The sequence below is a fragment of the Talpa europaea genome, assembly GCF_964194135.1.
Source record: "Talpa europaea genome assembly, chromosome: 3".
In the NCBI taxonomy this organism is placed as follows: domain Eukaryota; kingdom Metazoa; phylum Chordata; class Mammalia; order Eulipotyphla; family Talpidae; genus Talpa; species Talpa europaea.
The window spans coordinates 13049037-13121125 of record NC_140069.1 but is presented as its reverse complement, the minus strand read 5'-3'; positions in this window follow the sequence as shown (position 1 = coordinate 13121125).

Below are 72089 nucleotides of genomic sequence, written 5' to 3'. Positions count from 1 at the left end.
TAATTAAAAATTTCTTTTTCTTGGGCCTCCCTGGTGGTGCAAGGGGTTAAGCACCGCACTGTGAAGCAATCCGCAGCCTTTGCAGTAGGAGTTTGATCCCTGGCTGGCCAGGGAGGAACCCACATGGGGCAGCAGACGTCTCCTATCTCGACCGCTGTTCCCCTCAACAGTGTATTTCAGTCAATCTGCCTGTTCTGTTCCCCACTCTGTCTCTGGTGAATCCTCTCACCCCCCCCCCCCCCCCGGCATCTCTGGCCTGTATCCCAGCTCTTATATGCATAAATAAATAAATCTTTAAAAAAATTTTTCTTTTTCTTTTAATGAGAACTTTTAAGATCTACTCAGAAAATTTCAAATATGCAATATAGTATTGGTAAGTATTGTCCCCATGCTGCATAGTGTATCCCCAGGATTTATTTATTTATTTTTATTGAAGTAACAGTGCATTATAACATTATGTAAGTTTCAGGTGTACCTCATTGAGAATCAGCTGGTGTGCATGTTATGTTAAGTTTACTGCTACATGTCCAGGCCTGTCCTTCACCATTTCATTTTTAAGGACTGTTTTTAATAGCACTTAGCATTACCCTAGCTATTGTGAACAAAAAAAAAGAAAGTTCCTGGAGCACAGAAACTGCAGAATAATTACTAGCTACCGTTATGTTATTTCTATTACTAGCAGTAATTATCTTCATAACAACCCTGCTTCTTGGTTGATGATACAATGAATACTTGGAAAATTATATGCTAATCAAGTTAGTAATTCATTTGTAGAGAGTGAAACAAGAAAACCCCCTGGAAGAGATGAACTTGTTCTAATTATTATTCTAATTACTGATTTGAATCCTGTCTTACTTTTAATAATCACGTTTCTCCTTTTTACAAACCTCTGTGATAATGGGAAGATGCAAATAGCAAATGCCTTAAAATTAGATTCAGAACAAAGTATGTATCAGAAAAGAATTTATTCTAGCAAATCACACTTCCCCTACATGAAGGGTCCCATAATTCTTCTTCCTAAGGGGAAAGGAGAGGAAACATTAACTTGCACTTTCTCTATACCCTTGTAGCAAGCTTTGGTACTTCCCAAAGCACAGGATTTCCACTAGCAACTCAGGAAAAGCAGCTCTGATTGTGGCATGGATTAGTTAGAACCTGCATGTGGAAGAGGGGTTCAGTATTCCATTTTTCAAATGTTTCATATTTCAGAGAGGAGTATTCTCAGTTTCTATCAGTTTTCCTCATTATTCTACCCAAAAATGGTCTAGGCTAAAACTGTTTAGACTCAGAGAAGCAGGTGGTGGGGGGAGGGATATTCAGTTGGAAAGTAAGAGTAGAAAAGTAAGAATTGGGTCCTGGCCTTTCAGATCAGGGCTCTCTTTTTCTGGTTACACTTTCCCATGCAATGGAATCACCTTGTAAGTTTCCAACCAGCCCTTCATGTACAGGCAAATCTGCATCTCATTTCTGCTGAAATATGTTTTCAATTTAGAATTTGAATTTCCAGATTGACTTGTGAACATCTAAAGGACTCCATGTCACCATGACATAATGTTCCCCAAAGGCCAGTTGGCCGTCAGCAGAGAAATGGGCAGTGATTAGCTAGCTGTCAGTGGTCAGAGGTGCTGATGTGACTGCGGAAACCAATGTGGGAAAACTGAGAAGGAAAGAGGAAAAATCCCCGGTGTATGGGGGGAAGGGAAGTGGTACAAGGGCAACTTTATAAGTTAAAGGGATTGTTAGAAGATGAAATATGACGAGGGATTAGATGGAAAAAGATGGAGATTTTATGGATAATTTGGAACGTGTTTAAAAGACCCCTTTAAAAAGAAAAAGATCTCAAGAAATATACTTTGAAACTAAGAGGTAGGAACCAGAACAAAGGGGAAGTAATAGATATTTGAAAAAATTAGATTCACAGAAGGTCCAGGGGCTAATCATGATGGAATAGTTTTTAAAATCATGATAATACTTTTAAAAAAGCAATAAATCTAAATAGTACCATTCCCATCTGTGAAGACCTGCTTGCAGGTTGGTCATTTTTCCAGCATTTTATTTGGAGCATCTCATTTAATCATTGGCGGGAGTATTAACACCCGGTGTAAACCTTCCATAATAGAACAGTAAGGGTGGTGGGCAAGCTGAAATGCTTTTCCTTGAGAATAGTAGAGAATTGCAAATCAGCATGCACAGATTTACCTAGAACCTAAAACATTCCCTGGAGGGACAAAAGTTAGGGTCTTTTTTTTGGGGGGTGGGAATGTGGAAGAGTAAAAGAAGGTCAGGGAAATAGGTAGAGAGGTCACAGGATAAAAGTAGGAGCAAGTTCACATTTATTAGTCATTTCAAACAGGATATTGTCATTCTTGCTGGTGTTTCGAGATGTTGGTAGTATGGCTCAGTCCAAAGTTCTGGTCCAGTTTAAAAGGCAGAGCAGTTTTTCTGCCATTTCTTGCTCTTGCTGTGTTTTAATAGGACTCTGATTAAGACAATGTTTCACAACTGTTTTATGGGAGAACATAAAAAGTAGGAGGTTAAAAAAGTTGTAACTTTCCTCTTCTTCCCTTCTATTCTCTGCTCCCTGAAATAATGGTTCAATGAAAGTGCGTTGAACTGTACTTGTTTGAGAGATGAAAAGGCATCACAAAGTTTAACCAGAAATATGGGGAAGGGAGGACTATCCATCTATATTGATTAAGTCAGTAACATAACACCTATCATAACATACTAACTAGTTGTTAACATGTGTGGTTCTTCAGTGGATTATTAATTTATTAAAAGAAGCAATTGTGTTTTATTATTATTATTATTGTCACTTTTTGTTGATGTGTTGGATTACATTAATTGATTTTCCTTGCATCCCTGGAATAAATCCCACTTGGCCATGGCATATTATCTTTTTGATGCATTGTTGAATTCTGTTGGCTAAGATTTTGTTGAGGATTAATTTTACGGGAATACACAATGATGTAAAAGATAAAAAAAGTTGGAATTGTGTCATTGTGGTCTTTTAAATCCTACAGGAACAACCTAAATTGTTGCATGCTTGATGCTTGTGGGTGTTTAATGAATGTGTTTAGTGCTTCACTCTACTCTCCCTTTGTAGAATCAGGTGTTCTGTATGGCTTTTACATATACCTGTGACTGATGTGAGTTTTTAAGACTTGTAGTCAAGTCTTCCTCTTTATTTAAGAAGTGTTTCACTAATGAGGGCCTCCCTGGGGGCACAAGGGTTAAAGACAGTGCTATGAAGCTATCACCAGCCACTGCAGCACATGTTCGATCCTTGCCTGACCAGGGAGCTGACCCACATGGCACAGCAGACCTCTCCTGCTTGCTCACTGCACCCCTCAGCAGTGTATTTCAGTAGATCTGCCTGTTCTGCTCCCCACTTTCTCTGGTGAATCCTCTCACCCCCCAACCCCTGCACCTCTGGCTTATACCCCAATTTTTTTATGCATAAATAAATCTTAAACAAAAAAGAGAAGTGTTTCACTCATGAGACAAGAACAGTACCTGTCCTAGACTGGCCAGGAGGCCACGCCCCTTGGTGTGAGATGCATCTGGGAACAGTGCTTCTGTCAATCTATTTGCAACCCATTACATTTGGATTATTAACCAAAATCACATTTCCCTCAAAGGGCTTCATTAGGCTAAGAGAAAGAGTGATAGAAAAGTACATGCTTTGCTCACTATTGCTCAAAATTTTAGTTCAAGTTTCAGGTCTTCCTTCACTCTTTGGCAACAAGAAGGGAAGAAAATACAAAGTCAATAGCCAAACAAAATAAAAAATTGAATCCATTCTTGGCTTGTTCCAGTTAGGATAATCACTGCAGGGAGTGATGAATACCACCCAATTTCGTATGTATTGTCTAGGATTTTAATTGCAGTTAATTCTATTTTCTGCATCTTCTTCCTGCTTCCTTAATCTGACTTGGAGAAACAGTCCTTATAGTGGACCAGTGAATTTCTTTTATCTACCTGGCTTTAGCTTTCTAAATATAATATAAATCATATCTCTTTGTTTTCTAACATTTTCTTTAAAAATTCTTTAACTTAGAAGTTATGACCAGGCAATGCAATAGAGGAATCATATGCTTTCTAAACAAAATTTCTAGCCACAAGTTTATTCTGTAATTAGATATGGAGCAATCCAATTTTTTTTTTTTTTTTTAGTGTCTTCTCATCTGGAAACAACTGAATAGTAAATATTACAGATTTTATTTTTGTGCTTTGTCACTTTATACTCAAGTTGTATTACTAAGGGTATAAGTAAATACATTAAAATATATAGTTGTAAAAATATAATTGTAGTCCCTGCTTTTTAAAACCTTGGAGACACATGTCTGGATGTTGGGTCTGGCTGAGTGAGGTGGGTGTGGGGCAATATTTAATCTACCATAGTTTGACTTTCAAAAGGCTTCATCATTTCTTTTCTCCTAAACTGGGAATGTTTTCTGCTCTTTTCAGTGTTAGTAAAACCTCTCTTTTTCTTTTGACTTTGGTACACCTTTGGACTCTCAGACTCTCAAAATCTCTCCGATTTTGTTGATGTCTGATAATTGGTTCCCTTCTGAGGAAGTTCTTCAGAGGTCAGAGGCTAATGGTATCAAACATCAGGCTGTCTGGTTTATTGTAAGGGTGTTTGGTTAAGATCAAGATCACAGATAAGAGTGGCACTGCTCTGGCCTGGAAAGGAAATGGTCTCCATATAGCCTAGGTCCTAGAGGACGCAAGAGAGGGAGAGGCACTGAATACATGAGAAATTGTAGTTTGTTTTTCTCTAGAATTGTTTAGTAGCTTAAATATTGTCATTTAATACTTTAAAAGCCAATTTTTCTCTAGCATTGTTTAGTAGCTTAAATATTGTCATTTAATACTTCACAAACCAATCCTTAGGTTATGGGTAAAAATCAAATTCACTGTCTGATGGGTACTATGAAGATGAGCAGCAAATCAGATGACTAGAAAGGAACTGGAAAGCAACACATATGAGTTTCCAATCCCCTGAGTTTAAACCCAAGATCCCTGGATTGGGAGGTCAGAGTTCCCCATTCAAGGTGACACCTCATATTTTATTTAAGTGCTTTTCTTCTGAAGAGTTGACAGCACCTGGCAGACATTAACTATTATGTGCAGTGAAAGAAAATACAGATATTACTGAGTGAACAGCTACATTTAGAGATCTGAGTCCTTTAGTCTGTCCAGCTTAATAATGTTGATTTTATTTCTTTTTTTTTAAAGATTTATTTATGTATGCATACAAGAGCTGGGGTACAAGCCAGAGGTGTGGAGGGTGAGAGGTTTCACCAGAGGCAGAGCGGGGAACAGAACAGGCAGATTGACCAAAGTACACTGCTGAGGGGAGCAGCGGGCGAGTCAGGAGAGGTCTGCTGTGCCATGTGGGTAGCTCCCTGGCCCGCTGGGGATCGAACTCATGCTGCAGAGGCAGTGGACAACTTCATAGGTTGCGTCTTTTTTTTTTTAATTTTTTTAAAGATTTATTTATTTATACAAGCACTGGGTCCAGTCAGAAGTGTGGGAGGGTGAGAGAATTCACCAGAGCCAGAGTGGGGAGCAGAACAGGCAGAAGGACCGAAGCACACTGCTGAGGGGAGCAGTGGGCGGCAGGAGAGGTCTGCGCGCCATGTGGGACCCTCCTCCGGTGGCCGGGGAGCAGCCGGGGATCAAACCAGCGCTGCAGAGGCTGTGGGCAGCTTCGCAACCCAGCACTCAACCACTGCGCCGCCACCGGGGAGGCCCCATAGGTTGTGTCTTAACCCCTTGTGCCACCAGGGAGACCCCTGATGATTTTATTTCTACATTATTTTCTTTCTTACATGCACATTCAAGGTGATATTTCACCTGATTTATAAGAAGCTGGCTGTATCTACTTGGGATCTGTTTTTACAAGGGATCTTAGCGCTATCTATGTATTGCTTCAAAGTCCCTAAGCATGAGATTATGAGCTCTGTTACTGTTTGTTCTCATTATTTTTCTAAATTTCATTTTCATCAATCAGGGACTGGCTCAGTAATGGAGCAGCTATCAACTAAGGAGATGTGCAGAAGCACAAGGAGGGTAATAAAAGTGTGTTGGGGAAGTGAGGGAGGGTGTTTATAGTGACAGGATACTCCAGCCTCTTCAGTTTACTGATGAGATCATTAAAACACCGAAATTGCCTAGTCTTTATTCCCTGGGACAGGGGAGTGGGAGAAAGATGTCTGCATTTATGGTGCAACTGTCCTTTGAAATTCCTCTTACTGGAAGTCTGACTTCGGGTTTAGGGCAGTAGCTAGCCAAGGAATGCTGGTTTGGATCTTCTTCTCTATAGTTCGCAAGATCCTGAGTAACTCTGCACCCCCAGGCTTGGGTTCTTTCTCAGAAAGAGGAGGCATTACATTAAATCACAACTCTGCCTTGCAATTCTAAATGGCTGCCACCACCCGGTGTACTTCCTTGAGTACTGTCTCTCGGCAGCTGACCCTTAAACAGCACAGGTTCGGACTATAAGAGTTTACTTATAGGTGGATTTTCTTTCTTTTCTTTTCTCTTTTTTTTTTTTTTAAAGATTTATTTTTTATTTATATAGTAGCTGGGGTACAGGCCAGAGGCGAGGGGCGGGGTGAGAGAATTCACTAGAGACAGAGTGGGGAGCAGAACAGGCAGACAGACTGAAAGCACGGCTGAGGGGAGCAGCGGGCGAGACAGGAGAGGTCTGCCGCGCCAGGTGGGACCCTTGCTGGCCGGCTGGGATTGAACTGGTGCTGCAGAGACTGCGGACAGCTTCACAGTGCTGTGCTCAACCACCTGTGACACCAGGGGTGGCCCATTCCAAGCTTCTTCTGACTCATTGCAACTCCAGTTTCATTGCTTGTTTGACATTGACTTTAGGTTGCTTATTTTTTGCTTGTGTCTTTTGCACCTGTCATACCTCCTCTGTCTCACTCAGAAGCCTAGAAAGACAGGAACCATGTCTATGATATAAGACATGTGTCTCGTATCATAATCAATATCAACTGTGATGCTGATATAGAAACAGAAGCTTACAGAATACTCCTAAGTTTTCCTCTGCTTCAGAAGTTGTAGCTACAGGGCCTCCCTGGTGGTACAAAGAGTTAAGAAGCAACTGATGAAGCTATCAGCAGCCACTGCAGCACAAGTTCATCCCCAGCCAGGGAGCTACCCACATGGTGCAGCAGACCTCTCCTGACTCACCCATTGCTCCCCTCAGCAGTGTATTTCAGTCGATGTGCCTGTTCTGTTCCCCACTCTGTCTCTGGTGAATCCTCTCACCACCCCCCCACACCTCTGGCCTGTTACCCAGTTCTTGTATGCATAAATAAATAAATCTTTAAAAAAAAAGTTGTAGCTACAAGAAAAACAGTCCCCAACCCCATTTTTATCATTTCATTCACTTCCCAACACTGAGAAGTTTGCTTGGGTGTGACTAACATCAGAATATTTCTTCACCTACCTTGAATTTTCATTCTCACAAATCTGCTAAAATTAATGTTATTATTTCCAATCTTTAATTGAGAAAATGGGGAGTCAAAGAGGCTAAATAACGTGCCTCGGCTCACATAGGTAACGAGTGGCAGCACACAGGGCTCCATCTCAGGGATGCTTTCTTTCCTCCTTGATGTCTCCTTGCCTTCCTAAGACAACATGACAGTGTTGCATGGTACAACCTTTTCTCTACTTACATGAAAAATGCTGAACTATATAATGTGCCTGTATAGACTGCATGCAATTATAAAGTAGATGTCATTTTTTTTTTAAGATTTATTTATTTATACAAGCACTGGGTACAGTCAGAAGCGCAGGAGGGTGAGAGAATTCACCAGAGCCAGAGGAGAGAGCAGACTAGGCAGACTCGCAGGAGAGGTCTGCGCACCATGTGGGTCCCTCGCCTGGTGGTCGGGGATTGAACCGGCACTGCAGAGGCTGCGAGCAGCTTCGCAACCCAGCGCTCAACCGCTGCGCCACCAGGGAGGCCCTAAAGTAGATCTCATTTTGCTTGGCTGCTATTGCCTTATTTTTAGGTGTTCTGGTGATTCCTCTTGTTTGAAAACACTCAGGACGTCTCATCCTGCCCCCATCCCTCCCTCCTTCCCTGCCACTCCTACCCCTCCAACTCAGAACCCTTCAACTCTTGGACATGGAAACGTAAGTGACTGGCAAAGAGCATGTCTTCCTCCATGGACATTCGCAGTTCTCAGGTGGACAATGTAAAGCAAAAGGGATGATTTTTGTCTGGTCGAGTTCAGACACACATGAAAGAATGTGGGTTGGCAAAATTCTCTCCCTGCTTGTTATTTTCCCCTCACAAAGAGTCACAGGGTAAAAATGAATATGGGGGGTGGGGAGAGAACACTGCTGTCTCCTCAGCAGATTTCCAAAGCCATCTCCTGGTTTTCCAGGTCTCTGGATCATCCCACCGCAGCAGTAGTCAGTGTGAAATATTGTATAGTAATAAAATCTACAGTTTGAGAATAAACTAGGTTAGTGTCCCCAAGCGGGTATAATCCAAAGTCCAGATGTTCCCCTCAGAGCAACTCTATAGTAACAGTGAAACAAACAGGTGCAGGACAGGTGGGGCGAAGACAGCCTCACCCAGGGTGTTGTGTGCAGCTGTCAAAAATTACAAATAAAAATAACTCGTGCCCTGCCAATCTTTTATATTTTTCCCTTAAACCATTTTTTGGGGGACTAAAAGTCAGTTAAAGCCATCAACATTTTGTGATTAAAATTTGTACCCAACTCCAGAAAATCTTTTCTTTCTGTTACAGTTATTTTACTTGATTACTCGACTTCGATTATTTTCCCTTACTTATACACCTTCTCCCATTTTCTTGTCTCCATGGCATCCACTTCACCACTCATACACTGTGTAGGTGTCATGAGGCCAGGCCAGGGCGGTCAGTCTTCAGGTTGTATCCTGGCTGATATGGTCTTAGTCTCTTAGTCATGTCCCTTCCACCTTGATTGATTCATAGATGGACTCACATGTAGCCCAGGCTTATTTCAGTTACTGTCTTGGCCAATCAGAGTGAAACCCTTCTCTTTTGCTTGCTAGTTTGTGGAAGAAAATTGTCATTTTATTTTTTTGGACAATGTGCCGATGTAAGACCTAACATAGTTGCAGCCATACTGCTATAATGAAGCCACCAAGTCAGGAAATGAAAATGATTCCTATAGAATAAAGTAGCAAAGAAGAGGGAATTGTGGAACTGGGAGCTAGCATCTTGGTCTGCTGTTGCGAATCACACTTGCAGCTATAATTGCTCTTTTCATTTAAGATCAACAAATCCTCTTAATTATTTAAATCTGAGTATGATTTTTCTATTTCTTTTTTTAAAAGACTTATTTATTTATACAAGCACTGGGTACAGTCAGAAGTGTGGGAGGGTGAGAGAATTCACCAGAGCCAGAGCGGGGAACAGAACAGGCAGACTGACGAAATACACTGCTGAGGGGAGCAGTGGGCGCGACAGGAGAGGTCTGCATGCCATGTGGGACACTCGCCAGTGGCCGGGGATCGAACCAGCGCTGCAGAGGCTGCAGGCAGCTTCGCAGCCCAGTGCTCAACCGTTGCGCCACCAGGGGAGGCCCAATTTTTCTATTTCTAACTTAAAAAGTCATGCTATATTATAAGCAATGTATCGCAATATATCAGTCCAGTCACTCCAAAAGTACAAACGTGGATTTTTAGGATTTTTACTCTGACATAGCATTTACATGCATTCAAATGCATTGATTTTTGAGTATAATTTGGGCAGTGTGCATCTAACTAGGTAAATAATATTTCAGTTGAGATTGAGATGGATTGAAAGAATGGTTGCAGATCTTGGAATCTTGTCACTTCATGTGAAAGCATGTGAACGAGTCTATGGTGGCCTGCTGGAGGAAGAGTTGTCACCATCCAAGTTTACAACCCAGGTAACCCAGCTCAGCTTGTCATCCACCACACATGGGAGACTGCCCCCTGCCCAACTCACCCGAAGATGTATGATACTTATGTAAGATCAACTGAGCTTATCCAGATGAAAAAAACTACCCAACTGACCAGTAATATGATGAGCTAAATAAAGGAAATGTTGGTTTACACTAGGCTTTGTCATGGTTTGCAACACAGTAAAAACCAATTGGTAGAATAATACAGAAGCTTGCCATCACCTACATAGCCTGGTGTCAAGCGCTTCATTGGCACTGGTATATATTAGGTTTCTTTTTCATTTTGGTAAGTCTAAAGGCATAATTAAGGACCAGTGGACATACTCAGGGGACATGTATTTGTCAGTTCTAAAGATATTTCTGCTATGTTCAAGTTGAAGAAATAATGCCAGTTCTTTTATACAACAGTAATTGACAGACAATTTGGCTAATTCTGCAAAAGTTGGATGAATTGAGCTTATTCACACCAAAACAAAAGGCTTCAATTGTAAACCCCTCAGCGACTTTAGGAAATTCTGACTTCTCATTTTCTTTGTCTATGAGTTATATAGTTAAGGAACACATTTGAGGGCCATTTTGATAAAAGGATTCTACTATACATAGATAGTAAGAAAGCAAGAACATACTGATAATCAGGATTTCTTGGGAACTAATAATTGATCATTATATTGAGTTTCATTACTTCACTACTTTTTGGGAACTAGGATGTTTCTTACCCTGTATATTTATAAGTTCTTCATTACTAGAGAAGGACATTCTATCTTAGTGTTTAACTTTTCCTTAATCTAGAGGATGAGCATTATCACTCCACTAATAAACAAAGAAGAGATTTCCGGATTTACTGGAATGAATTGTAAATGTGGCTGAATACAGAGCAGTCTTGGGTGTTTTCCAGTGGCTATTCCAGATGCCTGGGTCTAGTCATACCATGCCATGTATTTCCCTGATAGACTTGCTTTACATGCCTAGGAATTGTTCTTTGTGCAAAAGCAAATATTTAAAGTGTATTTATGCCACAGAGGAATTATCTAAGAAAATGCCTTTTCTCAAATTAATATGAGCTTGCAAAATGCTTTAACAAACAGAAAACATGTTTTTAACTAATCTCCCCCTAATAGAACTGCCAGATTAAGTGATACTATCCATTTCCTTTATTAATCATACAGTCAAAAGCCCACAGGATTCTGAAAACTCATGAGTAGTAGAGTTTTCTTTAAATGCCCACATCTATACTAGTTCCATCAAATGAGTCAATGATCCCTCCCATCAAATGAGTCGAATGATTACCAAGTGTCACAAATGGTGGTTTCCAAACTAGTTATATTTTCTAGAATTTATGTAATTTAGTTAAATATCAATCAAACCTACTAAATATAAATGTGGAAGAAGAGAGTTGTTTCTAAGAAAAGTAATTGGTGTGTGCATTGGCAAAAATGTGATTGACATTCACAATAAATGTATTAAAATATGGGTGGTCAAAACAATTGTTAAAAAAGTGGTGGAAAAAATTTGTACAATCATAACATTTCTAAGTTCAAATTGCTTTGCAAGTGTCATTTCACAGATTTAGATCAACTTACAGAAAACAAACGAGAGGATTTCTCAACTGCATTTGATCTATTTAATTTCTCATTTTAAATTAAATAAATTAAATACCTGCAAAGACATCTTCTATAGATCAGTGTCATACAACTCCAAAAGGAAGGAAAATATGTAAATCACTGTACTAAATAGAATTTATTTATTTATTTGTTTGTTTTTAAGTATTTATGCATACAAGAACTGGGGTACAGGCCAGAGGTGTGGGGGGTGAGAAGATTCACCAGGTAGACCAGGGAACAGAACAGGCGGATTGACTGAAATACACTGCTGAGGGGAGCAGCGGGCCAGTTTGCTGCTCCATGAGGGTAGCTTCCTGGCCGGGGATCGAACTCATGCTGCAGTGGCTGCGGACAGCCTCATAGGCTGTGTCTTAACCCCTTGTGCCACCAGGGAGGCCCTAAATAGAATTTATTATTAAGCCGAATAAAAAGTGTTCTTCAGTTGTCTTAAAAGGTCTTTGTATATACAGTGTTTTTGCTGTCTTTGTTTTCTACATTGTATGAGTAGGCACTTAACAATGAGCATAAAAATTCAGAGAATTGTTTAATAATGCCCAATAAAAATGCCGGCAATCTCTATTGAGTAAATGAGGGGTTTATAAACAACAAGTTGAAATGTTAATCTATTTTAGCATCAAATATTTTATGTAGCACACAAATGAGTTCTTTGTTGCTGCTGTGAATTCTCTTCTTTCCCATTGAGCAGCCATGCAAATATGGTTGTGTTGATATTTAGCATAAGAAATTTGATAAAAAACTCATAGAGCCATTATAGATATTAAATATTGAATAAAGAATGCATGATAGGCAAACTCAGGGGTGTATCAATCGCAAACCCAATATCCGAGTATGTATAATGGTTAGGGTCCATGTGGATGCCCAATAATCTTGTAAAAATTCGAAGAATTGTGCGCAGAGGTAGCAATAAACTATACTTGAAAGAATTCATGGTAAACTCTCATATTGAATATATTTTCAAAACATGATAGTTTACCAAGATTGGTTTGGAATTTAGATGACGGTGATTTATCCTTTTTAAGTACAAATTTAAAAATATAAACTCAGTGGGAAATATCTAAACTATTTTCCACAGAATAGTGTAGTTAGTATTTAATGTGTTTAACAGGGAAGTTTCTGGAATGTTACTGTATAGGCTTGAATCCCCATTCTCTTGCACTGTTACATGGTGCAAGTTAATAATTGAACTTCACTGGGAAATTGCTTTGTGCCTCATATTTCTGTCACTCTGCACTGGGGATTTTCATGGTACATCTTTATAGAGGTGCTTTGATGTGCCAGCAGTGCCTGGCAACAAGTCAATAGTCAACAATATATAGATGCTAACCTTTTACGTTTTATACTACTTACCTTCCTGTCTGATACTATGTCTACCTTTTGACACTTTGCTTTCTGAAAACTCAAAGTGAGCCATGCTTTTAGGGTATATCTATTTATTCCATGCACTGAGGGACTTGAGGTTGCTCAGTTCTAAATAATAAAAGTTTAACTGGGCTTCTGTGTCCTTTTTTTGCATTTTTTAAAAATACATTTTTCTGTAGTTCTCATTTCTCTTTATTTCACTCATTTTTCTTTATTTTCCTTATTTCCTGCAACAACAATTATTTCTTTCTTCATTTGGGAGCATCCCGAATTGTTGTAAAGGAACCAGCCCTTCTGCAACCTGTATATTTCAGGTTGGTGATCAGACATGTTAAAAAAAAAAACAGGTGAAAGCCTTTCATTTCAGTAAGCCTTAAAAGTCTGGATTTTTGAGAGTATATTTCTTTGTTCTTCATTTTTTTCTGCAAATACTATTCTCTCAGGAGAGCATTTTACTGGATATTTTAGCTTTCTTGAATGATAGTGGCTTAAGGTTCATATCCATTAGACACATCTGTAATTTCAGTTATTACATGTTTCTGTAAGATTCTAATGGTTTAAACGTGTCTTAAACACCTACACTGTTATTGTAAATCTCCATGTTGTAGGATTTCTTCAGTTCAATTCCTCCTTCCCCACACAAAAGGCTTCCTTCTGTCACCTCCCTGTGCCAGCTTTCCTACTCCTGGGCACCCCACAGGGGCCATGGCCTGCCCAGATCTCCTTGTGGGGATGTGTCCCCACTGGCATCTTCCTCTCCTGTTCAGCAACAGGTGGTTACTTTTGTGTTCTCAGCACTTGTACCCCCTGACTGTCAGAAGTCATTCTCACTGGAATTGTAGACATTTGACTTTCTTCCAGACTTTCGTGAGGAAATTTCCATTTTCTGAAAATAATTTCTTTTGATGGAAGAATCTTGTTCCAAATCATTTGATTAAACCAACCAACAAACAAAAAACAAAAAATAGATTCTAACTATCCTAGGAGTCTGAGTCAGTGATATATTTGTTTGCTGCTCATTTTCTGATTTCTTTTACAAGTCCTTCAAACATGTGGATCATATCAAAAGAACAAGAGAATCAGGATTCTGGAAAACCAACCCCCCTTTTGTTAGCTATGTTGTCTCATGGCTAGTTAGAGTATGCTTTTTTCAAACCATTATTTTTGGATTAAAAAAAAAACCCTAATGAATCAGAATACCTAAAGATAGGACACAAGACTATAAATTAAAAAAATATTCACCATTGGGCCTCCCCTGTTGGCGCAGCGGTTGAGCGAGGGGTTGCAAAGCTGCCCGCAGCCACTGCAGCGCCAGTTCAATCTCTGGCCACTGGCGAGGGTCCCACATGGCGCGCAGATCTCTCCCACCACCTGCTGCTCCCCTCAGCAGTGTATTTCGTCAGTCTGCCTGTTCTGCTCCCCGCTCTGGCTCTGGTGAATTCTCTCACCCTCCCGCACTTCTGACTGTACCCAGTGCTTGTATAAATAAATCAATAAATCTTTAAAAAAAAATATTCACCACAGGTAATAGTGAATGTCAGTCATGTTTGTAAGCTGTTGGATAAAACAATATCTTAGCAACAGAAAATGCAAAGGTTTTGTATTTTTTTCCATAGGAAAAGTAAGAAAATGTCTTTTTTTTCTTTTTAAATATTTCTTTATTATTTTTAAACATTTATTTTATTTATTTATGCATTCAAGAGCTGGAGTATAGGCCAGAGGTGCAGGGGGATGAGAGGATTCACCAGAGACAGAGTGGGGAACAGAACAGGCAGATCTACTGAAACATACTGCTGAGGGGAGCAGCGGGCAAGTCAGGAGAGGTCTGCTGCGCCATGTGGGTAGAGTCCCTGGCCAGGGATCGAACTCGTGCTGCAGTGGCTGCCTATAGCTTCATAGTGCTGAAACTTAACCCTTGCACCACTAGGGAGGCCTTTAAATGTTTCTAAAATAAAGCTTGATCAATTTGCCAGTGGTTTACAATACTATATAAATTTCAGGAGTATAGCTTCAGCTATACTCAGCTCTATCAGAGTATATGCCTCACTGTATTCACTACCAAAATTTTAGTGCCATTCACAGTGCCAAACTGACCCTCTTACCGCCTCCTCCATCCCGTCTTTTTTTTTTTTCATAAAGGGAAAATGAAGGCTAAGGGGTAATATAGTCAAAATGGTGAATGGCTTCATCAATAAATACCAGGTTTGTATTTTTCCCAGCAGCCTCAAGAGGCATGAAAAGACACATTATAGTGTTTAAAGATTTGTCACACTAAATTTTATTCTGAGCTCTTACCATTTTGATCTTCCCTGAAGTCCAGTCTGTTATTATTGGGGATTTTCCCCCGTCTCTTTCTCAAGTGTTGTGAAAAATCTCATGTGATATGATACAGAGGAGAATATTCCAGAAGTTCCCTCCATTCTTGGCCATGTGATTCACCACTACTGGCCCCTCCATACTAGTCCTCACCGTGAAATGGAGTCGGGAGGTCCCTGGCTCCCTCTATACTTTTAGACATTAGATTGTTGGCTTTGCCTGGAGGTCATGTTACTGGGTTTGGGGATTCCTTGGTGCCCTACAATGGTCCTGAAATAATTCAAAGCCACATCTAGGCAACACAAAGCAAAGTTTATTAGAGATAGTACACTCAGGAAAAGGTCTGGGCTGGCTGAGTCCAGGGAAGAACAAACACGCTGAATAGCAGGTGACTCCTTGCTTAATAGGGTGCACTCCATCCCTTCTTGGGGTATACTGTGCAGGTGTTCGGGGGTCTTGTTTTATAGGTCCGGGCAGGAGGTTCTAAGTTGCTACCCCTTCTACTGCATTCTGGAGCACAATTTTGTAAGACCTGGCAGCTCAGGTTGGTGTGGAGGACTACCTTCTCCCCTTGGCATTTCTTGGATCTCCTGGGCTTTATGGGCTCTGCCAAGTGTTTTGGTGTCTTGGGAATAGCTGGCCATTTAATTTTCTCTAGGCATCACCCTCCCTGCTCTGGCTGTACCACCGTGGATTGGCTAGGATGCACCAGATCCTCTAAGAACATGTCACCTCACCAAGCTCTAACTCAAGCAAGTGACTGGGCCTGCCAGCACTGCTGCTTCGAGTTTCTGCTGATATCTCTCCTTTCACAGTCTGGGACAATCTCGCTGTCCTGACTGTCTGATCATTTGATCTGTAATCCTTTGCCACTTATTATCCTTAAGATGTGGTGTAAATTCCATGTGAAAATAAGATTAAAGCAGCGTGTTGCCAACCTTTTCATTGTAAGAGCAAAGGAGCTTTCAGGAATGCAGGCGGGCGGTGTCAGCATGCCAGATACTGCTGGGCTTAAAATTGGAAATGGCCACTTAAGGACAGGAGTGTGCCTGAGGGTAATTCTCTCATCCCTAAAGTGAGAATAGCAATACCTTCTTGCTCTAGAGGTAATGTTGCTACAGAGATAATGTGTAGAGACCACTGGCCCAGAACAATCATTTTCTTATTAGATTGCAGATGGTTGACATGCGCCTGGATGGATGTTTATGAATAAGGTACAAATTTATGTGAGTCTTTAGAGAATACACTCAACCAAGAGAATTCTGGCATGAATGTCAGTCCAATAACCCCCTTCATATGACATCTTTGTCCAACCTTCCTTTCTTGTAGCCAGTATCTATTACTTTAGATAAATCATGTACTCTGCTATATTGTATGATTTTAATAATACAAGCATACTCAGCCTGACAAAGAGTTTAGACTGATGTAGGAGAGGTCTGGGGGAGAGGGAGGTGAATTAAAATTCTGTGTGTTGAGTGCTAGCTAAGACAATTGTTGGAAGGAGGCCTGGTGTGCATAGGGGATGAGTCCAAACTGAATGGTGGAGACAAGTGATCCCTACACAGAGATCACCATCTTCTCCTTTACTAATTAACTATTTGTTGCTTAGCTTCTTTTTAAGAGCAACCTATGCCATAGCTGCTAGACACAGCTATTCATACTTTGGAACACGATGAACACTTTGTCAAAATTCTATTCCTTTGATTAATTTACATGTCATATCAGGATATAAAAAGTCTGCTGTTCACACGGATAGTGTCTCATATCCTTTTTGCTTTTTTACTTGCCTGTTAAAAAGGTGAAGGCAGTGATAAGATTGCTTTCTTCAAAAGAAAAATCTTATTAGGATGTTAATATTTAAAGCAGGAGGAATAAACCACCAAATGTGTTCCTGTTAACAAAGAACTTCTAAAAATTTTTCCATTGATTCTCACTACTCTTTCCTAAAGTGCTAGAAGTCCTTCTATAGACCCTTAATTTAGCTATGATCAAGTAAGACAGATCTTGGGAGGAAGCAAACTTTTGGAAGAGAATTATGGTGAACAAGATATTCAGAACTTGCTAAATCTTAAATTCAGGAGGGTGGTCAGGATGACATTTCACATTCTTCTAATGATAATAGTTTGTAGATAAATGATGCTTTGTTGTGATCTGAGCAGCTTTATTCTTAATAGCTTAATATTTCAGTGGCATTTTATAGGCTACAAATAACAGAAACCTGTCCCTACCACTGGAAAACAAAATAAACCATTTCATAACAGAATATGAAGAAACGGTGAGATGATATGGCCTCGCCAATCTTATTCTTGTGAAAGGGCAAATAAATTCTGTATTTCCTCTTTCAGTTCTTTCAGGATTTGAAGTTTCTCTCTTTTCATATATAGGGATTTGAAGAGGTCAGTATTCAGTAAAAGGTGAAAGATTTGGCCATATTTTATGGAACCCTTGGGAGAAAAAGAGCAAAAGCAAGAAAGAAATTTTCTAAGTGGTCGTACGGATGAGATATTATTGTACAGTGTACATGCTTACAGCTGGTAGTAATCACTCCCCAACATGATACAGTGATTTCCCAGTATCAAATGTGAACACATGTGGGCCTTTCCTTCAAGGGCACTTTTTATTCCTTTTCGTGAATATAGGTTATCATAGTGATCCTAACGTACTTTTAAAAGAGTCTGTTTTTAATCAAATGAAAAGTCTTTACGGGAGAGTATTTCTTGTGGGTAAAAAAAATGAACCCATTGAAAAAAATTAATAACAGAAGTTTCTTTGATAATTCATTTAGTTTTCCTTTTTGAAAACATGGCTTTGGTAATGTGTCTCTTTAGAAGTTGTTTGTTCACAAATGCCTCTTACATATCCATTGACTGTAGTACAGAGTCAGCAACTCAAGAAAGGGTTTTGGAAAAGACCATCATCTATCTCCAAGGTAAGCTCCAAAGTAAAGGGGATTTAGGCCTCACTTCCACTTATTTTCAGAAAATTTCAAGACGATGAAGATATACTTCAATATGACGTCCTTATAACTGTGGGGGACTGAAAAAAATGATCCCTCAAAGGCACCTTGACTTCTTAATTCTTGGAATCTGTGCCTGTTACCATATATAGAAAGGAAAGTGAATGTTTCCTTTTTTGGTGAAATGTGATTTAGTTGAGGATCTTGAGAGAAGCCATTTAGCTTGGGTTATCTGATGAACACTGAAAGTCATCACGTGTGTCCTTCTAAGAATGTGGTAGAGGGATGTTAGACAAGAGATATAGAGAGAAGATGATCGAAAGATGCAGTAGAGAGGGGCCTCCTTGGTGGCACAAGGGGTTAAATATCAGCACTAAGAAGCTATCTGCAGCCACTGCTGGCCAGGGAGCTACCCACATGGCTCAGCAGACCTTTCCTGTCTCGCCCGCTGCTCCCCTCAGCAGTGTATTTCAGTAGATCCTCCTGTTCTGCTCCCCACTCTGTCTCTGGTGATTCCTCTCACTGCCCATCCCCTGCACTTCTGGCCTGAACCTCAGCTCTTGTGTGCATCAATCAATCAATCAATCAATCAATCACTCTTTAAAAAAAAAAAAAAGATGCATCAGAGAGAGGGATGGAGACACAAGCCCAGAAGCAGTGAGCGACCAGAAGCTAGAAGCTTCCAGCACCCCTAGAGGGAGTGCATCCCTCCTGATCCCTCAGTTCAGGTCTGGCTTCCAGAACTGTGAGAACAGAGATACATTTCTTCAGTTTTAAGTTGCCAAGTTTGTGCTAATTGTTATACCAACTAAGAAATGAATACCGTTACCTTAAATAACATAATAAATGAAGCTACCTAAAAGAGAGCCTGAAATTTTTACTTTATGTGAGATATAAGAGCATCTGGTAGCATCTATGAATGGCTGATTGGGAGTTTTTATTTTTTTAAAGATTTATTTATTTATACAAGAACTGGGGTACAGGCCAGATGCGCGGGAGGGTGCGAGGATTCACCAGAGACAGAGTGGGGACAGAACAGGCAGACTGACGAAATACACTGCTGAGGGCAGTAGTGGGCGAGACAGGAGAGGTCTGCTTTGCCATGTGGGACCCTTGCCGGCCTGCCGGAATCGAACCCGGCGCTGCGGAGGCTGCATCAGCTTCAGAGCGTGGTGCTTTGTACCTTTTAAGAGGTTTCTAACCCTCTTAAAACCTTTCTTGACTGTACATGAGGTACAACAAGAATTGTTTGGCTAGATCGAGGCCTGATCTTTCATGTCAAATATTTCATCTTCCTGCGCCACTTGAGAAACTTGCCAAAATATAAGGAATAGCTTAGAACATCAAAGCTTCTTCTCATTCTAAGTTTCAAATCCTAATATCCTCTTTTTTCTAGCACTATTCATAATGTAGACTATCTGGAAGGAAATAAAACTATTATTTCATTACTAGTTGTCAACAAACATTTATTATATTAAATGCTGGAAAACAAAGTAAAATCAGGTATAAAACCTGACAAAGGAAAGCTGATAAAGGAAATGGAAGTAAAAGACTCCTTTTTTTGTAGAACATCTTATGAAATCATACGAACCATTTGGAATTGCCAATATTTAATCATTTTTGACCTACAAAATTGTGATTTCCTATTGTTCAGCAATAGTGATTAGTGGCGATTTGGCAGTTCCCCGGTAAATTTAATTTGACTTTAGTCTAGAATCCAAACCTGATAAATGTAATCAACCCAGTTGGCAGTTTGTTTCAATCATATTCACCAGAAATAAATGATTCACTTTTTCCCATAGCTCCATAAGATGCTAAAATGGATTTTTGCAAATACCTTTATGAAATATTCAACTTCCAATAGGCTATAATTTTAGGAAATGGAGACTGCTTATCCAATACATTTTCTTTTTTTTTTTAATTTTTTTATTAGAAGCATGCTTTATTTATTTATTTTATTTGTTTGTTTGTTTTGTTTATACATGCACTGGGTACAGTCAGAAGCGCGGGAGGGTGAGAGAATTCACCAGAGCCAGAGTGGGGAGCAGAGCAGGCAGAAGGACTGAAGTACACTGCTGAGGGGAGCAGCGGGCGGCAGGAGAGGTCTGCGCGCCATGCGGGACCCTCCTCCAGTGGCCGGGGAGCAGCCAGGGATCGAACCGGCGCTGCAGAGGCTGCGCGCAGCTTCGTAACCCAGCACTCAACCGCTGTGCCACCGGGGAGGCCCCAATTCATTTTCTTAATACTCTAGATCAGGTGTCTGTAAATGTGCATTTTTTTTCAAAGATTTATTTATTTATTCAGAACCGGGGTACAGACCAGATGTGCGGGAGGGTGAGAGGATTCATCAGAGACAGAGCGGGGAACAGAACAGGCAGACTGATGAAATACACTGCTGAGGGGAGCAGCAGGTGAGACAGGAGAGGTCTGCCATGCCATGTGGGCATCTCTGTGGCCAGCGAGGATTGAACTGACATTGCAGAGGCTGTGGACAGCTTCACAGTGCTGCGCTCAACCGCCAGCGCCACCAGGGAGGCCCTGTGAATGTGCATTTTTCTATAACAGACCAGAGAGTAAATATTTCAGATTTGCAGGTCATATGATCTCTGTAGCGACTAATCAATCAACTTTGTCTTTGTAGTGCAAAGGAACAGCGATACTATGTAAGTCAATGACTATAGCTTTGATTCAATGAAACTTTATTTATACTGCAGTTTAAATGCAAATGTTCTCAATAATTTTCAATAAGTAAAATAATACAAAACATATTCTTAGTTAATTGGCCATAAAAAAAGCATGTGAAAGATCATGATTGACCCTTAGGCTATAGTTTGTTGGTGCTTGTTCTGGAAGTACACTTGTCAAAATGTTCAGGAAGCTCTTTGTGATAGTTCTTTCGGGTCTATGAAGCTTTAGGCTCAACAAAACAATCAAGCAGATCCTTCAAGGATATATTTCCCAGAATTCTACAATTTTGAAGTTCTGTGCAGGAGGGCTGCCACCAATGCTGTTTTCAGCGGGTTTTGTTTTTAGAATGATGTCCTTTATTCTCTGGGAGATAGTCTGGCAGTATTGTACTTTAACTAACTGGAAAAAATCGTAGCCGAATCAGAAAGGAAACTAAACCAAGGAAAATTTCATTTCCTCTGTAGCACAGAAATACCAGGCAGTGTCAGATTTTTCTCTCCCATTCAGCAACACCTGTTCCCGATGAAGGTAGTGCTTTGAGGGTTGAAGAGAACAGAGCTCTGAGCTTCCCCATTGAGATCCAAGGACTTCCTCATGAGCTAGTTTCCTCATTTTAGAACTCCTCAATGAGATTAACTTGCTTCTTTCTTTTCCTCTGTCGATTTAACTATTAATATCTACTGGACAATCTTTCATTTTGCCAGCTATAATCACAACCAGCTCCAAGGTTGGACAGTTTATGCCCCTACTTAGAAAGCTTTCATTCAGTGATTGATTTTATGTCTGAAATAAAACAATTGCCTACAAGGTGTAAGTAATTGGCTGTGAGTAATTCCTGTTCTTCAGGAAAATGAGCTCTTCATTCTGAGCTGGAGATTAGCCAAGGAAACAGTGATTTGAGAATTTTTTTTCATCATCTTCTTCCTTAACCAACAGCTTGTTCTACACAAAAAAATGGAAATTTTCACTTTCATCTCTGCCTAAAAGTCAAGGTATTTGCAAATCTGTGCTACTTCACAGGATCTGGTTGGAGGGAGACAGGCAATGATATCATCTCACACTGTCTCAAACAGAATAAGGTGATTTCTGAAGCATAGGCAAAAAATGTTAATTTCACTTGAAACTGTTTTCTTTATTGTTTTTATAAAATGTTTATTAACTTACCATTGGTTTATAATACTCTATAAGAAACTTTCCTCTTTAATGTGTAAAAATTCTGACTGTGAATTTTGTTTTGAGAGTTGTAAGTGGTGACTATTATACGTGGAGTCATTTTCTTTTTGCCATGGTGGTTGGTTGTAGATTTCTAGACAATGTTGATGTTGGAGCTACAAACTGTTTTGATTCAAAACTTCATCATCTACTTCGAATGAGGTTTTTTTTTCTTCCCCGTGCCTCAGTCTCCTTATCCTACAGATATTTCTGAACAAATCAGGCTGTTCTAAACAAAGGGGTTGATTCATGTTCTTTTTTTTTATGGTTTGCCTCATTTGACTATTATTGCCTCAATTGTTAATATTTCTGTTACTTGAAATCTGCTCCTTCAATACATTCTTCTATGAAGAATAGGGTACACTCATCTTCCGCTTATTTCTTGTTGCTTTTCTATTCAAATCTATACCCTATTCAAGAGGCGACCTATTTTGATCCCAAAAGTCTGTGTTCTTTTCATTTCTGTGTCTTTATATGTATACATTTCTTTTTTAAAAAGATTTATTTTTTTTGTGTGTACAAGAACTGGGGTACAGGCCAGAGGTGTGGAGGGCGAGAGAATTCACCAGAGACGGAGTGGGGAACAGAACAGGCAGATCTACTGAAACACACTGCTGAGGGAAGCAGCAGGCAAGTCAGGAGAGGTCTGCTGCGCCATGTGGGTCAGCTCCTTGACCAGAGATAAAACGCATGCTGCAGTGGCTGTGGATAGCTTCATAGGTTGCATTTTAACCCCTTGCACCACCAGGGAGGCCCTTTATACATACACATTTCTTCTTCCTATTGCTTTAAAGATGAGCTCCCAGAAGCTTACAATGCTTTTCTTTGAAAAAACATCTCCAGAATTTGGCCTTTGTTCCCCATTCTAAGCCTGGTGTCTCTGTGCTGTTTGTTGGCTTCTACTAGAGAACTTATACTGAATTATTTATCTGTTCTCAAGGTTTATGTACTGTGACCTCTTCATAGGAAATGGCTTTTTTCCCTTAACTGTAATCCCCTAGCTTAACATAAGTCAGAAGTGAATCATATTACCATAATTGACCCCAAAAAATGATTTAACATGAACTATCAGATTAGAATGTAAGAACAAAGCTTGAAGAGGGTTTTCCTTTTTACTTTTAGTTCTTGTATTCTTAATGAAGGGCAAAAAGTAAATGCTACAGTCAGGAGGAGATGAGCAGTAAACATGTCAAACTGATCAGAATTTCTATTCTCTTAGATTTTAGCCTCATCATATTGTTTCTCTCCTTTCTCCTATTACTGCATTTAATGATGTCACAAGTTTGGGTTTATGTCACAAGAAAGTGATTAGAGACAAGGGAAGTCTAGGTAAATGTAGCTCCTAGGTACTTCTTGGAATGTCTTAGTCATTTTTTTTCGAGGAAACAACTAAGAGGCAGCAAGAATAACAAATTACGTAACATGAATATAAGATTAACTCAGCAAACATACTCTCTCTATAGCAAGACAAGTCAAATATTCAATTTACATTACTTACTTACATAGGACATCTATACATATATTTATATATTTCAAAGAAAAGTATGTTAGGCGAAGAGTCAGAAAACTGGATTTTCACCCTGACTTTGCCACTTCCCAGTTGTATTTATTGTGCAATGTCATCCTTTTACTCCCTGTTGTCTCACTTATACAGTAGAGTTGGTTATACCAAGATCTGACTTGATTTTGATTTCTCTGTCAAAATGTCTAGTTAAAAGATCTAAGTCAGCTCTTTGATAGAAACCCTTATTCCTAACTTCATGCTGTCTCAAGCTAAATTCTTTGTTTTTATGCTGCATCCATGGAGGCCTCATTCTGCTTAGGAGGCTATGGAATAGCAAGTTTTGGGGAAAGCACTTTAGTAAATAGATTGCTTCTAGTTTTAAGAAGCCCGTGTGAAACACAAAGAAATTCCTGAAAACTGGGCACACATTTTCTAGGACACTCCAGATTTTCAATTTGCATCTGCTGCATTCCTGTAATCACTCATCAGAAGAAACTCCTCTAGACCTTGTTTCTGACTCTGTTAGAAAACTTAGTCTGTTGCAGATTAGCCCACTGTGCTTCTGTAATTGAAATGGTATGATGTGGCAGTTGTCTAAATCCTGGAAAAGCACAAGATACTCATGGTATTTAGATCTAGAAAATAGGCTCAAATGAATTTAATTGACAAAGAAGTTTCCCATCTTCTGAAACAAGACTTTTTTTTGAACTATTCCACTAGCACAATATGGAAAAACTCCATACTAATTGGCCGTCTAGCTGACCTAGATCTTCATCTCTTCTTCCATATCTCTGGAAATCAGTAATCTACATTCTGTTTCTGGATTTGCCTATTTTGGACATTTTATATAAATGGAATTATATAATATGTAACCTTTTGTATCTGGCTACTTTCATTTAGCATAATGTTTTTAAGGTTCATCTGTTGTAGCCAAATAAATAATCACTCTTTTTAGGGACTGAATAATATTCCATTGCATGGATAATACTACATTTTGCTAATTCTTTCACCAGTTGATGAATATTTGGGTTGTTTCCATTTTTTTTCTTTTATGAATAATTCTGCTGTGAATATTCACATTAAAAAAAAAAGAGTCCATTGTCCTTGCTGAACATAGTGTTCCTTGCTCTCCACCCTTTAATCCTGGTTCCCAAAAGTCTAGGTGTGGTGGGAAAACTATTAATCAATTAGACGAAACAACATCTGTGTTTCCATTCAGTCGAATTTATGTCTTAGAGCCAGTCTAAGATTTATTTATTCATGCATACAAGAACTGGGGTACAGGCTAGAAGTGTAGGGGATGAGAGGATTCAATAGAGACAGAGTGGGGAACAGAACAGGCAGACTGAGTGAAATGCACTGCTGAGGGGAGCAGCAGGCAAGACAGGAGAGGTCTGCAGCACCATGTGGGTAGCTCCCTGGCCGCCCGGGGATCGAACTCATGCTGCAGTGGCTGCGGATAGCTTCATAGGTTGCGTCGTAACCCCTTCCACCACCAGGGAGGCCCAGAGCCATTGTATTTCTTCTGTAATTAAGGGCTGCCCCTTCTCTTTCCCTACATTCATAATCCCTGTCTCCTTCCAGGGTTCACTCTGTTCACATGTCTCTTTCTTCCATAAGTGACCGTTGCATCTCTTCTGTAAACCTCCAGTTCTGCTCTTTACCTTCTCTGTGCTATGTGAATGCTATGTGAATGGATAGCATTCACCTCAACTAATCTAGTTGAGGTAATAAATGGTAGATGAGACTAAAGTACCATCTTTCCTAAATGTCCCTAGCATTGATAGTGTTTTAATAAGAATGAATCATGGATATTCACTGTGGGAAAATATATGTTAACACATCAAATTGGCAGGTCTCCATTCAGTCTTCAGTAAACTTGATCTTGCCCTACATTCTGTCCTACTGACCTGAGGTATTCATTATTTCAGAGCTCTGTGGGTTACCATATACCATTGCAGACACTTCCACGCCAGGGAAGGAATTATTATTTTGATTTTATTTTTTGCTGAAATATAAAATCATTCATACTGATAATAAATTAGATAAAGAAAAGATCTTGACTCCTTCCATCTCATTCTTGGCTTCCTGTCTCTGCCTTCATCCCTCCATTTTTTAAATGATTTGGCATTGTGTTTCAGGAAAACACTTTTTGTATTGAAGTGTTGAAAAGGGTGCAAAGATTCCATTCAACTTGATTCCCAATAAGGTTAAGAAATAAATTGTTGAACATCCTCACTTTTCTGCTCTACTGGTAATCAACAAAATTATTGGCAGACATAAGCTTAGAACATCCTCATTAAATCCAACAGAATCTGAGAGGTACATTAAACAAAATAAAGTTTATTGTATTCAGGGAAACCAAACCCATTTTGAAATCTTTGAAATGAATTTGCGTAGGATTTTTATTTTAAAAATACTTAACAAGCTTTTTTTCCCTCTGCATGATATCAATCTTCTTTTTACTTCTCTGGGGAAAAAAAGAGACACATTTTGACTGTCAGTTCATGCATAAGAGAGTCAAATCACCAAACACAGAGCAAAGAAATGGATTCAAATATATTTGGCAGAAAAATGGTCTGTATCACCCACCTCCCCCATGCTCTTACGGTTGCGAAACCACCTAACCCAGACAAACGGGGAGGGCTGCCTCTCCATGATGAGACACTATCACGGTGACGTCTGGATTGTATTAATTTACTCCAAGTGAATGTTCACTCCCTGACTGAAGCAGAAACAGGGATATGGTAAGATTGTTAACACTTAGCATGGAAAGAAAAGTCTAGAAACCCTCAAAGTCCTCAGTCCTCCTCTGAGAATTCACTGGCAGGTCACAGTAGAATTGCAGGCAGAGTGAAGCAGGGCATATAAGTCTCCTTACTATTGTGTTAGAATTGGGTCCTCTCCCTCTTGCTGATGAATCCTGAAGAAAGAAAAAAAAAAGAAGCGTAACAGCAATGGGACCACACCCTGGTATTTTATTTCACCAGCATTTCATAGCCAGCTTGGGACTGGTGAAAAATAAAATTTCAAGTCAAGTCCAGTAACATTCTGGGTCGTTGTGTGGCAGTTTGTCTTTATATGGCAAATAAATATTAGGGACGTGAAAGCAACATGTCTCTTGTTTTGATTTTTAAGATGACACATGCAAAATAAACCAACATTTTGGTCAGCATGAACTTTATCAGGGTCAATTACTTTGTGTTTCCCCTGGGGAAGTTCAAATAACACATTCATAACTAGACCTTTAGTCTTTGCTATAGATTGTCAGGATTTCCTCAACCTTTGAGCAAATACATGTTTCTCTATCAACCTACCTTATTTTCCTACATACTAACTTAGCACTTAGCAACATGGTTAAGGAGCACATAGATAGTTAAATTTGTCACCCTAAGAAATAATCTAAGATTGAGCTCTCTCTCTTTTTTTTTCTCTTTTTTCTCTCATCTGGCTAGACATAAAATTGTAACTAAATTAGTATTTGTTTCTTAGAAGTTTTATGTACATTTCAGGGCTGTCCATAAAAAAGTTAAGGTTTAGGGAACTAAAACCAGATATCATAGTGCCTATTTTCTAATAGCCAAGATTTATAGAATCAGGTGGCTTGTAATCTAGGCAACAATAAGACCATTTTTCAGTGTCTGAAAAGAACAAATAGAGTGTTATAGGACAGGGAGAGAGCACAGGGAAAACCATCCATACCAAATGGTCAGTCACATAAGAAGGAAGCTATATGATTTGAAATAATAAATCAACTTCAACTATATGGAACAAACAGGCAGCATTTGAAATATGAGGACATATTATAATATCAGCATTATCACTGTTGTTGTCAGCACTGTAATTTATTAATCATAAGGCTCTTGGGTACAATTCAAGGTGCTGGGCATGAGAACATTAAATGATGGTCTGGTCTTTATCCTATAAAGACATTTAATTAGGAAGATGAGATGTACCTATAGACAGGCAGGCATACATTGTCAACAAATGATACAGTCACACAATGCTGTGGGAATTCATAATAACCAAAATAAGGAGATATGACTTGAGTTGGACCTTGAAGAGAATAAAGAAGGGGTGAGAAAATTCTAGGAACACTCAAGAACATTCTCTCTAGGCAGAGAACAAAGTTTTGGAGGCCAAAATGAGAAAAACAAATTAGGGAGACAAGAAAAAACTCATTTTGACTGGTGAGGGAAGTCAGTGGAGACTAGAGGAACCATGTGGGTAGAGTGCCCTCAAGAATAAACTGTGGATTACTGGGGTGATTGTTTAGCAGGAAATGGAGATGCATACTCAAAGGTACTGGAATTATGTGTACCAGAGTTAAAGGAATATGGATACAAAAGAAGTGGGTCAGAATCACAGAAATGATACCACTGGCTAGATCTTGGGTGACTTTTCTTTTAAAAAAAACATTTATTTATTTATTTATACAAGCACTGGGTATGGTCAGAAGTGCAGGAGGGTGAGAGAATTCTCCAGAGCCAGAGCAGGGAACAAAACAGGCAGACTGATGAAATACACTGCTGAGGGGAGCAGCATGCATGGCAGGAGAGGTCTGTCATGCCATGTGGGACCCTCGCTGGCGGCCAGGGATGGAACCGGCACTGCAGAGGCTGCGGGCAGCTTCACAGCCCAGCGCTCAACTACTGCGCCACCAGGGGAGGCCCTTGGGTGACTTTTATTTATCTTTTCTGTCTTGATTTCACCTGGGCTCACTCTTTCATGTCATTTAACACACAAGCTTGCAACCCATGTTTCTTCTTGTAGTCTGAGGGCTCTTTTTAAATAAGATTTATTTTTATTTATTTATGCATGTAAGAACTGGGGTGTAGGCCAGAGGTGTGGGTGGTGAGAATATTCACCAGAGACAGAGTGGGGAACAGAATAGACATATTTACCGAAATATACAGCTGAGAGGAGCAGAGGGCCAGACAGGAGAGGTCTGCTGTGCAATATATGGCTTAGCTCCCTGGCTAGGTTTTGAACTCATGCCTCAGTGGCTGGTAATAGTTTGATAGCACTGAGACTTTAACCCCTGTGCCACCAGAGAGGCCCTAGACTGAGGGCTTTTTTTATGGAAAAGAATCATGTTTTTTATTTTTTATTTTTTGGTATTTCTAGTTTGTATCACATTGATTAATACATATCACACACTCAGTGACCATTTGCTAAATAAATGATGGATTGTGTGAATTAGCAATTGAATAGAGCAATTCTAGCCATTAAATATTCTTGCTCAGTGGAACTAGAATCCCAGTTTTCATGTAGACATGAAATAGAATAACTTTGATTCTCTCTGTGCCATGTTTCCCACATCTTATCTGTCGCCAAATATTTTTTTTAATTTTTAATTTTTATACAAGAGCTGGGGTACAGGCCAAAGGTGCAGGAGGGCGAGAAGATTCACCAGAGACAGAGCGGGGAACAGAATAGGCAGACAACAGAAATGCACTGCTGAGGGGAGCAGCGGGCAAGGCAGGAGAGGTCTGCTGAGCCATGTGGGATTCTCGCCAGTGCCGGGAATTGAACCCACACTGCTGAGGCTGCAGCCAGCTTCACAGCACGGCACTCAACCCGCTGCGCCACCAGGGTAGGCCCTGTTACCAAATCTTGTAACCAAAAGTCACCTCATACATCTGTCCTCTCCTTATCTTAGTAATTGTTAATCTCCTAATTCCGGATTCTTTTTTTTCTTTACATCTCCTGGACTGTTACTTTTATAATCACTGTATTAGAAGTTACCCCAAAACTTATTTCTATAAAAACTACAAACATTTTATTCTAATAATGATCTTGTGGGTAAGATATTTGAGAAAGGCTTTGGTGGGAAGTTTTTCCTCATAGTCTTTCACACAGTTACAATGAGATATCAGTGGGGGCTTTAGTTATCCAAAGATATACCAAATTGGACATTCAAAATAACACACTCACATGGTTGACTGAGTTTCCCTGGCAACTCAGCTTTTGCTGACAACGGGACCATCGATACATTGCCTCTCCAGCTAACTAAATTTCATACATGTTTGCTTGCTTTCCACAGAACAAAGCATCCCCAGGGAACCAGACTGAATCTAAATAACCTCCTTTTATGAGTTAGTCTGGGAAGTCTCATAGCATTCTTCTGCCTTTCTCTATTTTTTTATGCTATCACAAGCATGTCCTTATTAAGAGGAGGCAGCAAAGACACATCTCTGGATGGGAGAACTGTCCAAGAATATTGGAGTCATATTTAAGAATGTGCACATTGTCTGTGACGACATTATCCTATGTTGACTTATTCAGCAGCCTATTCTATTCTTATTTACACTGTATGTTACCATTGCCATTATGTTCACCTCCCTAATGCAATTTTAACAGTGATATGTCCCTCAAAGATACAGTTATGTGATAGAATTGGAAATAACAGCCTCAAAGAACAATGACCAACCAAATTAAACATGATTATCATTGGCAAAGAAGTTTTCCTGAAATGGCAAAATTAGTGGTTATCTAGGACTTTCGGGGTTTGTCATAATATTGGGGCAAATAGTTGATCACAACAATTGAGTGAGCTCTGCAGAAAAGCCAAATAAGTGTCCATGAGTCAAGGATAAATAGCTACATGGAAAGAAAGGAACATTCAGCTCAATGTACAGATGTTTTGTCATTGTAACTGCCAACTAGGCAGATATTGTGAAACAAGCTTCATGTACTAGCTTTCATAGAATTGGAGGCATTGGGTTTCCAGGAAAGGGAACATGTGAAATTAATAGCCTTATGTGAAGACTGGAGTAAGCTGTGGCAGTTTCAGATATAAAGTGATGTCCCTTGTGTTTCACTTTGGTAATGTCAGGTTTTTAAATTGTCTCCTGTCTGGTAATTTTTGGACATATATTTGTATTGTCACTACTATCATCCATTTCCCTAGCAACTAATAGAAATCTGTGAAAGTGCACGGTAAATTAGACATACTCAGTAGGTGTTAATTTCCCTTCTTGTTCATCATTTAATTTGTTAATTTGAAAGGACACTGAAGATAATATAGGTAGATAGGGCTGAACCTACTCAACCACTACTAATTTTTTTTTTCAACCACAGTGCCAATTCATTTTTATTCGTTGATTTTTTTTTAAATTATAAATTTTATTTTTATATTCCCCATACAATTGCAACCCCCCCATTCTGACCCCAATCCCTCCCCTCCCGCCACCCCACACCCCAAAAAGTGTCTCTGGTTCATAGTTTTTTGTTGATTTTGATTTTCACTTTCTTATAGTTATTCATTTTCCTGGTCCCTTATTTAAGTTTTCTAGATTCCTGCTATGAGTGAGTTACCACTACTAATTTTTGCATATAAATAGATATATACACATATAATATTCCTCTAGATATCCACATAGCTGACTAGCTCACTTCCATTAAGTTTTTTCTCACAGGCCTCCCCGGTGGCTCAGCGGTTGAGCGCTGGGCTGCAAAGCTGCCCGCAGCCTCTGCAGCGCAGGTTCGATCCTCGGCCACCAGGCAAGGGTCCCACATGGCGCGCAGACCTCTCCTGCCGCCCGCTATTCCCCTCAGCAGTGTACTTCATCGGTCTGCCTTGTTCTGTGTTCCCCGCTCTGGCTCTGGTGAATTCTCTCACCCTCCCGCACTTCTGACTATACCCAGTGCTTGTATAAATAAATAAATAAATCTTTTAAAAAAAAAAAAGTTTTTTTCTCAAATGTCATCTTCTCAATGACACCTACCTCAACCACCATGTTATCAAATTGCAGATTGCTTTTTTAGCTTCATTCCTAGTACTGTTCTCCAGTCTCCTAGCCCAATTCTATTTTTTCATAACCTTTAGCATGTCCTTATAGTATTTATTACCTCTTTCTTATGGTTATTATTTATTGCTTGTTTCTCTCTAAAGAAAGTAAACTTTATAAGAGGATGGATCACTGTCTTTTGCTGACTTCTATTTTCTAAGTCTCTAGAACGTGCCTGGTATATAGCATGTACTCAATAAATATCAGTAAATTTTTCCCTCCTCCAACAGCATAAAGCCTGAGCTTAAGGAATGTATATCAACTGTTACTAAAGGTTATGACTAGAGGGCCTCCCTGGTGGCACAGCGGTTGAGCACTGGGTTGCAAAGCTGCCCGCAGCCTCTGCAGCGCTGGTTCGATTCGCTCTCAAGCCACCGAAGGAGGGTCCCACATGATGCGCAGACCTCTCCTGCCACGCCTGCTGCTCCCCTCAGCAGTGTACTTCGGTCCTTCTGCCTGCTCTGCTCCCCGCTCTGGCTCTGGTGAATTCTCACTCTCCCGTGCTTCTGACCGTACCCAGTGCTTGTATAAATAAATAAATCTTTTTTTAAAAAAAGATTATGACTAGAAAATAGAAAAGAGTAGAAATTTTACCCTTTACTTTCTATATGTCACTAATGTTAGAAATGTAAAAACTCTATTTACAATAGCTAAGCTTTGGAAACAACCCAAATGCCCCAAAATAGATGACTGGATCAAGAAGATGTGGTACATATACACCTTGGAATATTGCTCAGCATTCAAAAAAGATAAACACATGCAATTTGCAGCAACATGGATGGAGCTGGAAGGGATCATGCTCAGCGAAATAAGCCAGAAAGAAAAAGAAAAATACTGGATGGTCTCACTCATAGCAGGAATTTAGAAAACCTAAATAAGGGACCAGGAAAAAGAGTAACTATAAGAAAGAAAATATCAAAATCAACAAACAACTATGAACCAGAGACACTCTATGGGGCGTGGGGGGCAGGGAAAGGAGGGATTGGGGTCAAAATAAAGGGGTTGTAATTGTATGGGGAATATAAAAATAAAATTTAAATAAAAAAAGAAATGTGAAAACAGTATTGCTATTTCAAAATTAAATTTTATTGATTTAGCATGTTTTTCTAGAACTGTATAATTTCGGGAGACCTCTTTACACCTGAATATGAGTGTATGTTTCACCCAACTACCATTCTGCCATCAAGCTATCAAATTGACCTCCTTTATCCACTGATACCCATCATTCCCTCTGGTAATCACCATATTTTTCAGAGTCTAAGATTTCTTTTTTTTTTTTTTTTTGCTGTGTAAAACAGTGTCACTTTTATAATAGCAATGTATGCTGGAAACTAAGGAAATCATTCTTAATTCTACTATTCTAACAAATTCAGTACTCAATTTTCCTGTGAAATTATGGATTTGTAAACATACTTAGATTAAAATACTTTTGCAGCTACTTCTCTTGGAAACTTAATTCTGGAATGCCATTCCAAATTTCTTTTCATCGTGCAAAAAAGTTTCTTGATAGGTGTTTCACTATAAATTAAGGAAAAAAATTAAAATACAGGCTGGGACTTTTGGTGCCATCACTTTTGACATTGTATAATTTCATAGTTTTGGAGGAAACTATACCTTGGGAATATACAAAGGACTTGGAGGTCTCTGTAGGCATATGTATGTGACATATATACACGTGCACTTTTATTCGTCAGATTATAGGTGTTGTTGTTCATAATTGTTCTTTTTTTTATTAAGCAGAGGCAATCTTAAATATAGGAAAAAGAGATAAGTAGTAGATTATTATTATTATTTTTAAAGATTTATTTATTTATGCTTAGGCCAGAGGGTGAGGGGTAAGAGGATTCACCAGAGGCAGTGCAGGGAACAGAACAGGCAGACTGACTGAAATACATTGCTGAGGGCAGCAGCGGGCGAGTCAGGAGAGGTCTGCAGCACCATGTGTGTCAGCTCCCTGGCCGGGATTGAACTCATGCTGCAGTGGCTGTGGATAGCTTCATAGGTTGTGTCTTAACCCCTGTGCCACCAGGGAGGCCCCAGTAGTAGATTATTTAAGAAGTGACATTTGCAATATATGTTTCTATTGGCTGACCATAGTACCCAGAATAAACAGAAATAAGAAATTATCTGTAAGACTGTTAAGATTGATGCATGTTTTCTGGGAGAGTTAGCACTGAAACATAACAATTACATTTCATCTAATCATTTAAATAGCTGTTTCCTAACATGGTCTTGAAACAATAGATCAAAAAGAAGTACTTTTTATGGGGTGAGGTGAAGACAATGGGGGGAAATGTTAAGAGAGTGAACTGGGGGCAGAGAGGGTGAGGCAGGAGGGACAACCGTGGGGGAGCCCGGAGGCTAAAAGCCATTGGCAGTAAGGGGTTTGGTTTGGTACGGGACCTCAAAATAAATCTCCAGCTTGATTATTGCCCCGACCAATAGCAAAGAGAATGGCATCTCTTTCATCTAATCATTCATTCACTCCACAGTATTTCGTTGAACATATATTGTGTAAGAAACACAGAGGTAGGCAAAGCGTGCATTTGTAGATTAAGATGTAGCATGGGCCTTTGAAAGAGACTGCACTGGAAATTCAATGAGGTCAAGTGTCTGTTGCTTCCTGCCCCAGAACAGCCCTTGTCAAGCTCACTTGGAGCTTTCCCTTCATTTCCTGAAGGGACCCAGCCAGTCCCAGAGCTGCCAGAAGCACACAGCAGTTTACACAATCCAGCTCCAGGCTGCTGGAGCTGCTCACGTGCCCAGCTGCTTGGACAGCGACACAGAAGCAGCTGTGCAAAGCCCACAGGCCACCCAGGAGCTCTCCTGGGATGGGAGAAGCCAGAGCTACAGCCCACCTGGCTACTGCAGGACATGGAGAGGTCAAGCTGGGAAGAGCCTGGAGTTGATAAACCATCACCTCCAATACCGAGCAATGCAGATCAGAGCTTTGGGCATGGGTTCTGGAGCCCGTCAACAGTGCTGTGAGCTAAGGCTGGCATCCGACTTCTTGATTTCAGCTGGTTGGCCTGGGGATGCTGGCAAATACAAAACTTAGTTCAAGTGGAAACTATATATCTTAACATCTATGTGATAGTATATGAGTTACTTAACCTCTCTGGGGGCCAGTGCCAGAGATTTACTATGGAAAGTAGGTATAGGAATGAAACCAGTCTCATAGGAGTAAAGAAGAAAATGTATGGCAAGTAAGTACTACATTTTCTAGACTATGTGAGGATCAATACAATTGACTGCATTGACCCTTATTTTTGTTGCTTTGTAAAAAATGTCAGTTTCCATACCTGGTTTCTTATTCTCCTGATTTATTCTAATATTATTAATCACCTACTTCTTGTTGGACATGTTGCAGGATATCAGAGTATACAAAGGGGAAAGGGATCGAACACCTTAACGCTAAGAGCTCTCAGACCCTCAAGGGGAAGAACAAAGGTATCCATGATTATTGTGCATTTACTATGGGTCGAGCTCTCAAATGGCATCATATGTAGGCTTATCAGGTACTCATAGCAACCTTAGAAGTAGGTAAATACTGTTGCTAGTTCATAGATGAGGATTTGAGCCTTGCCGTTCGCTAGTGAGTGGTGTGGCACAGTCCACTGCAGGTGTACAAACCAGAAGGACCTAACAGAAAACCACTTTGTTACCTGGCCTGACCTCACAAGCTACTCTAGCCTTACATTATTTTAGTATAAAATGCAAATAATAGCTAGCTCATTCATTTTTTCTGAAGATTAAATGGAATGAAATACCCAGTAGTTTGCCCAACCTCCAACACATAGATGGCGCAAAATAATGTCATTACATCCTGAGAATTGATATTAGAATGTCAAGGTTGAGTCTAAAATTGTAAGACATCCTCTCCTGTTAAAATAAATTTAAGGAAATGGGCTAAAGGAAAATTTATGTAGATAAGCATTGGATCAATTTTAGAATTGAGTGTTTTCTGTAACTTAAGTATATATTCTTGCCTTTTGAGCTCAGTTTTAATTTCTGACAAGTGGGAAAAGTGATGTCTGTGCTAATCAGGACATGTTCTATTCCTCTGCCAAACAAATCCAAGACACAGCGACTTACAAAAGACAGAAACTTACTTCTCTCTCTCTCTTATGGACTAGAGTATAAATGAATGGCCCAGGCTGAACCCCTGGGCTCCACACCACTGGAAAACCAGGCCAAAGCTGGACCCATATCAGGTTTCTGCCCATGAGAAGCCCAAGAAGAGGACAAGTGGAAGGCAAACAAGATGCTTGAAACAAATAACATGGAAGTTGGAAGAACAACTTAAAGGACTCCATTAAGCTGCAAAGGGGCCTGAGGAATGGAGTGTCTTGCTGGACAGTCACCTGCCAGTAAAGCTCTATGATCTATGCAAGGCAAATTGAGAAAAGAGAAAAAGTACTTATGTATAAGGAAATACAATGCTGATGTTAAGTTCTAGTAAATACATCTTGCGTCTCCAATAATTTAGTTGGTTTTCCTTGTATGTGTGCTAGAATGAGTTGACTGGTAAGGTTATGGACAAGGCAATTCTTTAATTATATGGCAGGTACCATGTTAAGACACAGCTTGAACAGAAATCCAGGAGTACACCTTCTTCCTTGTTCCTGCAGATGCAATTACTTTTCCCTCCTCTGTTTTTAGCAATCATTGTTTTATTAAAAAAAAATCTCTCTAGGGCCTCCCTGGTGGCGCAGTGGTTGAGTGCTGGGTTGCGAAGCTGCCCGCAAGCCTCTGCAGCGTCAGTTGGATCCCTGGCCACCGGGTGAGGGTCCCACATGGTGCGCAGACCTCTCCTGCCACCCGCTGCTCCCCTCAGCAGTGTATCGTCAGTCTGCCTGTCCTGTTTCCCGCTCTGGCTCTGGTGAATTCTCTCACCCTTCCGCGCTTCTGACTGTTCCCAGTGCTTGTATAAATAAATAAATAAATCTTTAAAAAAAATAAAAATAAAATAAATCTTTGGATATGCCTATGTCCTTCCCTAAAAGCTATTCTTCATATGGGTAAGGATACTATTATATACCTTAATGCCCCAAGGGCCTTAGCAGTGAGTGTACACATATCAGATTGGTATTGAATAAATGAATAGGTACAAATATAGCAATATCAATATATTTATAATATACCTATATATTATACATTATATAGAGAGGTAGATATAAACATATATGCTAAGAAATTTGCAATTTCTACTTCTTTTTTTTTTTTTTTAAAGAGGCATGCTTTATTTATTTGTTTGCTGGTTTGTTTGTTTGTTTTGTTTATACATGCACTGGGTACAGTCAGAAGTGCGGGAGGGTGAGAGAATTCACCAGAGCCAGAGCGGGGAGCAGAGCAGGCAGAAGGACCGAAGCACACTGCTGAGGGGAGCAGCGGGCGGCAGGAGAGGTCTGCGCGCCATGTGGGACCCTCCTCCGGTGGCCGGGGAGCAGCCGGGGATCGAACCGGCGCCGCAGAGGCTGCGGGCAGCTTCGCAACCCAGCGCTCAACCGCTGCGCCACTGGGGAGGCCCACAATTTCTACTTCTTAAATGGTATTGGTCTAATTTGTTGAGTTCATTTTGGGAGGAGTTATTAGATGACTGGATGGTGAAGGGATAGACAACCTCTTCTCAATGTATGCTTTAAATACATTCAAATGTGTTTATTCCCATATTGGGCTTATTCTTAATATCCTAAGTTATCTAAAACCATTTAGCTATTTACACAGCAAATAGTGATACTTGGGCTACTTCTGGTCCAAGATATATTGCTCGTTATGTTAAGAAAGTTTTTAATAACAGATACTTTTTCCTTCTTTTAAATATCCGCACCATTTGTCTTCATTGCCAGCTGTCTTTCAAAGGTTTGTAATTCAAGTAAAGTTTGCAGGAAGCTTCTTCTCTTCCTGAAGCAGTTTTTGAGAAGTTTAAAGGGGTTTCTCTCCACTTCCAACAAAATAAGGTTGTTGGTTGATTTATTGCAGCTTCCTCTCTTTTCCTGAAATCTCGATCTCTATTAAAAAAAAAAAACAACTATGCCTGTTTTTGATTTTCACTTCCCTGGCAAGTTGTCTTACTTTTTCTTTCCTTTCATTTTTCAGAAATGTTATCTTTACCTTACTCCTGCTTTCTCCCTCCTGAGGCACCACTGCTTTGGATCTCTTTGTCCAAAAGTTCTGCTTTTGTTTTCTCAGCTATAATGCAATGAAATGTCTTCCTTTAAATGTTCTGACCTGAACCAAATAAGCTCAACCTGATGGGTGTTATCATTTTATAGATCCAGGAAAGTTGATGTATTAACAATTTATTTATAGTGATCTGTATATTTTACTAACACAGCTAAGAGTACTTAGAATGTCTTTTAACAGTTTCGAAGGAGACATTTTAAATTGGCAAAAATTGTTGGATTTGGTGAATGCTTAATGTTTTAAGTTATCGTGAACTTAAAACAACTTGGTTTTATTTATTCTGAACTAAACTATTTCCCAATCAAATATATGCCACTTAACAAAGCCCCCCCATACTGTTTCTATGTGTATGTACAGCTCTTAATCCATTGCTAGAACCTAAAATTACTCTGCACAACCTGTATACTCAAAAACAGCCTGCTGAAAGGAAAATATTTCTTTACTCGCTAACTTAGCAATCCACCATGTGACCAACATTATATTAAACCCTGAAATACTGGCCAGAAAAGTCAATAAAACAGAGTGTTTTTCCCAAATGCCCAAAAATAGATTACTGGATCAAGAAGATGTGGTACATATACACAATGGAATATTACTCAGCAATCAAAAATGATAAACGCATGCAGTTTGCAGCACCATGGATGGAGCTAGAATGGATGGATCATGCTCAGCGAAATAAGTCAGAAAGAAAAAGAAAAATACCGGATGGTCTCACTCATAGCAGGAATTTAGAAAACCTAAATAAGGGGCCAGGAAAAAGACTAATTAATACAAAGTAAAAATCAAAATCAACAAGCAAATATAAACCCTCTAGAGACACACTATGGAGGTGGGTGGGGGAAGGGGCAGGGAGAGGAAGGACTAGGGTCAAAATAAGGGGGTGTGCAATTGTATGGGGAATATAACCAAAATAAAAATGCAAACATTGTGCAAAAATGAAAAATGATGTAAGAATTATATAAAATAAAATATTAAAAATGAAAAAGGGGAAGAAATGAAAAAGGAAAAAAAAATAAAACAGAGTGTTTGCTTTCAAGTACTTCATGATCAAATTGGGAGAAGGGAGATAATTATAACCATTGTGATAAATTGCTGATAAAAGTGTTAAAGTGAACAGATCCTAGATTTAGCTGGTATAAAAATGCATCTTGAACTGTGTGTTGAATGTTTTAAAAGACAAATAATATTTTTCCAGGAAAAGAGAGAAAGGATGGAATTGCAGATATCTGAGAATCTAAACACTATAAAAAATAAAAACAGTATATTTTAATGTAATTAAAATCATTATAAATATTAAATAATCACACCATTATGATAAATGAAGTTTGTCTTGTTGACTTGCATAATATGGTGCAGGTACTGTGATACATGAAGCAACAAATAAATGCCCAGAGTTGACATCAGAGCTTTTGTTGCTGAATCCAGGTCTTCCATACCTTAGAAAATGTATGCCTTTCCTTGATAGGTTGTGTGTGAATGCAGAGAATTCACATAGCTTGTTGCTGTGGAATTAAAGATGCTTGTAATGACCTCTGCCTATTTATCTGTCTTTATACAAAAGGCATGGACACTGAAGTCAGACAATTCCCAGCAAAGTCAAGAAAAGTCCCGGAATATCTAGCTCAGGGAATTAAATGAGATAATTATCTGTATTACTCAGAGTTCTCCAGAAAAACAGAACCAAGGGGATATGTATATGTGTATATATACACACGCAGACACACACATAGATAAAGAGTTATAAGGCATTGACTTATGCAACTGCTGTGATTAATATGTCCCAAAATTTGCAGGGCGAGTTGGCCAGTAGGAGCCCCAGGAATGTCAGTGATGTATATTCCATCCTATGCCAGTCTGAGGACCAGTTCCAAGGCTGGCAGGCTCTAGAGCAAGGAAGAACTGATGCTTTACTTCAAATCTTATGCAGCTGGAATACTCATGGTCCTCTGAGGCTCTGTCCTCAGGGATGCCACCTCCATATGCTCACACTCTGCCCCCGAGATCTGGGCTAGCCCTCACCAAGATACTGGTCATGGTTTGCAGGAATTCTGAAACCTCAAACTAATGTAGAACTTTTCTTTTCTTCTTTTGGTAGGTGTAGTCCTGTAAATTCAAGTTATCAAAAAATGCTTTTAAGTTTAGGATGAAGGAAAGAAGGCTGGTATCAAAATATTTTGATAAAAATATTTGACTATATAAAAGCCTAGTGTGGCATAGGTTTTTGAAAGAAACTTGTAAAGCATTTACCATAGCTTAAACTTTTCCTCAATTAAATCCTTATACTTGTGCACATATATTCCATTTTCAGACTAGTTCTGCAAATTCTATTCAAGCAAACACAAAAGGGTGGATGCTTCTGAATAAGTAAATTGCATTTATAAATGATCTACAATCTAATAAACTTCCAGTTATAGTCAATTACTATGTATGTTGTATAACAAATACCTTCTATTTTAGTTACTAATAAAGGCTACACAACTGAAAAAAAAAACACCCAAATTTTCTATTTTGTTCTATGCAGTCTTTCAACTGATTAGATGATCCCCACACCCAGTAGGACAGCAGTCTGCTCTATTCAGTCTGCAGATTCAATTGTTTATCTCATATTCACAAAAAGAAAGATCCAGACTAATATTTGACCCATTATCTAAGCAAGCTGTGATTCGGTAAAGTTGACAGGTGAAACCACAAATTTAAAGTTCTTGCACAATGATGATAGGATTTTATAAAAGAGAAAATAATTAAAAGCTAAGTGAAGCCATGATAAAAACAAATACAAATACCCGTTTTAACCATTCCTTCATAGGAAACTGAGAAAAATATACTACCTACACAAAAATAATTATTCTTGTAGAATCTTAGGGTCACTTTGGGAGAATAAGATAGAAAAGTGAGACTGAGGAACTGATTTCAGAAATTTACTATAAAGTAAAAAGTTTTGACATTGTTTTCCCAGGAGTGGGATGGCACACAATCAACCACAGCAAACCACAGAATGAGAAAATCAGCTTGTGGCCAACCCAAAGGACAACTTTCAAACCACATGCTGGGAACCCATTAAGGCATAATTCTAGATGCAACCCAACGTGGAAATGAACGGAGAGAACCGTGTGCAATGTTGTGTCTCTCAGAAGACTCATATACTCAACAACACCTGTAAGACAACAGGTAAGGGTATCAAAAGCATGTAGGACTATTACAACTTACTTTTCCTCAGGAGAAATAAAGGGAACTGCTAATAGAAAAGAAGCTCTAGAGAGGAATGTGTCATACATAAGATATGTTTTTCAACAGATCCAATCAGCTGGACTTGAATACATCTGAATGCTCTAAGCAGTGCCTACTGGTGCCCGGCACTATGCTAGTATCACTTCTGATGTATTCCTGTGAAAACATTGTAAAGTATGGGCATCTCTCTTACAAATGAAGATACTGGACCTCAAAGATACTGGACCCTCAAAGGGTCTGAAATTCAAATGCAAATCCTCCCATTCCACAGTTGGAATAGTTCTAAGATTTCTTTAGAGTAGACCTTGTGCTGTTCCATGAAACATGACAAATTGAAATGTAGATTTAAAAAGCTCTTTGGAGACTATAAGCTACAAGGTATCTGACGTCCTGCATGCTTGGGTAAAATAAAAATTCATGTCCATATTTTATAATCTGAATGTGTGTCAAAGTTAAAAAAAAATCTTTCCCCAAGAAAGTAAAACTGTGCCCCTTGTGCTGTCTTGGTGAAAGGGGAAATTTAGTATTTGTGCAGGCAAGGCTTAAAGAGAAGGGGAGGAACTGGCTCCTTGTAATGTATTAAAAACAACAATGAAATAGAGTAAAGTACTTCCTATTCAAAAGAAGAATATGGACATTGGACAGACTTGATTTAAGGGCCAACTGTGTCATTCACTAGGTAAGGGGCTTTGAGGAGCTATCTAATTTTTCCAACACTCGATATTCTCATAAGGAAAATAATAAAAGAAATAATCATGAAATGTGCTGTAAGAATTAAGTAAAATAGTTTTTATAACATGCTTAGCAGTACTCAGCATATCATACTAAAAATATAATGTGCAATGATGATTATAATAACCATTCCTTTTGATTAACTTAATTGGCTGTATTATCAGAACAATTGTGTTAATCTTCTTTCTCAGGGAGATTCATCTCAGAACTACTGTGAAAAGATTTTGCTCCATTTAATCTTCTTAAAAAGATGCAACTTTGTCAAAGTATATTAGATATCACACTTTAGATAATCGTATATCTCTTTGGGAAAAAACACTGGGTTATTTTTATAAGGCTAATAAAAAAAAAAAAACTTCTAGAAAGGGTAAACAGCTCAGTTTTATAGATTCCAGTCTTCTCCTTAGCAGTGTTTTGTTGAAATAAGCCCTTTTCCCACAGGAAAATCTGTCTGAAAATCCAACTTCTCCCCAGTTACTATTTAATACCATTTCCCTTTTTGTGGGTTTACCAAATAAATCATTACTCTACTGCTTACAGAAAATAATGATTGTCTAGAAAAATAACATAATTATAGTGTTAGTAATTATGGTTGACACTTCTTTTTACATTCAGTCCATTTGAAGTAACATATTACTACCTTTATATAACATGCTTCAAGTGACACAATTCTAGAGGTGGAGAATAGTTCAGTTGTTGCCAGGGTTAGTGCTGGATGGTGGTGGGGTTGGGATGTATGGATAGTTCCAAAAGGTCAATATGATGTAGTCCTCATGGTGATGCTGATGGTGTTATTCTCTTTCTTGACCATGGTGGTGGTTACATAAACCTGTATCTATGATAAAATTGCATACATCTCTCTCTCTCTCTCTTTCTCTCTCTCACTCACTCACACACACACACACACAAACACAGTGAACTTAAAACAACCTGAATAAAATTGATGGATTTGTATCACTGTCAATTATTGGATTGTAATATTGTGCTATAGATTTTGACAGAGTCATCATTGGGGGAAACTGGGTAAAGGGTACTTGGTGCTCTCTTATTTTATATACTGCATGTGATTTTACAGTTTTCTCAAAATAAAAAGTTGAATTAGGAAAATATATTCAATGTCTTTTATATACCTTGATGCTGAGGTATATACTCAGAGGTCAATAACCTCCTGAGACAGAGCAGAGAGATTTTTCTAGGCCATTGATGTACATTTTAATAACACTCTGAACTCTCTCCAACCTCCAGATAGAATTTTCTGCCTTTTTAAAAGACCAGTAACTAGTACAGAGCTTCTGAATCTACCACCTTGGGACAAACAAGTTAGCACATGTGGATGTGTTAGATTTGTCATTTGATAAATGAGGAGAAACTTTTTTCCGGGAAAACTATGACTAGTCTGACTGACTACAGTTTCTTGAGCACACCCACGGGGAAAATGAAGTCATTGTTATCTGATGTGACACCTAGAGCCTGCCTGGTGAGCGTGCCACCAACGACGGCTGTCTACAGGGGGAGTCTGGGATCAATTAAGGCGCCGTGAACTCCTAACCTATATGAACTGTCACGGTTGAGTCCTGGCCCCGCTGTTGAGTTTCCAGAGGTCAATCACAGCTCTCCACAGTCAACAAGGAGCTCCCCTGTTTCTACCTATAGTGACGAAGCTTGTCTTTGAAATCCTAAGACTAGAAACTTCCCTTTCCCCTTACTTCTAGAGTAGGGAAGTAAAAGATTAGTTGAGTCTTTTCTTATTCAAGAATGAACCTCTTTTACCTAGGGAAGTAAATGGCATGCAATAGGTGCTCAATATATTCTTATCCAATATTAGTTTAAAATTACACTTCAGAGGAGTTCCAGCTTCTGATTTATAAGCCAGAGCAAATGCAATATTGGCCATCAAATTGGTAAATACTTATCTATCAGACATTATCTTTACATATGTAAGTACCCATCATTCTTCTCACATATGCTGTGCAATAGATGGCATTTTAATGGCTATGTAATAAATATGTAATATATAATAACTGAAACCATTGAGGCACAGGCAGGTTGAACAGCATCCACAGTCACATAGTTGTTAAGTGGCACAACTGAATGCAAATATCAGCAGAGCAATCTCAGTGGTTAGGCGACCAGCTTGTTCTGCCTCCGATTATTTAGTAGACACCAGTATGTATTCATTCATTCATTAGATATAAGTATGTATTAAAAAATGAAGGTATCCATCTTGGTTTGGAGCTTAACCAAAATCTCACATAAAATTTCAAAAAGTGCCCCACAGCTCTTTTAATGTTTATAAAACTCCTATGAATTGGAAGTGATCAGTTAAATGAGAAAATGGGATCAACCTGGTTAAGTAGCTTGAAAGGATACCTCACTTAGTGAGTCCTGAACTTTGTCTCTTGAGTTTCACCTGTACCCCACTCTTGGGGTACTGCTGAATGGTGCTTTTCAGGGTCAACCTTACATCAGCAAAATTTTTAATTCAGTTTTAAGATCTGACTATGATTAACTACACTAATTAAGCTTGCTGAAGTATAATTTGCTCATCTATAATATAAAGCTAGTAATAAAACTTGTACTTTCTGTCTCAATAGGTTGAGATGAAAAAGAAATGAGAGAATGTAGGAGAAAAGCTTTTGTTAACGGTAAACTCATAGGCACATTTACGTTACCATGATGGTTATTATTTTTCAGAATCATTTTTACTTCCAGAAAACAATGCCCACATGGGAAGCTTGTTGGATTATAATTTGGGAGCACTATATATTCAAGTTTGATTTGCTTATTTATTTTTTCACTCATTTATTCAACAAGTGGGTTTTGAACATCTTATATATGAAATGGCCACAGTAGACCCTGTAGGAAATGCATGGTTATAGTACCTTGCATATATGTTACCTGTCAAACTGTAGCTGTACAGAAACTATGCCTTATTCACCATTACTCCATCCCAGCCCTATATATAATCCTAGTGGCTGCTAAACCTCATGTTTTTTCTTTAGAAGTTTATGAAAGGTGTTAAAAGATAAATATACAGAAAATACATGTTATAAGCCAAAATAGCTGTGCAGTCTATAGATACATCATTGAGAAGATAAGAAAACAGAAACTTGGTTGGATTAGAATTGTCCAGTTGATTTGTAGATGAAGTGGGATTTATCCTCGATAATAAAGACTGTGATATTGTTTATTGGAAATTATTAAGAAAAGTGATATTTTTGTTTTGATTTTTTTATTATTTTATTTTATTTTTAAACAGTATTTGCTTCCCCCCACCCCCTCAGATTGAGTCCCTATAGAATTTCCTTCCCCAAGGCACCCGTGCACCATCACCACAGTCCTCTGTGCTCATCCCTCCGTCCCTCTGATCCCTCTCCCTCCTCCTCCCCTGCAGGATGTCTCTGATTTATAATTGTCTGTTTTTGCTTTGTTGTGTTTTGTACTGTTACTATTTTTTTTTACACTGATGTCTTGTTTGGTTCCCCCATATTCCTGTTATAAGTGAAACCATCTGATATTTTTCTTTTTTCTGGCTTATTTCACTGAGCATAATTCCTGCTAGCTCCATCCATGTTGCTGCAAATGGCATGAGTTTATCTTTTTTGATTGCTGAATAATATTCCATTGTGTATATAGACCACATCTTCTTGATCCACTCATCTATTTTTGGGCATTTGTGTTGTTTACTTAGTGTAAATAGTGCTGCAATAAACATAGGGGTACAGATGTTCTTTTGAATCAATGTATTTGTGTCCTTTGGGTAGATCCCTAGCAGTGGAATTGCTGGGTCGTATGGTAGCTCCATTTTTAGTAGACTGAGGAACCTCCAGACAGCTTTCCATAGTGGGTGGACCAGTTTGCACTCCCACTAGCAATGTAGGAGAGTTCCTTAAGAAAAGTGATTTTTAATTTAATTTTATCAGTAAGTTCTTTTGTCCAGAAATTAGGTTCTGATTCCTCAGGTTGGGCTGAGGCCATAGAAAGTTTGTTTTTTAAGATACGAACTTATGAACTGTCATAAGGTCAGTAAGTTTGAGGTACACTGAAATAGAAAGGTGAGGGCTACCCCCCCACACTTTTTAGGTGAATTTATTTTCAGTAACAGTTTTATAGGAAACTGTTTTCATAGGAGCCAGTGGGTCACAGTTTCTCTTGGATTTCCTTATTCAATGTTAGAATTTTCTTATCCTTCACAAATTTTTCCTAACAACATGTCATATTCTTTCCTCACAACTGTCTAAATAACTTGATTTTGAGGAAGATGTTATGATCTTTGAAGAAAACGTAGTTGCTCTACTATCAGAGTTAAACCTAAGTAATATCTCAATTTCAAATAAGAAAAGACAGATAAGGCCTCCTTGATGGTACATGGGTTAAAGTCTCAGCACTTTGAAGCTATCACCAGCCTCTGCAGCACGAGTTGAATCCCCAACCAGGGAGATACCCACATGGCATGGCAGACCTCTCCTGTCTCACCCGCTGCTCCCCCCGCACATCTGGCCTACACCCCAATTCTTGTGTTCATAAATAAATAAAATATAAATCTTTAAAAAATAAAATACAGATAAACTTCTTAAAAGGAACTTAAAAAATATATGCACAAGACTCATAATTTACAAGGTCATTACGTGGTCTGACTATAAAATAGCCAAAAAAAAAAAAAAGAGAGACCATAGTATCTGTTGAGATCTTGGTTGATTTCACAATATTGAAAACTTAATGGGCATTGAGTAGTAGTTCTTTTACAGTTCACCTTATGGTAATATACAAGAATAAAAGAGAATATTAAAGCCCTTCACTCAGAATAGTTTGATGTATTAAATAAAGATATATTGACAAATATTTATTTATTTATTTTAAAGCTTTTTTTAAAAAAATTTTTATTAAGGCATGTTATTTATTTATTTGTTTGTTTGTTTGTTTGTTTGTTTGTTTATGCAAGCACTGGGTACAGTCAGAAGTGCGGGAGGGTGAGAGAATTCACCAGAGCCAGAGCGGGGAGCAGAGCAGGCAGAAGGACCGAAGTACACTGCTGAGGGGAGCAGCGGGCGGCAGGAGAGGTCTGCGCGCCATGTGGGACCCTCCTCCGGTGGCCGGGGAGCAGCCGGGGATCGAACCGGCGCCGCAGAGGCCGCGGGCAGCTTCGCAACCCAGCGCTCAACCGCTGCGCCACCGGGGAGGCCCAAATATTTATTTATTTTTAAAGATTATTTATTTATACAAGCACTGGGTAAAGTAAGAAGCACGGGAGGGTGAGATAATTCACCAGAGCTAGAGCGGGGAACAGAACAGGCAGACCGACAAAATACACTGCTGAGGGGAGCAGCGGGCACGGCAGGAGAGGTCTGCGCGCCATGTGGGACCCTCGCCCCATGGCTGGGGATTGAACTGGTGCTGCAGAGGCTGCGGGCAGCTTCGCAGCCCAGCGCTTAACCGCTGCGCCACCAGGGGAGGCCCTATTGACAAATATTTATACATTTAATTCTTCCATATGATTTTTTCCATCTTTAAATTTCCTACTTTTTCTATTGAAATATAAAAATTCCCAACTATTGAAAATATATACATTTACTGACTTATAGGGTCTGTTCTGCAACCAAAATGATTACAAACTGGCTGGATGCTGAATTTTGAATCACAACATATATTTATTAAGTGTTAGTTAAATTGTCAAATAATCCAAATTCATTAAATTGCTTATGAATCACAAATTTCATCTGAATTAACAATGAGACTAGTAGTGATGGAAATATAAAAATAGAAGAGTTTTTCACCTCAGAGCATTTGAGGGCAAGGAAAATACAGAAAACTTTTGATAAAGATTTTCAAATTAGGTAAAAATCACTGAAAAATATAAGAAAGACGACTTAGAGAATTGGGACATTAAAAGTTTTATTTTTCCTTTCCTTTCTTCCCATTCAGTGAAAATAATCTTCTAGAAACTAGAAGCATTTGTGGAGGGAGGTTCCAAATATATATAGGTTTAGGTATGCAAGGCTTGTAGTCTGAGTTTGATTCAATCACTTATTAACATTCCATGTAAATGATTATAAGTTTCAGAATGGTGCTTATCTTTCCCACTGCCGTGTCTTCTGCCCCAAACACACACACACACACACACACACACACACACACACACACACACCCCTTTCTAATTAGGCAGTGTGCTAGACTGTGGTTATTCACTATTTCCTGGATCTCACAATCTGTACATAAATTCAAACAATTAAATCAATTGCTGTAATTATAAAGACTATGATAGGGTAATACAGAAAAGTGTATGACTTCATAGTCTACAACAAATTCATGACTTTGCAAAATCATTTAACCTTTGTCTGAATCACATTGTCTCACAACAAGAAAATTCTATGGAGTTATGTTTGAAACTGCTAATGGTGAGGGACTATTTACGAACAAACATAAATGTTTCCTGCTCAATCCAGCAGGTGCTATTTAATACCCACTATATGAAGGCCTTTGAAATTCTTGGCATCTTTGAAAGTAACCACCAATTCTCTGTAAGAGGAAATGTGTTCTCTAGAGCTGTTTTTCCAATAACATTTATTTTAACAATAATCTGCTTAGTCTGCTGTGAAAATACAACTTTGCTGATTAGGCAACCAGCCCAGTCTAACATTGTTTGGAGTTATAATTATAGCTATTTAATTGTTGAACAATCTCATAATAGTTGCAAAAGAATCCCAGTTTGTTTCCGTGTAGCAATTTACAATTTGCTTTCTTCTCTTCATCTATTTTCCCTCTTTAAAGGAGAACTGAGGCTAATCTTTCCTAAAGTCCCAAGATACAATTAAGACTCCTATAAAAGACACTGAAACTAGAAGGCTCCCTTTTGGTTAAAGTAAGGAGCTGTTGCCATGATTTATTTTAATTTGATAAACAGAGAGAGCTGTTCTGTTCTGAGACTTCTTTTCCCCCCACTCAAAAAGTGGGTGTTTATGTACAGCTGTGGGGAATTACTCACAGGAGGTTTAAACAGTGGAAAAAGAAAACATCCTCTTCTCATTTTGGATCCACCCAGCCCACCAAGGTTTACGGACTCAGCCAATGGAAAGATAGATCACCGGTCACTGAAAATTCCCCATGGAAATGGAGACCCAGCCTCCATCCAGACAGCTAGGAGACCTGAAGGGCTGACAGCAGCATTAGCAGCAATGGGGGATGGCAGGGCAGAATCCTTTGAAGAGACTTTTCTTTAGAGACAGTCTGTAGGTTAGAGATGAACATGAAAAGAGCCACAGAGTCCAGGGTTGTATAAAAATGCACTATGGAGGCAAAAATATGAATTAGACTATGGCTCCCTGCAGGGTTATTAAACTCCCTCTTAGCCAACAATAAACAAAATTTAGATTTTCTTACTCTTATGTCATACAAAGTTCAGATACAAGATAGGGTGATCTCTTCTGAGTCTATCTTCAATGCAAGTAATCTGTTTCTGTGCATTTCATTTAATGACTTTAGTCTGTGCAAAAATAGAAGCAGAGAATTTAAGTGAGAAAACTTGGTTAAACCATCTCAAGAGTAACTTGTTCAATAACACCTTGATCAGTGGTTACATTTTTTAATAAATCAATCATTAGGTATGCTGTTGAACATCAAGAGTAGAGATTTGTGGGTTAATTTTTAAATATACTAAGTATTGAATCACTTGTTAGGACCCATAGGGAAATACAGTTAATGTCATGAGCAGGATGGATTTTGAGCTTTGAGAATATGCAGTTTTGTGCTTTCCATTACTTTTAAGTATTCATGACTTTCTGAGAACTAAATCATAGAATAGAGTTCTGAGATTATGTAATAAAAATAAAATTATTCAAGGTTAATGAACATATGCATTATTATGAAAGTATAGAATCACATTACAATATATGGCATTACATTTTACCTACTAGAGTTAAAATTATCTTTGTTTGTTTGAATGAAATTCAAGAAAGTGACTTCTATCAAACTATTCTTATGTAGAACTAGCTGTCATGAGGATGTATTTCTAGGAAAAAATATAAGGAGAGTTTTCCTGCATGTGTGACTTAACAAGTTAAGCTTCATTAAATTTCCCTTTAACATTGATTGAATATAGCAGTTCAATGAATAATACAACATAGAATTACTTAAAGCACTAGTATGTTGGCTTTAAATAATTTCTTCAATTGCCGTGAAGATGTCAATTTAGGGACAAAATTCTGAATTCGTCTCTGTATCTGTGCCATATTGAATTCCTGAGTTTTCTTAAAATTCACCACCTCTAATGTGCATGTTTTTGTAAATGACATAAGTATAAGCTCAAAAGCTGTCATTCCAAATTAAATTTCTAAATTAACTTTGAATATTGCACCTAATGTAATGATTACAAATACTCAGTTGCTAGGTCATATACACATGATTTGCAATTTGAATATCTCAGATGATTCTTTGGTTGAACAGTTTCCTTGTTGGAAAAATTCTCTCGTGATTAACCAGTTCTTTTCTCCTTAAAATATAACTTTCAAGAACTTCATTATGCCTATTTAACACAAAAGGGTTTTCTTCTTCAGAGTATACGTACGTAATCACTAGGTAGAGATGGACAGAATCAAGTGTAATCAGCAATCATGGTTATAAAGACCCCAGAAAGTAGTTAGGATTTCCATAATCCTTCATTTAAAAATAACATACACTTGGTCTTTATTAATGTAATTCATACATTTTTTTAAACAAGAATAGATAAGCAGTGGGAAGCCCATATGACTTAATTGGGGAGCTCATTTATAAAAACCAAAGGTAATCATTACCATGAGAAGATTCAAGAAAATGTTTGCTTTATGTAAATTAGCCCACAGTTCAAGTAGAGAGATGCTTTCAATTTTCTAAAGGGAAATATAATCAAACCTTACATTTCAACTCTTAGGGTTTTTTTGTAGTAAGAACTAAATGACTTCAAGAGACGATTCTTCCTCCATCTCTCCCTACCTCCTGTCCAAGCTTCCTTTCATGATAAATTTGTTTTCATATTTTTTTGTTATATGAGTATATTTGTAAACTTAATCTTCGTAATATAATTGACCTAAAAACTTTAAAAACCCAAATTTTAAAACTACTTCAGAGGTCATCCCTTTAGTGATTTTCAAGAAGTGTGTACCAGAGATTTCCTAGCCTGATGCCATCTTCACGGGTTGAGGCCCAATAAGCCAGAGACATCTCCCGCCTCCCCACAGCAGAGTTACTCTTGGGATTATTATAATGCATATGCCACAAGGAAGAGTTTCCTTTTAGGGGAGGAAATCTTAGCCTAGTTAGAATACTAACCATAACACTAACTCAGAATATTACAAGGATCCTGGTGTGAAAACATGAGTGATATTCTAGAGCTCTTACACCAGAAAAAATGGACATGTGGCAGAATGAGGACTTTCACAGCACATACAATGCACAAAGCCTTTTACTGCTACACGCCTTCAAAATGCTGATATTCCGATATATAAGGTAGCTATCATAATGTACCTAGTATATTCTATAATGTCAGGTTTTTTTTCCTTCTGTTTTTAGGAAACTGTAAATTACACTAAGACTCATATCTTCACCTTTGGAAAAAAATCCACATTCTACCTCAGTGATGTGTGGTCAGACTTAACTCCAATTGTTAAAATTTTGGGTCAAGTCAAAACCAGATTAAGGACCCTGTACATATTTATCAATGCTCGTACTTTACGAGCTACCCAACAAGTCATTGACATAGAGAAACACACACCATGAGAAGCAAGAAATATGGCCCATCCCCTCCTTTCTGCATATTAGCCACTTGTCACATCTCAGAACAGTGTTCACATTGCTGAGCTCTGTGGCCACTTTTTACATGAATCCCAAGTGAAAGACAAAATGATTTAAATACAAGTGTATCATATTACAATTTCTTACCCAAGAAAACTCAGGAATTAAACCAAAGCATTTGTAGAACTTATTACAAAACACCAGCAAAATTGGCTTCACTGAAGCTTTCCCCTTGTCTGTTGAGTCAACTGGATGGAGGTCTTTGGGCTTGATGGTGATTCTATTAGCATGGATGGCACGTAAGTGACCATCCATGGAAAAATCCAGGTGCATTTCACCAGTCTCCAGAAGCCATTAATGACAGCACTCTGATACCTCAAGTCAGTTTTGAAATCCTGGGAGATCTTCCTCCCCAACTGCAGGGAAAGGCTCAGAATCTCCACTGATTTCTAAAAGGCACAAATTTTTCCAAATTCAACTGCCCTGGGCTGATATCTTTGGTGCTTTTCCACCCTGTCAATAGAGGGGCCTCTTTCTGGAGGCTTTGATGGCTGCTCTTTTGGGGGTGCTTTCCCACTGGTTCCATTTCTGTGCAGACCTCTAGGGTCAGATCTTTTACCTGAGACTGAAGTCCTAGATGGCTTTTCCCACCAACTTGCTCCTGCTGCCCCATGAAGAGCCATAGTTCAAGATCAGAGGCCACCTGACTTTCGATGAACAACCAAGCTTTCTGCCATCATAATCTTAAATGTCAAGTTGCATTTACTTTTACTACTCTCTCTTTTTTCAGTGATGTTTTATTTTTGGCTTTATTTCAGTCTTACATGTCTACAATGTCACAGGGTCTATCCTACCTGGGATATAATAGCTGCCCAAAAACATCTGCATGAAAATGAGTAAATTTCATGTCTAGTAGTTGTAGAAAATGTATAAAACATCCCCCTCCTTCCTGAAGAAGGGTAGGGAAGAAGGGACGCTGGAATTTCAAGTGCTGTACCTTCCCTTGTTGCCTCAGTGTCTAGACAAAGCCTGCCCTCGGGTTTCTACCTGATGTCAAGCACTTGTAGACCCAGTTGTGTCTCCTGCAGTCACCCGCGATGTGCAAAGCTAGAAAAGATAACAGAAGCAAGACAAATAGAGGTACTCTTTAAACAGAGTTAGCCTCAACTCCATGGTTTTTTTTTTTTTTTTTTTTTTTTGGTAAAAAAGTCCATTCATGGCTAGAAAATGAATATTATTTATCCAAAAGGTCGCAGCTGTTGCATTCTCTTGAGAAAACACGAAGACAGACTTATCCATGCCAGGTTTTTCTGATTGCTTAACTTCAATGATTCAGAGATAAAAATCCCAAAATAGGCATTTATAAAGGCAAGGATGTGCGCAAGAAAAGATTCAGAACTCAGAACTGGGGCTGATACTCACTGCTATTAGTTTTCAGTCCACAACCCCCTGAGCTATTTTTCTCTTATTTTGCCAGTTTGCCTAGGTGATAGTTTTGTGTCAGTCAAAACAGTCACAGACGTTTCATGTACCATACACCCTGTTCTGTCTACACTGGAGGCTGTTTCCGAATACCGGAATAATGGAAGCACTGAATTAAATAATGAAGCCAGAAAACGTAAGCTCTCAGATAAAAGATGAAAACAAAAAGCAAGAAGGGAACATACATTTTCCCAGGAATGTCCACATCTCTTCAGAATCCGTTTTCAAAGTGGATTTTCTTGAATAGGGTTTGAATCTGCCAACAGGCTGTTAGGATATAATACACTACTCACAATTCTCCAAGAAAGGATCCAATATGTGCTGTCTTTTCCCACTTTCCCAGAGATGGGTAGCGCCAAGAGGAAGGGGTGAAGGAAAGTGGGTAAAAGATTGTAGGAATAGGAGAGAACTTGTTGGATTCTATCCAGTCATTTTCAAAGGATAACCTCTTCCAAACAGAGCAAACCTTCAGGGGGAGATTATGCAAAGCCCCTGTTTCCCAGCACCCTGAAAACCTGCTACCCCCAGTCATTCAGATCTAAGGATTAAGAAAGCTGGGGAAAATGAAAGCATCTATTTATCACCAGCCCATGTCAGGAATTGCTCTTCTGGGTCGGATCCTATGGCTACACTGGTGGTGTGATCATCTTACTTTTTTTTCCTTTGGAGTAGGGGGAGTGCCTCTGTATTATCTGACAATTCTGTTTATTTTTCCAGCAAGGATGCTTAATTGTGTAACTCCTGGCTGGGTCTCCTTTGCCAAATGATAGAAATCAGAGTTGGAAAAGACCTATTAGGTCATTTTCTCCCAACTCTTGCCAGTGAGAATTTTGCCTCTAAAATGCAAAATGAAGTGTCCACCCCACCCCTAGGGAGATTCGCTCTTACAATCCAATTAATGCACACTGCCAGCATTCTCCCTGACATTCGATTTACATTTTAATATCATTGTTTTTCTTAATTCCATTCACAAATGAAGTGTTTTTGACTTTCTCTTATTGTTTTCAAATTTTAGTCCACTAAGTCCATTTCCTTATTTCTCCCCAAATACACTCATTCATTTTGGTTATTTTTTCCTAGAATCTGTAGTTTACTTGTTCACATTTATTATTCTTTGCACGGCTCTGTATCTCTTTGATTCAAAGATAATGAAGGCTTCTAATTTCTTAACTGGGCACATCTCACTAATGAGCATGTTACACAGTGGAATTAAGCAGAGAACTGAGACACTTTAATGTTTTCATAAAAGTCAGCCTTGCTTCATATTTTGCTTCTATTTTCCACAAGTTTCTGGAAGAGCAATTAGTGGCTTAAGATATTCAGGCAATTTCCAATGCCTCAGCTTTTCAGTTCTGCGTGTGAGTGTTTGCATGTGTCAGATTTTCCTTTGTGGAAATCTGATTCAGATGATCAGATGAGATAAGGTAGAGATAAGAGGTAAGAGGAGCGGAAGAACACCATCATAACAAACTTAAAGGCTGAAGGAACTCATCCTCCCACCAGGCCCAGGGGAACTGTGTTGGACCATCATCTCCCAGGGACGCATGTGGTCTACCTCAAGACTTTGCCCTCTTGGGAGTTTATTTCTTCATTCCTAAGACTCTGTCTTTCCCCTTGCCTTGCCTTTCCTCCATCTTGATTCTCTAGCTGTATTATGGTTGGTAGATGGCATTTGCCAGTTCACATGCCTATCAGTCTCTCCAGATCAGCAGGTCGAAGGGAGGTGTCCCCGATTCTTCAACTCCTTGTGCAATGAGTTATTCCCTTTAAATTAGGAGGGGACATGAAATGATGGATATCAGTCAAACCAACAGCCACCAATTTAACCTACCAACAGCAATCATAAAACTTCAGTTATCATACTCAGGGTATACCATTCAAAGTACTGGAGACATTGTCTTGTTCTTTGATCATCTCCTTATAGTTTGTGTTTTTGAACAGAAAAAACAAAAGAATTTTATAAAACTGACCCTAAAACAACCCCTAAACTTTTCTTTTTGACTTTCCCCATGTGTGAAAAGGTTGTAATTACATCACACCAAATATCTGAACAGAGCAGACATAATTTAAACAACTGAGCACTTTGCCTTAGCATTTCCGGACATATGAATGCTTAGAACATAAATCAATAATTTATGAATTTATCTTTTCATCTAGATGTTTACTGTCACACTAAGGCATGGATACGATTATGAATCTGGCAAATACTAAACTGTGGTAATTTCCTGCAGATCAGTTAGTCCTTGCATAGTTCCCAAAGCACTGAAGTTGAGATCTATTATTCAGGAAAATTCTATGAGGGTAATAATATAATACCAAGAAAAATAATCTCAAAGTTTTATTTGAAGTCTTTTGCATTCATTAATTCATTGAGTTGCTCAAAAATACACCAAGAAAATCCAGGTATTAATATTTCCATGTAACTCTTGAGGAAACTGAGGCATGAACAGGATCATAATTCAGTCCTGGACACATAGCTAGTACACGATGAAGAAGGAATGATATATTTTTTTTTCTGTTACTGCTGGGTGTGTCAAAATTACCTCAGCATTTCCCAGAAGAGTGAGTTCACTTTGACTCTGACTTAGGAGATCAATAGTCATTAATTTCCTTCTCAGATTTCTCATTTTCAGAACCATGTATTGAAATAGGAAAGACTTGCAACCTTTTGCCTTTGGAAATAAAGATCATCAATGACTCACTGTCAGCAGGGGAAGCTCTATCCTACTGGCAGTGGATGTTGTCCTGAACACATTCAGTTCTCTTGTCTGGGGTCCCTTTATGCTTTCCACCATAAACATGCATGAGTGACCCATAGGCCCAGAAAATAAAATTAATCTTGTTAATACTATCATCGTCCATTTCAAGTACTTAGCTGATACTATGCAGATACTCTGAATAATGAAGGAATTGCTTTGTGACTTTATTCTGGTTTGCTTCACACCTTTCCCTCCATTTATCTATTTTTTTTTATTTAAACACTTCCTATTTTTTCTTTCATACAGGTAACATTGCTTTACAACACTGTCAATGATGTAGAGGAATAAGATCACACCCTTGAGGTGTGTGTCATGTATTAAAGTCAGTCTGAAGAGCTCTCTGGAAACTCAAAGAGCCAGTTCAGGTTCCACTGTCTCTATCTTGCGAAGATCTCAGGTGTTAGCTTTCGAGAATTAGGGACATTTGAAGAAGTCAAAAAAAAAAAAATCAGAGAGTATTTATGGAGTGAGAAAATTCTGGCTCATTTCTGACCTTGCTGACTTGCTTTGTAATGAATAGTTCTTCTACTTATTCAATTATTTATCCAGCACTAGAGGTGCAATAGAGATGTAGGTGTGATGACAGAATCAGGAGGACATATATTAATGGGAGAAGGTACATTTCTTTTTAATTTTAGAAGGTTCCATTTACACCTCTCTACCTGCAGAGACACACAGTGGTACATCTCGATGGTGCCACTCCCTGTCCTCTGAATGGTCCCAGAGTGACCTTTTAGTTATGTAAACAAAGGGCAGTTTTCACTGGGGGCTCAGAATGTCCATAAAAGAACCATTTGTTTATGGGTCATAGGGCTAATTGGAAACTGTCTCTGTGATTCAATGTCAGAGAAACTTCTCATGGTGAACAAGTCCCCCTGATTAGAAGCATTTCATGGCAAGGAGAAACTCCCATGAAGGAACTCCCATGTGTGCTAGTGGCCTGAATTCAGAACCAGGGCCAGAGAAACAAGGGTCACTTTAGCACAGCATGTGTTTGCATTTGGTGGCTATATGGCTAAGCAAATGAAGGTGAAGAATAAGTGATAAACCCATAATAGAGATCTGGGGCAGCAAATGTAGTGGCATTGTGGGCAAACATCCTTTAGGCTGGACACAACTAACCTTCAATAGTTGTTTCCTGGGGCAGTGAAGGAGACATGTATGCTTGTTCACTTGCTGGAGGTTTGCAGCTTTCTCGTTTTTCCATTTTTGTATAGAGAACCAGACTTCTTAGTAGGGAATAGGCCATACTGCCTTGGATTTTTAAGGATAAGGATGGAGTTAAGGATATTTGAAGGATAAGGATGGAGTTAAGATAGAAACCTCAAGAAGAAGAGAGTAAGCTGCTTATATTAATGGCAGAGTGATGACCAAGAGATTAACTAAAAGATCAGATAAAATTGGAATGATGATAACCACAGACTAGTGAAATTAGGTTTTACTAGTAACATGTAATGGTCTGTCTATGTGGCTTATCAACTAGCTTTCGCTTTGTAATGCTATAGGAACAATCTCCAAATCTCAGTGGATTGTGGTAATTAAGTTCTAGGCTTCACTTAATTCCATGTCAGTTCAGGTCAGCTGGAACTCTGTGACAGTCTGTGATTCTGCACCATGTAGTCTATTCATTTTGAGACCTAGACTGAAAGGGTAATAGAAACTGTTTGGATAATGGTGACCACATCATGTTTCTTAATGCTTCTGCTTACATGGCACATAAGTCATTCTGCACACATCTCATTCATTGGTCAGTAGAAATCAACTGGCCAAGTATGCCTCGGTGGAATAGTCGGTGTATTTCTCCCACCAGGAGTTCATGGAAATCTCATGGCAAGAGAAACTAACACTTAATCTTACAAGGAAGTTAGCAAATAATGGGAAAGATGATATGAGCTACGGCCTGCAGAATATAAGTTCTGGGACAACTCAAATTGTCTGTTTTTGTCTTTGCTGCATTGTATTTATGAGAAAGAGAAATAAACCCTTTCAAATTAAAGATATAGCCTCTTGGAGCCTCCCTGGTGGCCTAGGGGTTAAGTGCTATCACCTTTATGGCCTGAGTTCAGTCCCTGGCCAGGGACCTAACCCACATGGCACAGCAGACCTCTCTGTCTCACTCGCTGCTCCCCTCAGCAGTGTGTAACAGTAGATCTGCCTGTTCTGCGCCCCACTCTGTCTCTGGTGAATCCTCTCACCCCCTGAACCTCTGGCCTATACCCCAGTTCTACCAGACTCTGCAGGATGTGGTTTGAGAGACATACCAATAGACACTATCTCCATTCTACAGTGGGGTGACTTCAGCATCATCATGCATGAGCTGTTCTTTGAGGAGGGTCCTAGATATTTAAAATCTCCATGTATGGTTGCCCTTGTCCATAGTGGTGAGATGAAATGCCCATAGTGTGCTTGCCAATGAAGATGAAGTTTAATGGAATGATCATTCCTCACCACAAATTGAAGTGATTCACAAAGGAAATAGTCTTCTCTTTAGTAAATTAACACCATTATTTCCAATCCAATAACTTTTTTTTACTTATTTTAACCTTTTAAGATTATTGCTCATAAAAGGACATTTGAGGGCCTCTCCTGGTGGCACAGCAGTTGAGCAGGGGGGAGGGGGGTGGCCTGCAAAGCTGCCCACCACCTCTGCAGTGCCGGTTCGATCCCTGGCCGCAGGGGAGGGTCCCACATGGCGCGCAGACCTCTCCTGCCGCACTCACTGCTCCCCTCAGCAATGTATTGCACCAGTCTGCCTGTTCTGTTCCCTGCTCTGGCTCTGGTGAATTCTCTTACCCTCCCGTGCTTCTGACTGTACCCAGTGCTTGTATAAATAAATAAATAAATCTTTAAAAAAAAGGACATTTGAAAAATTTGTTGCTGATTCCCTGACACCCAGCAAAGTTCTTGGTACATTGTTGGTGGTGAGCAGATTTTTGTTAAAGTAAGTTGAATTGTCTGCTTTTATTGAGTTATTCTTAATTCTGACCTTCAAAAATGCAAGGACTGTATAGATTCAATAATTAACATAAGTGAGCATTTTGTGTTGGTAAATAAACAAATACTCTAAATGGAGATCAAATAAATACCTTTAATTCACTAAGCTAAATTTGTTATGATTATATTGATAGAGATTCTCCATATATTTGAAATATTTCACAATAGTAGCATTAGCTAGAGCTGTGACAAGCCATTAGAAAGTGTTAAGGCTTTAAAAATTTCTATAAACATTCAAAACAAAACTTATCAAATTTTTTCCTCTGCAAAATTTAATGTGTAGGAGAAAACTTGAGTTCTTTATATTCAATAATTATGTGCACATATATGATAAAAATGTGATTATATTATATTCCACTCTTATTAAACTATATTTCTAGTAGACATAATCTCATTGCCTTTTTACCTTTTTTGCAAGCATCTTACCATTCATTGAATAAGAAAAATTTGTATTGACTAGAGCATTTGCTAAAACAATTTCACAAATGTAGGTTCTTGATTTTGGGAAAAAACATAGTAGACTTAGTGATGATAGAGTTCCCAGCTACCACCATCTTTGACATCACTCTATCTCTTTAACTTATATGGTTCTAGTTTTATTTTGAAGAGTCCTCACTAAAACTCTGTACTTACTCTTCACGTCCGTAGAAATTTTATTTCCCAGGATCATATTTTTTTTTTACCATAGGAAATGACATTTCCCAATGTCAGCAGAAATAATTAGAAATGGAAATGGAGGAAGATAATTCAACATGCAGAAGTACGGGCGTCTGGCTTAGTTAGACTCACTGTCTAGCAAATGATCTGGCACATCTGTCTCCCTTCTGACTCACAGCTACTTCATAGGGCACATCGTTCAAATATGTGTACCAGTAAAATACCCAACTAGTTAATGATTTAAAATACCCACAATTTCATGATATAAATAATTGTGATCTTCATTGTTCAATCTGCAGATAGCCAAAGCCACCTTCTATAAGGTTATGATTGTATTGGATTATAATCTCCATGTTTCTGTTGTTACTATCTCATAGTTACTATTTGCATATGATTTTAAGCAATGAAAAAGTCACTGTATTGAAGTTTTTCATGTCTGTTTTGTTGAGTTTAGGATCTAGATGCATTTGGAGTCTTTAAAAAACAAAGTTCTGAGTGATATGTAGAGCAATTCTCTCTTGGTGGATGATTCAAATATTCAAAACCCCTACACTTCAAGAACAAAATAGCCCTCAGCATCTGCTCATTTCTTTTTCTTTTAACCAGAGACCAACTACTGAGCATCTTTGGAGGTAAACCTTTTTCTGGTAAATTGTAGGCTGAAAGCAATTTGTATTTTTATTTCCAGATTATTCAGCATCAGAGCTCCAGTCGCTTTGTATTGATCAATAGGACATATCTGGGAGAGCCCTGGATGTGTCCAACCTTTCGTCACCAGTCCTTTGTGGATTTGCTCTGACAGCATCCATGTGGGCTCCAGAGAAGGCCTGGATCGTCAGAGGATTGTAAATATGAGCCTTGGGTGGGACCCAAGCCTCCAGATGTGGTTGCTTTCATATTCTCAATGTGAATTCAGGGAACTACCCTCCTTTCTGACGGAGATAACAAGGGTCTTTGGCCTCACTGCACAGTCAGAAAAAAGTGGTCATTTGAGTGGGAAAGGCTATAGTCAGCTTTTCCTTCCACCTACTCTGTGGCTAGTAAGTGTGGTAAGCCTGGCCTTTTTACTCTGGTCTACTTGGGGATTCTAATACCTTTCTAAATACTCACTACTGTGCTAGGTCAGGGATTTTGGCTCCTTTACCTATGATTCTATGAGAACAAATGAAAGATTTCTGACTATATAAGAAAATTATCTGAGGAAGTAACTTATCAAATGAGTCAGTGAGTGTCTGGGCAGAACTTCCTCTTTCTGATGACTTGTGAATCTGACATGCCGAGGTTTAGTGCCTGGAGGAAGTAGTTCAAATTTAATTCCTCTGGTCATTTTTTCCATTTTCAGGCAATGGGTCATTCATTGTGGCTGGCAGCTAGCCAGGCATTTTACTTTTCTGTCTGCACTATTTAAGTGTACTCTTTCTAGGGCACATTTCCTACCTAAAAGGAAAAACAGACAAAATATAAAGACATCTTTAGTCACTTTCTAATAGCTGTGGTACTGAATTCAGTGGGGAACTGGGTGAAACTACCAAGGGTCAGAAGAATTCTACCTGGCTGTTTCTTTACCTATAAATTACTTTTATTTCCTGTGAAATATGATGTATAAAAAGCCCAAATAAAAAGCCCAAGGAGTAAAAGCAGTAGATAAATTGATGTCTTCATATTGTTTGGTATGAAAAGGTTTAAATATTTTGAAGTGTTTTAGTTTATTTAGTCTTTGGAATTAAAACAATAAGTCTAATTTTATTGTAATCAGGGTGTTAATAAATACATATCAGTGAATAAATACTTTCTCAGAGTCTCTAGGCTTATTTTATGTTTTTTTAAAGATTATTCATACAAGAGTTGGGGGTACATGCCAGAGGTGTGGGGGGTGAGAGCATTCACCAGAGACAGAGTGGGGAACAGAATAGGCAGATTGAAATACACTGCTGAGGGGAGCAACGGGTGAGACAGGAGAGGTCTGCTGGGCCATGTGGGTAGCTAGCTCCCTGGCCAGGGATCAAACTCATGCTTCAGAGGCTGCAGATCGCTTCATAGTGCTTGTGCTCAACCCCTTGCACAACCAGGGAGGCCCTAGATTTATTTTAACTATATTTCATTTGTTTAAGAACTAGTTTCCATCTTTTTTTGGTTAGGTCAGCATATTTCATCCTTTTTCCTAGTCAAATACATCTGAATTATATAACACACACTCACCCCCACCATTCTGAGTCATCATGGCAGGGGGGCTTAAAAGGAGGTGATAATGGAAGACAACACTTAAAAGACTGTATCAGAAATGTCTCTGTAGCAGTTTGGAAAAGAAGTTTCCTTGGCCCTATTTTGTGTGAGTTGAGAAGTTTGGAGACTATCAAAATGTTCATTATTCAAGGATGTGACTAAGCAAATTATAGAATATACATATAATTCTATAAATTCTTTATACTGCTTTTTACTATTAAAATTATGCTTGCAAAGAACTTTTAATGCTATGGAGGAAAGTATATAAATATAAAGGTGATGTAAAAATAGCTATAAAATGAGGATATTTTCTGCCTGATATCACCTGGATAAAGACAAAAGAACAGGAAGAAAATTGGAAAGACGTGTGTTACAATGATAATAGTAATTCTCTGTATTCACTGGCATTATAGGTAGATTTCTGTTTCTTTATGCTTCTCTTTATCCAATGATCTGCAAATAATTGATGTACTTTGATACCAGAATAACACTAAAAATGGAATAAAAGGAAAGAAAAGAGTGCTTGAGGCAGAGTTCGAGCTCATGTTTTTTGTCTCCCCTGTTAAAAAGCTAATATCGGGGCCTTCTCTCAGTTTAAGTAAACAGTGCCAGATAACAGGCGCTCTCGAGACCCTGTAACTTCTTGAATTGTTTCCATCACTCCCTCTATTAAGCTTCTCCTTCAAGTCAAGTAGACACAGTTCTGCTTTCAATTCAATTTACTTTCATTCCTATAGACGAGAAGAGCTCTCTTATTGGAAGGAGGCTTCAGACATCTCTGGGAGTCCTCTATGTTCTCACAGGCTCATCTTGAACTGTTTTTAGACACTGCCTATTCATTGCATGGGCAAGATACTTAAAGATAGCTTTGTCTGCTTGTTCCCATTGGTTGGCAGACGCCTCAAAAGAGAGACAGAAAAGCTCATCCACTCTTGGACCGTAAGCTAGCCATTCATGTATTGAAGTCACTGGAGGCTGATGTAATGATAGCAACCATTCATGTTGGCAGACAAGAGAACCCTGTATGTAGTACAGAAGACTGGGGTGATTTTCACTGGCCATTCCTCACATGGCAAAGATGTTATAGGACTCTGATTGGCTAGGCTTTGACAGAATTTAAAGGGGCACGAGGTGGTATGAGCTAGTTCAGCACTTCCAGACAGTGTGTCTCCTTTCTCTTTCAGTACAAGTAAAATTTCAATTTCTAGTTGCATTGATCTTTGGAATTAAGTGACCAAAACATGTGGAGTGTTATGAAAATAAGTCATAATTTAAAACTCATCAACATGCTGAAAAACAATTATAGTATCTTTGTAAGTGATGAGATCAGTAGCCCCAAATTTGTCTTTTTCCCATATGAAACCAAAGCCACCATTAATGAAAGGCTACTGGCAAGAGGTGGGTGCTGAGCATTATTTTGTACATCCGGATTAAAAGCTTACAATGTGGTGATTGAAAACATGCTGGTTCTAGAAATTTGATGCTTAATTCATAAGTTAATAGATGGGATTAGTCTTCTTTTCTTTAGAATTCAAAATTCCAAGGACAAGCAGTTGTGTTTTTTTTGAAGTTTATTCACAAAAAACCTCAGATGAGCTTTTACTGAATGGCTGACCTATGATCACCCCTGGGATCTGTAGACTTACCAAAGAAATACAGAGCACCCGGGATCTCATTACAATCCCTGGTAGGAGTGGACATATTCTTGATTTGAAAGACAATTTTCCAGAGTGTCACTTAGCATTTTGTTATCAACAAAGTCCAGAAGAGAACTGAATACCGATTAGACAGTGCATTTAGTGTATAAACCAAGTATGAGTAGTCTTAAGTAGTACCTGATAAATTCTTTCAGAGATGGGGAATTTCAACTTTAGTTGTCTAGCTATTGTCTAATCTCTGTTTTTTACTCAATAGCTGAACTGAACTCGCACACAATTTTCTTGAGATCATGATGACATACGAGCTTCTCCAACTTCTGTTTTATTTGCCTTTTAGCTTGATTTTGTTGTTTGGCCTCATTGAAGGTAGTGGTGTGACTGACAGATAATCGGGTGTATTTAAATAACTGGAGACACTCTAATTCATCTTTCTCTAACTTCCAGGGATCTTTGCTCTCCCATTTAAATCCCTCTGTGGGAAGAAGTAACAATAAAAGCAATTGAAACAAGAACTATAACAAATCCATCTGAGGATAAAAAGAGAATTTAATAAATTTCCATCCATTCTTTAGACAGACAGACAGGTAGATAAGAGAAATCAAAAGGGAACATTAACTTCTAGCAGGGACCTTTTCTATCTTGATCTACAATTAGTCTTCATCACCTGGAACAGTACATAAAGGCACACAGTGAACACTCAATGAATATTTACCTGAATGACTTGTTCAGGTTTGCACAGCATCTTAATTCAGAAGCAAAGTTTACTACTACTCAATAGAGTACTCATTGCATGGATTATAGTCAGGCATAGTCACGGTGATTAATTGACAGACCGAATAAGGTCACGTTCAGTTATGTAATATCAAATATGCAAATGCCTCTGTCTATAGTACTTTAGCTCCAGTTCTTCTCAGTGATTAGCTGGAGTCTGCTTGCTAGAAGAGAAGCCTGGGTAGTGATTCACATGATGACTCAGCAGCTATTTAATCTGACCTCCCTTCACCCACCTTGTGTCTGGAAGTCTCCTACTTGGTCAGCCAGTCCTAGGCCTTCATCTCGCGTGTCAAATGTATTCACGCTTAACCTTATGCTTCCCTTCAGTTGCTAGTAACTCTCAGTTAAATTCACTTGTTTTTTTATCCATACATTGCAGATTTTTTTCCAAATGTTACTTGCTTCTCAGTATTTTCAGACCACTGAAAAAGTCTGTATTTTTCTACTCTGTTTAGTGCAACAGTCCAGAATCCATGTGGTTCTTTTTAGAAAGAAAGAAAATAAATAATACATTTTTTTTTCATATTTAAAGATGTCATTTTAAACTCTAATTTTATGGTTGCATATCCTCCTCATATGTTGAAAATGTGATTCTTAGTGACATGAACTTACTTGCTTTATATATGTGTGTGTGTGTGTGTGTGTTTCAAAGTAGCATTATCTATGTGATCACTAACAGTGAGATTATTGAGTACAATGTATGACTCCTTTGTTATATTTTTGTCCTTTAGATATACTTCATCAGAGACGTAGAGTCAAAATATTGTCTTTATATAAACATTGTGAATATTTTATTTGATTATATGACTAACTTTACACAAAGTAGGTGGATTTCTTTTTTTCTTTTAGCTTTTAGAGATAGCTTTAAAATTGCTTTGAGATAACTTTTTTGGTGTGAATTTTGTTTCATCTAGCTACTAAAACATTCCCATGGCTTCTCAGAGTTGTAAAACAAGATTACTTTAGAGTAGTATGTCTTTCTCTCTACATCCTTTTTCTATTTTCTACCTTCTCTGGTAGGTTACCATTTTTATTAAGTTTTGGCTTATTCCACCACTGCTTCCTTTTGAAAATGAAAACAAATACATATCTCTATCTCTATGTCTAGTTCCTCTTACATAAAAGTTATTATATAATGCACATAGCTTTACATCTTTTGGGTTTTCTCTTAAAGGTATATACTTGTCAAAAGATAATAAAAATATAAATCTCATTGTTTTATATGCCAGGGTATTATAGCATAGTCATGTGTCATGCTATATTCAATGTGAATAAGTAATACTTGCTGATGGGCTTGTGAGTGATTTCCATTTTTTTTTAAGATTTTTTTTTTTAAATTTATACAATAGCTGGGGTACAGTCCAGAGGCATGGGCGGGTGAGAGGATTCACCAGAGACAGAGTGGGGAGCAGAACAGGCAGACTGACTGAAATATACTGCTGAGGGGAGCAGCGCGTGAGACGGGAGAGGTCTGCCAGGCCATGTGGGAATCTCCCTGGCTGGCCTGGAATCGAACCAGCACTGCAGAGGCTGCGGACAGCTTCACAGCTCTGCACTTAACCCACTGTGCCACCGGGGAGGCCCTGATTTCCATTTTTTGCAAATAGTGTTGCAACTGCAGTGTGTATTTCTGGGCAGGCATCCTTTCATAGGTTTCTCAAAGCATTTATGGGATAGGTTTTCAAGAAGTGGAAATTCTGCATTTTGTTTTCAGTAGCTTTTATATTGTTATTTGGGTCTTCCAAAAATAGATATCTGCAAATAGAATTTGCTTTACCTTCCCTTTTATGTCTATTTGCTTTTGTAATCTAACTGTGTTAGCTAATTCTTCCAATGCAATATTAAATTGTAGAGGACATAATGGGCACCTCTGGCTTGTTCCATGATCAGTATCTAACACAGCTTTGGAAGCTGTCTTGTAAAACTGAAAGAACACTGGCTTTGGTACCAAATAGGCTTTGTCTTTCAATTATGCTTCTACCATTTCCTGACTGTGTGTCTTTAGGCAAAGAACTTAACCTATCTGAATTTTAGTTTTCTCATCTGTAAAATAGATATCATATGATAACTTTTATTTTACTTTCTTTGTGAAAATTAATTGCAATGATTCATGCAAAGACATGGTAGGTAAAAAAATACTTGCTCTTTTTTTTTTCCTTTTATTTGTGGACAATCTTTCATTGAGTGCTCTATCACCTAGGATTTCTAAAGAATTCAAGAGGAAGTAGAAAAGCCCAAACTGAAGAAACTGCAGCACTCATAATCACTGAGACCATTATAGGATGCAGGTGGAGACAAAACACCCTGAACTGAAACGTCTAGGTAGCACGCAGGAGGTCCATCACTTCAAGCAGCAAATAGGTGTATCCCGCTCAAAGGGAAAATTTAACTGCTATCTCCGCAGCGCTCTCTGGTGGTGAGTAGGTTGCTCTAATTGAAAATACTGGCTCATGAAACAGAATATTAATAAAAATAACCAATGTTTAGTGATCACTTTTCATTTTCCAGGCACTTTGTCAAATAATTTACATGCATTCTTCCATTTAATTCAAACAAACTCCTATGAGATATGCATATGTTAACTTTCTCTTCAAAGGAGGATATTGGTACCTACAGGGGTTAATTAACTTAACCCAGATCACATAGCTAATTACTGGGGATGCTGGAATTTTATGCCACACATGTTTAACTCTTACCCACTACATTCTAGTTATTTCGCACCATAAACCAGATAGGTTTGTTTCTTATTTGTTATAGCTCTACAGTTACGCATAACAGTATAGACTATGAACAAAACACTAGATTCGGAAGGGTTCTTACAAATCATCCCTCACCAAGATTTGACAAATGAGTAATGAAGGCCCAGAAAAAGATCTACACACACATCTAGTTATTGAACAATCTGAGCTAAATCCCAGGGTCCCCAGACTCCTAATTTCTGTTCTTTTGATTGCACAAATACTGCCTGACCGTATTTGGTTTAATTTGTCTCTCTCAATTGTTTGGTATTTCCCCAGGAGAGTAAGGCCAGCCCTAACCTATACTTACAATAGAAAGAGGAGTGGGGGAGGGGTGGTGGGGAAATAATCTACCAAATCTGACAACTCATTAGCTACACTTTATTAAAGAGATTTAATTGCTTGCTTTATATACTATGTTCAGCTTTCTTCTCTGGTAGCAAATATCAATTAAATTCTAGCAGCAAATCATCTTACTACAGTTGACAAATAATCCTTTTCAGGAGAATTGCCCTCAGTGACTCACCACAGGCAAAATTTACAATTCTTTCAGCCGCAGTTCTTTGCTGCTGTTTCCTTCAACATCAGATGTGACAGCCCTGCCAGGACAAGAAACAGGTTTGCCCTTTGAGGGCATTTTCCCATATAATGAGGTGGCTCCTGCAGAAATCACAGTGCCCGTGGTGACAGGGCACTAGACCTCCTGAGTGCTGACCATCCGGCTGTCTGTCACTTTCCTAGCTGACCAGCACCCACACAGGTTCTGATTTTGTAGTTAACTTGTTGACAACAGAACACTAGATTCTCGTAACAGAAGACCAGACAGACAATTTTATTCCATTTTCAGGTTACTTTTTGCAACAACCAGAGCCCATAAAAATGCTACACATTGCCCACCAGGCCCTGGTCTCTAATCATAACATATATGCAAATACAGTCTCATTCACTAAATGGGTACACTAGGATGACTCAGCTGATTGCCTAGATGGTTATCAAATTCCTCTCTGATCCCTAGAGTATATGCTTCCTTGATATAATCAGTTTTTCCTCATTTGTCATTCTTAACTTGCTCTAAATAACAACATGCTTTTTATACATTTATGCAATAAAGCCATAGACTTCAAAAATTACAAAAACAATGAATCATTGGCATTAGGTGGTTGTACGTAAACTAGAGATAACCATTGATGTCTCTGCAGGAAGCACTATATTTATCCTTTTTGATGTCAGCAGTAGACCTCATAGTTTCAGGGAGCTTGTCTACATACGTACAAGTTTCAGACATCAGTATTTTGTGTACAAAAATAAATGGGAGAAATTTAGATGACTTCTAATTCCTTTTTCAATTATAGCATGCTGTGATTCTAGAAATAACCTTGAGGAGATCACCAGTTGCTAAGTGAACACAAGTAACAATACGATCTACAATAAATCAAGAACTCAGAAATCTGTGCTTGGTCTGTTCTTGTACTCACTCTATTCTGTGTGCATATAAATCATCTATCTGTATCTCCAAATCCTGTCTTATGAGGAACAGTGGAATCTGATGAGGATAGTAGTAAAATGAAGAGAGGACCCAAGCATTACATAATTGGAATCTTCAACTCTAGAAATGTTGATGAAGGTATGTGATGGCAATGGGACCCAACCCAACTTGCTTATAGGACACTAATAGATATACACTGGGAGAAAAAAGAAAACTCATGTCCATGGAACAAAGTTACCAAGTTGTTTGACAGAATATTCTAATTCACTTTTTAGTGGAATTTGTCTCACTGAAAGTTTCATGTGCTCTGGATGCAGCTTGAACAGAATATTAAATAGGGGATTCAAGTATCATGTCCCTTGTCATCATGCTATTTTGTCGTTCTACAAATCTAGTCTTACTATTTCATTTATGAGGTAATCAATCAAACCTTTCAGAAAAGTTCTCTATTCTTAGAGGAGCTCTACAAGCCAAACATATTGGTCATGGTCTTATCTTTGGTGATTTGTAATCCCTCCTCTAACTATCCCACATTGCAAAGAAAGAAATTCTTCCCAAAGAGAGTCCCCTTGCAATTAAGTTCCAAAAAACATGAGTCTTCACATCCGCAATCTTTAATTCACTCCTCCTGGGTAGAGTCAAACTTCATCATGCCACTAAAGTGAAGGGGTACCTACCACAGTCAGGAAACTAACTGGAGAAGTATATCTGTCAGAGCCTCTAGCCACCCAGAAGGAGGTCCAAGAATCTTAATCCTTAGTGAACCATGAAACTCCAGGGCAGGCAGCTTACAGCTGGGGATTTGTTTGCCTATGTAAATTCCATCATAAATCACCTCATCCTCAGCTCAAAAGGGGAAGGCAAACGCCAAGGTGCCCCTGCAACATTATTATTGGGTCACAAAGGCTCAGGATTTATGAGGTCAACCCAGCACAGACTGATTCAGTCTTTTATTAAGTTAGTAGTTAGTGACTTTAAGTCCCATTTTTCAGATGAAGAAAGTAAGATTGCAAGTATAATAGACTTTCCTTAGTCTTCAGCATTTGTTAAGAACTCTCCATCTGGCACTGTGTTTCTTCTCCAGCCAATCTGTTGCGATCAGTGACTTCAATTCCTGTTAATGTTTCAAAAGTCAGTAGGGGGGTGGGATGGCCGGTGATATTAGGCTAGTGGATAACCCATCATTGACTTAATCGCTGACTATGTGGTTGTGTATCAGGCTGTTGCTAAATAGTCATAAGACATTCCTCTACTCGCGTAATCAGTTTGCGTTTCCTTGGTGAGGAGTCACAACATGTATTTCTTGACAAAATGCTTTCTGTTTTAAGAATATTGAACGGTCTCTCCCATCTGGCTCTGAACAGTCATAACATCATAGTGAAGCAAAAGGAAAGGTGATTTTTAAGAGGGATGGGGGTAATCCCAGGGAGGAGAAAGGAGGGAAAAAATTGCAGAAGACAACTGTAATTCCCATTCATCACATTATAGCTTTGAATGTGTCTTCATGTGAATACAAATTTACGGATGAATTTAGAGTTGGAAGGTGTGAGTTTTCTGTGTCTGATGCACTCACTAGTTCTGCAGGCCGAGAACTCATTTAACCGTCGGTGAGGCTGAATCTTCTCTGGTAGAAAATGGGAAAACCACTTGCTCCTCAAGATGTATACAGTCTAGGTGTCCATGATGATTGAATTAAATAAGATGGCATGTGGAAATTCTTCTGAAAATCATCAAGTAACATGTGGAAAAAAGATAATTGTGTGTGTGAAGCTGACCTTGTGGTGGCAACAAATATTCCTGGTTACCACAGTGAGTCATCCAGTGACAACTCTAGGCTCTGTCACCTCCTTATCCGAGGTCCACCTGGGTTATACTCTTTACTCCATCACTTTGCAAGGTGCGGCATTGAACTATTTACTTAAATTCCTCAAGGCTCATTTTCACCTTCTGTAAAATAGGGACAATAATCCTTCTCTATCCCCCATGGTTTTGGCAAAGAAAAGGCAAGCCAAGAGATGTAAAATCAAATGCTTTGAAACTTGAAACCCATAGTTCATCCACAATTTCAGGGATCTTATTTCCAAACATCAGCTCCAGGAAAGTCATGGGGTCTCCTGGTCCTTAGATGGGAAAATGATGTTAGGACAGCAAGCCCCCAAGAACTTCATATTCCATTGCACATGAAGGCAGTTAGGGCAATGAGTAAGATAAGGATTCTAGGAATACAGTGTTTGGATTTGAATCCTGACCCAGCCAGTTCCTGGATGTATGGCCAAACTTAGGTGAACATTCATTTCGTTATGTCTGTTTGTCTATTAAATTCGGATAAAAAAATCAACTCATAGGGTTCTTTTAGTGAGTTAATGAGTACACACACACACACACACACACACACACACAGCTTAGCACAGCATAGCACATGGAGAGCACTCATACTAGCTACTGCTATAAATGACCTCCTTGTAGAACTCAGCCCAATTTGGACCCCAAGCTCCCCTTCTCTAAGATTAGCCTACAGAAAAGATTTGGCTCGAGCAGCAAAACATGGAAAATCATATTAATATTTATCTCTCGGTTTGCCTGCCAAGATTTGCCTCATCTAAGGACACTGCTAGTTCCTGGAGGTTAAAAAACTCATTGTTGCAAATTTCCCTAAGCCATTTTGAGTGTTGTCAATTATTAGTTTTTTTGGTGTTTTTTTTTTTTTCCTTGTAAGTAGCCTTTTGGGACACATTAGGGTTCTGGGCCTTTATTACTAGGTTAAAGTGAAAATCAGTTTGAATGAAACCTGAACTAGGTTAAAATGGAAATGAGGAGGTCTGGGACCAAATTCTGCTGCAAATATTGGAACCTATTACAAATAACAGAAAATCATATAACCTCCGGGGGAGGCTCGATGGGATCCCAGTTCTCTGTTGCCTTAGGTGCTCCATTGACACCTTGAATGAAAGGGTTACCTGAGACAGGTTGTGACCACATTCTCACTAGAATATGAACAGAAAGTTTGGCTGGAGTCCCATGAATTGTTCCAATCAGAAGCTGCAAAGAGAATTTCTTAGAAATTAAGTTTATGGCTCTATTTCTACTGACACAGACATTTGGTCCAACAGACTCTTCAAACTTTACTTCTACAAAAAAGTATGTTTATAATATTTCCAAGCAATTCACATATATTCAACCCTAATGATTTTATTTATTTATCTTTAAAAAATTATTTATTTATTTATTTTACATCATTGTTCATTTTTAAACAATATTTGCTTCCCCCCCCACCCCCTCAGGTATAGTCCCCATAGAGTTTCCTTCACCAATGCACCTGTGCACCATCACCTCAGTCCCCTGTGCTCCTCCCTCTCTCCCTCTGATCCCTCTCCCACCTCCTTCCCTGCAGGATGTCTCTGATTTATAATTGTCTGTTTTTGCTTTGTTGTGTTTTGTACTGTTATTTTTTTACACTGATGTCTTATTTGGTTCCCTATATTCCTGCTATAAGTGAAACCATCCGATATTTTTCTTTTTCCTTCTGGCTTATTTCACTGAGCATAATCCCTTCTAGCTCCATCCACATTTCTGCAAATGGCATGAGTTTATCTTTTTTGATTGCTGAATAATATTTCATTGTGTATATATACCACATCTTCTTGATCTAGTCATCTATTTTTGAGCATTTGGTCAACCACAATGATTTTAGAAGCATTTATTTCTGTTATCTACTATGCTGTGGCTTCACCAATTAAACCCCTTAATATTAAGTTAATTTATATAATTAATATAATCTTTGCTGCTGATACTTCTGTGGTAGCTTTCTCTGAGCTACTCTGTCTCTTTCTTTGAGTTTTATGATCAAAAGCCTGGGATGTGAATTGCAATTAGACCAAGCAATCGACCTCACAGTACAGATGAGGTGAACATGTGTGAGCATGCACACACATGTACACACACGATACAGACAGAAGCAATTTGCTAAAGTAAATTACAGACTACAGATCAATTATGGTGGGAA